This window comes from Miscanthus floridulus, chromosome 16 (assembly GCF_019320115.1).
Source record: "Miscanthus floridulus cultivar M001 chromosome 16, ASM1932011v1, whole genome shotgun sequence".
NCBI classification, from domain to species: Eukaryota; Viridiplantae; Streptophyta; class Magnoliopsida; order Poales; family Poaceae; genus Miscanthus; species Miscanthus floridulus.
Window position 1 is genome coordinate 117,214,591 of NC_089595.1, and position 60,948 is coordinate 117,275,538.

At 47.0% G+C, this 60,948-nt stretch overlaps 1 protein-coding gene and 2 pseudogenes across 1 annotated transcript; 2 read left to right on the forward strand and 1 right to left on the reverse strand.

Moving 5' to 3' along the window:
• Window positions 1-40,866: 40,866 nt before the first annotated feature.
• Window positions 40,867-44,885, forward strand: LOC136512471 (ATP-dependent Clp protease proteolytic subunit-related protein 1, chloroplastic-like). Its single transcript, XM_066506426.1, has 9 exons — window positions 40,867-41,166; window positions 42,122-42,237; window positions 42,341-42,559; window positions 42,657-42,761; window positions 42,870-42,932; window positions 43,692-43,803; window positions 43,911-43,972; window positions 44,086-44,268; window positions 44,357-44,885. The coding sequence occupies exons 1-9, from the start codon at window positions 40,962-40,964 to the stop codon at window positions 44,456-44,458; spliced, it is 1,167 nt and encodes a 388-aa protein (XP_066362523.1). The 5' UTR covers window positions 40,867-40,961; the 3' UTR covers window positions 44,459-44,885.
• Window positions 44,886-45,012: 127 nt separating this feature from the next.
• On the reverse strand, window positions 45,013-46,474 carry LOC136512472 (protein RESTRICTED TEV MOVEMENT 2-like; annotated as a pseudogene).
• Window positions 46,475-54,242: 7,768 nt separating this feature from the next.
• On the forward strand, window positions 54,243-55,459 carry LOC136511361 (protein FAR1-RELATED SEQUENCE 5-like; annotated as a pseudogene).
• The last annotated feature ends 5,489 nt before the right edge of the window (window positions 55,460-60,948 follow it).

Genomic DNA, 60,948 nt, shown 5'->3' on the forward strand with positions numbered 1-60,948 from the left:
AGCTAAAGCAATCACCTAGCACATGTATAGAAATCTGGACAGCGGCACAATAGTCATTTGTTTTATACATAACTAGAGATCCAGACATCCAAAGAAGGTGATCCTAGACTTTTTGGAAATCTAACAAAATTGCCTACAACATTGTTACTATCACCAAAAGCTTATTCCAAAGCTAACTAGGTCAAACATACCAATGTTTCAGATCTGCACAGAACTAGAATAAAAAAGTAGTAGTAATTTCAAAAATGCATAACTAGAGTTACAAACATCAAATAAGCATGAACCTTAACTTTATAGAAAGATTATTAAATTATATAAAACATGTTTATTATCATCACAAGGTGATTCCACCATTAACAAGGTCAATCAAGCACAATTGAGCACCTCTGTCTAAACTTAGACAGATTCTGCCATGCAACTTCAGAAGATTATAACTGGAGCTGTACAACACCAAAAGGGGTGATCTAGGATAATTTATAAAGCTTAAGAAAAGAACTATAACTCTTATATTATCACTAAGACATGATTTCATACTTAACTAGGTCAAACAATACAATCATTCAGATCTATACAGAGAGCATGCAAAACCTGATAGGGAAATTATAAAATCTATAGCTCCTAAATTATCAGGCCTATGGTCATAAAAATTTAACACAATCTATATTATGAAGTTACCTACAACTTTGATTTCCACAACCACATAAAATATCATTTACACCATGAAAATAATTGCACAAGAAAAACTGCACATGCAGCCCAAACAGCAGTGGTACAAAAAACTGATAATAACTTTAGAGAAGCATAACTGGAGTTCTAGACCTCCAACAAATATGAGCCATAACTTTTTGAAAATATTATGAAATTACCTACAACTTTATTATTCTCATCTTAAGATAATTCTATAGTTAACAAGGTCAATTAATCCAATGAATGCATCTCTATCCAAAACATGGACAAAAACTAACATGCCACTTTAAATAGCTATAACTAGAGTTCTACATGTCCAATAAATGTAGTTCTAGACTTTTTAGAATGCTTAGAAAATTATAAAAAACTTTTTTGTAAACACCTGAAGCTAATTCTACTATTAAAAAGGCCCCATAGTACCAAGAAGGCAACACTGTCTGGGTTTGGGCAGAAACAACCACATAAATTTAAGCAACAATAACTAAAAATCTACTTAACCAAAAATTATGATATTTAGTGTTTTGAAAAGCTTAAGAAAAGTAATACAACTCATGTATTGTCATCAAGTCATGATTCATAACTTAACTAAGCCAATTAATACAAACATACAGTTCTATTCAGAATAGGAGCAAAGCAACACAGGGAATCTGTTATTTTATAGCTCTTAAAATATCAAGCCTAAACTCTTGAAATTTTTACCAGCCAATAACCATCACCTTAGTAGCACTCCATAAAAATTTCACATTTATTTGAGCACAACAACTGTAGTTATGAAAAGACAAGACACAACTAGTATTAAAAACCTAACTGCATAAATTGATTTTTACAGTAAAAACTTTAAACTAAAGCATGGCATATTATAGATGTATTTCATATATAATTTCACAAGGATTCCAAAAGTCCTCATTTGCTATTTTTGGATTTTTCTACAATTTACTATGATTTATTGAAGTTCAATCGATTAAAGGAAAAAGAAAAAGAGAAAACCACTTTTGCATCGGGAACCCTGGGGATCTAAGAAACCAACTAAGCCCATATATGTAAATATATGTGTCTGGTGTTTATGCAAAGTGAACACATGAAAAAGCTTTTATTTATGAGTAGGTCCTTTCTTCAACCTCATGCACAGGTAGAGAGGGCGTCGGCCAGCGGCGGTGGCCAGCTAGGGCAGGGCCGTTGCACGCCGTGGCCGTCTTTATGAGACAGTAGGGCAGTGTAGAGGAGGGATTCCAGCAGCGTGGGTTTAGCGTCGATCTCCAGCGGTGAGAAGTAGGGTCACATCGGTCACTTGGCGAGGACGGGGACGCCGGCTGACGCGATGTCAGAGCATGGCATGGCGAAGAACTCCGTCGATCGATCGAGCTCGATGAGCGAGGACGACCGAGGTAGCCAGGACATCGGCAAGCAGCAGTGCACAAACTAATGGTCATGGAGAGGGAGTAGGGGAATGGGGCATCCATGGAGCATAGCTCGATGGCCATGGCCATGGCACCCACGGGGGCAGAGCGGAGGAGGGCGAGGGAGCGGACCGAGAGAAAGAGGGAGGCGTGGAGAAGCTCGGGCGCTCAGTTAGTAGGAGCAGGGGTGCGATAGGGAGGCAGGCCACGTGGTAGCGGCGCACGGCAATGGTGGTAGCGTGCTCTCATGCATGGATGACGCATCGGCCTTTCACCGAACATGTGGCGTGTAGCGAGGTGGGCAAGGCGGGAGCCGGATTAGGCAGGATACGGGCCGATTAAGACTTTGGGCCCAAAATGAAGTTTGATCTACATAGACTGCTTTACAATTTTCATTTAGGGACTATAGTCATTAGGGTAGTAGATTAGCAGTTAATTACACTCCAAGATGGTATTGTCAATGCATTGATAGCAATTAACAAACTCCAAAATTGATGGTCAAAATGCAGTCAAACTGGTGCCATCTTTTTGCATGCTCATTTCCACAATGTATACTCCAACATTTATCTTTGGACCAAATCAAGTTGCTTAACAAAATTTGGAGAACGCGGAATGCCAATGTCGATGTTAGTTAAGTGACAAAGTAAACCTTTGCTATTTTGGAAACTATTTTTGAAGATCCAAATAAACTCCAAATTTGATGAGACTTGATCTATTGTTTTCACCATAAAAAGTACTTCAACTCATATTAATGAATCCAATTTATCTACATCATGAATTTGGAAGATAAAAATTCACAAACATGTCAACTTGTTGTTGTCAATCGGGGACAATATTTTTCTTAGAGCCTAAGACAGCAGCTGATTCCATCTTCAAGCCTCTATTTGACTTAGTTCCAAGCTGATATGGCTCTTTGTCCAAAAACAAAGTTTGTTCTACTCCACTCAAACTTCAACTTTTATTTAAGGTGCAACTCCATGCAAGCACTGTAAGTGATTGGTCAACATGGGTCAAAATAGTATCACGGTAAAGCTTAAATTAGAGTTTTTGACCGATTGAGGCATTTTCTTGACCATTGCTCGACACGAACCCTGCATGACTTTTGTTGTAGTGTTCAATTAGAGTCATTTGAGCAAGGTAGCAAGGTTTGGTTGATGATCTATAATTCTATTCACTTAATAAAGCAATCCAAGAAAGATTGTAACTTATCATTTCATATGACTTCTTGATTCCAAACTTCATGAAAATTTTCCACTGGTCAAGATGGATGCATGTTGATGTAATGTATATGAAATAAGCATGTTTAACATTACTCTTGCATAATCTTAACAAGGGTCCACATGGAAGTAGGGTGTGTTGTCCAAGTTGAAGTTGGAGCTTACTCTTATAGATTTGATCTTGACACCTTCATCACCACTTAACATGCCATGTTTGAGCTCAAACCCATTTCTTAACTTATGATAAACACCTGAGGTGTTACATGTACCTTTCATATTTAAGTATTTAATAAAGTTTTTTACACTGATGTTCCTCCATATTATTTTCTCCACACTTTTCCACTAAGTGATTATGATTCTACGTACAACATCTCAAAGATGACACGCCAACTACGCCTAACACAAATACCCAATCAAACAGGTTGATGCTAGAAATGACCCTATCTATGACTTCTCCTTGCACGTGCATGAGTGTTTGCCCTCTACATCATGGGTGGTCGGCAGCGGTTCCTTAGTGATGCTTTATTCTTCCGACATGCACACGGCCCCAGCACCTCGCGTTATGGTTAATAGGCTAGCTAGGGCTAAGAACTCAGCTACACACCACTGATCAGATGGTTTATATCAAATATAAACATAAACGTACCATAACTACAAGTGTTCAACAAAAATTGCCAAGTACCCAACATGAGTTTTTCCTAATCTACGGAGCACTGCTCTCCCCTCAACAAACAACTCGACATCTTCGACCAACCTCTTCGCTGACTCCTCTATCTCGTCTTCTAGCCTAGTAATCTTCTCTGCGTTCGTGCCCTACGCGTATCCTGTCACCACCCATTGCAGAACCACCGAAGGGTAGTGTGACCTCAGTTGAGTGAGCACGTGGACGATGACTTCATGGGCCACGCTGGGCGTGAACTCCTTTAAGTCTGTCCATGCTATCTGGCAACGATCCATGACCAATCGATATGACCCATCATAGGGTAGATGTCCACCCTCAGGATGCCTAGGACTGACGCAGTCTAGCATGGGCTAGATTCCTATGATCATCGTCTCTAGCTTATCATCATGTGCCTTCACTTGTTCCACGAGCACCTAGAACTGTGCCTGGGCCTGGTGTTGATACTCTGCAAACAACATAGCCATATGCTAAGCATGCGCCTAACACCACACAAGTCAAAAATAGCGTGAACATACTCATGTTGAAGATCTTCAATGGCTTTCTCGGCTTTCTCCTCTGCTTTCTCCTTCGCCTCTAGAAGCCGGCCGAAGGCTTCTTAGGAAAGGCCAAGCTCCATCTCTAGTGCTGCATGTAATTGATAGACATTTCACAATGTTGACTACTAGCAAAGCAAAGTTATGAGACATACCTTTTTGCCGATCAGTGCTATGGCTAAGTTGTTCGGCCATCGACTGGCCCTCTACCTCCATTTGTTGACGCTCCTTCTCTAACACCAAAACCTTCACCTCTAGGTCCTCCCTATGGTGGCACTCTTAGAGCAGGCACACCTAGAGGTCGTTCACCAATGTTTGCAGACTCTTATTCTTCTCCAGTACTAGAGTCATCTCCTCCAGCTACCACCAGCGCTGCTCAGATGCCTTCATCACATTCTGTAGAGGACAAATAGATTAACAGACTGTGCTCTTCAAGGGACAAAAAAGATCTCTTCAAGCTTACCTCAATATGGCCAGTCATTAACGTTAGATCGACCCTTAGCTTCTTTGTTTCTATGCTTGCCTCCCCCTCCTCCAGCATCTCAAACTCTTTGTCGCGTTGAATGACCGTATAGAGAAGTTAGGGAGGCGGGATGGGCTCCCACACTATCTCTTTGACCTCAACGGTGGCCACCAGCAAAGGCGCCATCCTCAGCTGCTGCCGTGCTTGGATAGGGTGTCCAAGCGCCGCCTTCGCCATCATCGCCACTTGCTCAGCAACCACAGGTGGGCCACACGCTGCACTGCTTGGCACATCACCTGTGGGCTCCATACTTACTCCAGTAAGGCCACTTGATGTCACCGCCCGCACCCCACACCTCCTCCACACCAGGATTGCCCTCATCATGCAATTCGCCGCTAGGCAAGGTCAGTCCAGTTACCGAGGGCTCCTTCGTAGTAGGGGCGATCGGCCTTGCAACCGTTAGTTGCTCCGTGGTGGTGGCAATCAGATCTATTTTGGCCTACTCTGGCTCAGCGTGGGGAGCTCATAGCTCTTCCACGTGCCTTCCATCATCGACACCAGAAGGCTATAGGTCCTCCATCGATTCTGCACTTCAACAAACAAAAAATCATTAAGAAATAAACCACCACATTGAAGAAATACGTCAAATAAGATAAGGCACTCACAATTGGGACTCCCGCTGCGTAGACCAAAACCAGAGCCCCCACCTAGAACCAGTCTGTCCAGCAGCCGAAATGCTCGGTGTCTCCACCACTACCACCGAAACCGCCCGGGTGGTCTTAGGGACTGTGGTGGTCACCCGTGCTACTTCCATAGGGGTGTAACTATGGTCTCAGGGGCTACAGCGGCCACTTGAGCAGTTGCCTCTGGTGCCACACGAGTTGATGCCGCTGAAGTCACCTAAACATTGTCAGGTGTCGTCGTCGTGGTTTCCCTCATCCGTGGCATCTCGCACATCTCTACTCCTGGCGTGGCTAGCGGGGGTGTCCCAACCCTTAGAGAAGGTGGTGCCACCGGCCCATCGTCACCCAACGAGCTCGAAACCACCATTTGCCGCTTTTGGTGCTGAGTGGGAGCGTCGATGCTCACCGGCCGCTTTTCTCACCGGGATGACCCTCCCATTTTCCTTCTCTTTGGGGACAGCTCCTTGCCCGTAGGCCACTTTCCCTAGAATTTCTCATAGACATGCGATGTCCGATCACCTCCATCTCCATCATCATGATCATTTGAGCTGTCCCCACAGCTTCTGAGCTAGCCCGATGCTAGGGATTGCTTGGCCGAGCATCAACACCCCTCGACCAGTCAGCTAACGACACTACCAAGAAATACATCGCCTGGTCCTACCCATGAATCTTCAAGAGCATGAATGACTATGCTACAACAAAAAAGGAATCAAACAAAATTGGAAATAGGACTTTTAGCCATATTGGGGGTTCCCTACACTGAAGGCCCTCTATTGGTCATCGATCTTACAGTGACCCATGAGGTTAAACAACACCCCTACCCGCCGCATGACTTCATCTCAGTCAATTGGCTCCAGCACCTCTCAGGTCCCATCAGTATCCCCGCAGAATTCATACTTGGGATGTGCCCTCTCCTTGTTGGGCTGGTGAAAGTGCAATCAAGCCTTGATTGTGGGTGTTGGTGATAATGACCATGCAATTAGAGAACTAATGAGATTCATCGAGATGACAAGCAGGGAATTTATATTCGAGGATGCTACACAAAACGGAGGAGCCCCCAATTACAAATGTAGATGGCTTCAAACTCAAAGGAGGTTTAAATTAGTTTATATATTGAATTTGAGTATAGAAAAGCCATACTATAAAGGGGGCATAATGCTTAAGCTAATATGTGCTACCAAGTGCTCAAACAACCACAAGCATCCTTAGGTTCATAGTCAAGATAGTCTGCACTTCACTATTACCCTTGCTATCTTGCATGGTGCGAGCTCCATCGCGCCCGACCCCTTAAGTGCGGGATCCAGCTAGCTCGACCCCTTGGGTGCAGGATCTGGCTCGCCTGACCCATTGGTCGCCAGATCCACCTAGCCCAACCCTAGGGTCATGGGATCCGCCTCGCCCGATCCCTTGGTTGCGGGATCTGGCTTGCCTAACCCATTAGTTGTTGGATCCACCTCGCTCAACCCTAGGATCATAGGATCTGGCTCGCCCGACCCCTTGGGTATGGGATCTGGCTCGCTTGACCCCTTGGTCACGGGATCCGCCTTGCCCGACCCTAGGGTCGCAGGATCCACCTCGCCTGACCCTGAGGTCTCAGGCTTCGTCTCGCCTGACCTCAAGGCCGTGGGCTTCCTCTCACCCGACTCCTTAGGTGCGATGTCCATTGAGGGCTAGGGTATATATACCTTTTCCTTTCCTCACCAATGGCTATCTACGATTTAAAGTGACCGTTGGGGACTGGGGGTATATATACCTTTCCCCTTCCTTTCCAATGGTAACCAACCTGCTCTTTTCCTTCTTACTTCAGCATGCCCAAAGCAGAGCAGGAGCTCTTTCTCTCTCACTCCATTGTTGACCTAAAGCACCTAAGCAAATTCATTAATTTCCCCATCAATCCTTGAGGGAAAAGGGTCCAAAACTTGATTAGAGAGCAACTCCATTGATTCCCAAATTCTAAAGAGCACTTGGTTCATGTTTTATCTGATAGTTGTGTTTGTTACTCTTGGAGTTTGGCTCCTAGCCGGTTAGAGCGTCGCCCGTGGAGCTTGCTAACTTTTGTGGCAGACCTAAGAGGTTTGTAACCACCTCTTGCAGCAAGTAAAATCACCCCTCATCTCAAGAGTTCACTCTCTTGACTTGAGAATGAGGTAGGGTTGCACAGTCCTAACACCTTAGTGGTATACCTCAACAATGTGGACTTAGGCAAGCCTTGGTGGTGAGCTGAAGCATGGGTAAATCCTTATGTTGCTACACTTGTGTTCTTGTTGTTGTTGAGGTGATTTCTAGGATTGAGGCCGATCTACTTGTGTGTGGTGTTCCCACCACTTTTAGTTGTCGATCTATGATCTACTACCCTGTAGGAAGCAAAGAAATTTACCTAATCTAAATTTCATTGGGAAGATTTTGAACTATGAACTAATCTCTCCTATAGGTGTGGTAGTGATGTGCTCACAGAGCGGCAGTGCCATGGGTGAATTTGACTTCAGTTTGAGTTGAATTTTTATAGGCCTATTCACCCCCTCTAGGCGTACCAGAGATCCTACAGCTGGCATCGCCAAAAAGTGAAATCCATCACTACTATGACCCCATCCACCCTTCTCCAGTCGATCAATGTCAAGAGCTCCTTCACTTGCTCCATTCCATTGACACCAGGTCTCTCCGACCACTTCATGTTGCTCAAATCTGATCAATGTCACATGCCACATGGCGTTCCCCTATGGCATGTAGAACCAGCGTTGTGCCCAATACTTCATGTTTGTGTTCAACAAGGTAGCGATGTACATGCCAACCATCCCATCCTAAAGCTGCAAGTACGTGCTACCTACTATCCTAGATCTAGACCCCCCTCGAGCTTTCATACATAAGAAGTGGTAGAAGAGATCAAAATGTGGAAGAATGTCAAGATAGGCTTCATAGAAATGGATAAAGACAGAGGCATGAATGATGGAATTTGGGCCTAGATTACAGAGACTAATCCCATAATAGTCAATCAACCCATGAAGGAATGGATGGATCAGAACACCAAATCCATGATAAAAGTAATCTTTAAAAACCACTAATTCATCGCCGCGTGGGGTAGGAAAGCTCTCACCATAAGCTGGATGCCATCCTGCTATCACCCTATTGGGCAATACACCATCCACCACCAACTGGATGAGCGCCGCCTTGTTGCTGATAGAGCTCACCCATTCCTCGACGCGATTGAGCTCGTGCGATGCCCTACTTGAGTTGTTGTGGTTTCTTTTGTGCGCCATCTAATAGATCTATGACCTAGAGGAGACTACGAGCTTGTAGTTACTTTGATGGTGGAGTAGTTACCGAGTGATGCGGTGTGGGCATGAGGAAGAAGACAAAGTGGCAAAGGAAAGATGGGGAATGTGTGACGAGGTTGCGCCGCTCTTATAACGGTTCGACCCCTGACCCTTCGCCTTCTAGGGTTTTTGGGAAACCATGCCTCCCCCGCCACATTCTCCCCTAAAACATCCGCGCATCATTGGGCCATTGAGTGGGCCTTATAGGCCACCACGTCAAACTGCGTTGAACGCAGAGTGATGAAACGGAGTCCAATGCTACACATCATTTCAATGGAGTCAAGATATTTTCTGACCCTGCTACAAGATACCATTATCATCCTCAAGCAGGCTCGAGGACTAGTGTGTACATGTCATCTTACGATGACTGTCCTATTTTTTCTCAGTTAAGATAGAAACGGGTTCAGCACCCGTAGACTACCTCCTTGGATCCTGGCACCACGAGACTACTTCACCTAGTGCCAGGCTCGAGGACTAAGTGTCTACACTTCACCTAGAGGTTAATGTACTAATTACCTAGTCTAGATATTTTTCTTTGACCCTGCTATAAGATTCCTTCGTCATCTTTCAGTAGGCTCGGGGACTACATCATGTACAATGCACCTTGCGGTGCATGTACTGCTTTTTCCCATGGTGTTTCGACTTTGTCATGTCTGCCATCTGATGCCTTCACTATGCCTTAATGACCACGTTGTCAGAGCCATCGCAATAGGCACTTAAGTGTGTACACTTCACCGGTTGAGACTTCAAATCTTTTTTACTTGAGCACTTTACATCCTACCGGCAAACCTTGAAGCTTCAAGTGAGCCCAAGCTCGGCTCCTAGATTGAAACACTTACATCCATTTCTATAGCTCGGACGCCATGTTCAACAGCTCGGATGACATATTCAACAGCTCGGATGCCTATTTCAACAGCTCGGATGACATATTCAACAGCTCGGATGCCTATTTCAACAGCTCGACTACTAGTCAATCTAGATGGATGCTCGCTTTTGATGATTGGCGACTAGCTGGACTGCTCAGACAAGCTCAAGATGGCGTTGCTTGGTGGATACAAGGTGCACGAGGACTAGCTATGGGGGTATAACCCCATTACCCATAGAGCTGCACATGGGCCAGGCCACTAGGGGAGGCCTAGTTCATGAGACCACACAGGGGCCATGCCACCAGTCGAGGTCCAGCGTGCAAGACGACACCGCGTGAAGTACGTTGTAAGTCAGTATGCCTCACAAGACTACGTGAAGATCCTTGGCGATCTAGGAAATCTTCTTGGATATGATAGATTACCATGATATTTGTAACTTTCTATCTTTTAAACTGATCAGGATAGAAACAACTGATCTGTAACTATACCCCCAGGCTATATAAGGCAGGTAGGGACCCCCTTGTTTTTATCAAAACATACACAATACAACCCACAAAGACATATGATGTAGGGTATTACATGAAGTCGATGGCCCGAACCTGTCTAAACAATGTCTCTCACGTTTTGTGTCACCGTCCGATTTCCTCGTATATACCTCTACCAATTGATCTACTACCATAGGCATACCCTTTGGTAGACTACTGACTAGATTTTGTCAACAAGCACCACTCTAGGGGTGGTGCCATCGAACAAGGCATGGCGGTGCTAGCCCCAACACACTGTCTTGGCCGAGGCCAGGCATGGGCACCGCCACGGTGGCAGTGCCACCTAACATGGGGTGGTGGTGCCACCTAGGTAGCACCCTAAGCCTAGTTTCACCTCCTTTTCTTTACCAACTTCATCTCCATTGCAAATGTGCCAACACTACGGTTGGTGTTTCAAATAGGTACCGACTAGTAAATTTGTATGTTATGAATCTTACTCGGATGGTGTGCTAAGAGGATACAAGGATTATACTGGTTTGGGCTAAATGTCTCTACACCCAGTTTTGGGCTGCTCATGTTACTAGCACTGAGTTTGTAGTAGGGGGTTACAAACTAGCGAGAGAGGGAGGTAGCTCCTAAGTCTCCAGTGTGATGTGGTGTGTTTGTTCGATGAATCAATCCCCTCAATAGGACACCCTGTGTTCCCTTTTATTGTTGATGCAAAAGTGGATCTACAAACACAAAGGGCTAATACCCGAATCGATATCCAAAGCGTGCCAGTCGATTTGACCTGTTAATCGACAAGGATGAAGATACGAGCACTTTGGTCCTGACAACAGTGATACGCCCGGAAGTCACGGCCAAGAGGTACTCACGTGGAACTCAAGAATCGCCGAAGGTCGCACTGAAGCGATACAACTCGTCGAATCAATGAGAACTCGTAAAAAGAAAAAATATGCAAATTGACGAAGTCGCCGAAAAGTAAGTAGATGCAAATAGGAGTAAAAATTGGTTTTGATATTGATTTTTTTTATTACATTGCCCCTCAATCTATATTTATACCCTGATCTAAAGAGACATAACCAAATATGACTAGGACACCAAGTCCATATCTAAGGAAACACGTGACTCTTACATGAATCATACTCTAACAAATATAGAAAAGGAAATCAACTCCTATCTATTTCCCTGTCCGCCTCAATTATGATGGAATTCTCACCGACCTCCTTTCCATCGGCATACTTCCTGTTTCATCGGCAGTAGTTTTCAAGCCTTCCTTCATCGGCATCGACAATAACATCTCCAACCTTATCGGCAACGCCCGAGTCTAAATCAACCTTTCCATTGATCACCACCATTCATCGGCAACCATCTTTACAAGCTGATTTTCATCGACTGTCAGCGTATACAGTAACTTTCCTCCTACCGATTAGCCCACTCTGATCATTTTGACACGTGCAAAAAAATCCCTTCAGCAAGAAAGAGGACAGCACACCTCTGGAAGCCTTATTTCTCTTTCCTTTTTTCTCCTCCCTTCGTATGTAAAAATCCCTTGCTTCCCCTTGACCTATAAATGTTGACACCATTTTTTTGCACGTGTCAAAATGATCAGAGTGGGCTAATCAGCAGGAGGAAAGTTACTGTATACGCTGACAGTCGATGAAAATTAGCTTGTAAAGATGGTTGCCGATGAATGGTGGTGATCGATGGAAAGGTTGATTTAGACTCAGGTATTGCCGATAAGGTTGGAGATGTTATTGTCAATGCCGATGAAGGAAGGCTTGAAAACTACTGCCGATGAAACAGGAAGTATGCCGATGGAAAAGAGGTCGGTGAGAATTCCATCGTAATTGAGGCGGACAGGGAAATAGATAGGAGTTGATTTCCTTTTCTATATTTGTTAGAGTATGATTCATGTAAGAGTCACGTGTTTCCTTAGATATGGACTTGGTGTCCTAGTCGTATTTGGTTATATCTCTTTAGATCAGGGTATAAATATAGATTAAGGGGCAATGTAATAAAAATCAATCAATATCAAAACCAATTTTTACTCCTATTTGCATATACTTACTTTTCGGCGACTTCGTCAATTTGCATATTTTTCCTTTTTACGAGTTCTCATTGATTCGACGAGTTGCATCGCTTCAGTGCGACCTTCGGCGATTCTCGAGTTCCGCATGAGTACCTCTTGGCCATGACTTCCGGGTGTATCGCTGTTGTCAGTACCAAAGTGCTCGTATCTTCATCCTTGTCGATTAATAGGTCAAATCGACTGGCACGCTTTGGATATCGATTCGGGTATTAGCCCTTTGTGTTTGCAGATCCACTTTTGCATCAACACATCTTTTGGCACGCCTAATGGGACAAATCAATCCGATCAATATGTTCAATCCCGAGATCGATTCAGGGAACATTATCACGGTATCAGAAGAAGATCTTAAGGAAGAGCAGAAGCAGGCTATGGAAAAGGCTATAGAAGAATACAGTCAGCTTTGTCTGAAATCATTTAGCCTGAACAAGAGTGGACAAGTCATCCAGAAGCAAGATTTGCCATTGCCTCGGCAGGTTACCTTTGACTCCAATCTTGGTAAACTTCAAGAGATGGTTAATTCTGCAGTAAATCATGCTTTGATTAATCATTCCAATGTGCTGTCCAATACTGTTCATAATGCTGTGGTTCGAACTCTCAAAGAAGGACAAGCGTCACTGCATTACGTTGGGTCTGCCTATCACCAACCAGAGTCGGCATCTGTCAATACTCCATCGGCTCCCTCGGCCGTTGTGGGTACAGAAGTTACTTCTCCTCCAGTATCGGCAGGCTTATCTAATATTCAATCTACACCGATACGATCAGATCCGGTACTACCAGGAGGATGAGTTTAGCTTAATACAGATCTATCGGCATCAGCTATGTCAGGCCCTGTGTCTTAGAATAGCCAGATTCCTGCTAATTGGTGGGGATATGGTATGCCTCCGGAGTCATCTGCTTTCAATCCTGGGTTACCTCAAGTGTTTGATGCAGTAGGAAAAGCTCCTATACCATCGGCTATTTCGCTGATTGCTCAAGTGCCTCAATATGCCACAGCAACTACTGTGCAACCAACTCCAGGAGGTTTCCAGATGCCTTTGGTTCAAACACCCAATTCAAGTCCATCGGCAAGCTTACTGCCAATGCAGCAGAAAACCCCTGCTATGAGTCGAACTAGGGTTCAGTTCATGCCTCAAGCTGGTTATAATTATCCAACAATGTCAGCAAATTACCAGCCATCGGTAAGTTTTGTACCGATGAGTTCTAATAATGGTTGGTCAGGACAGTTACTTGTTCAACATACAGTTCAGCAAAATCAGCAGGTTACAGGGATTCAACAAGGTCATATGCAAGCTGGTTTCCAGAATCAAGCATCAGCAGCTCAGCCAATGAATCCTTTCCAACAGGTTAATGGACCATAAGTAACGACAAATATGCCGATTGCTAGAGATTGTGGGCCACAAAGATATGTGGAGGGATATCAGCAGGCACCTCCTGTAGAAATTCAACCAGTTCGTCAGCAGGAGGCTGATGCTTTTTGGGCCGATAAGATAGTAGAAATTATGAAGGATCAGTTTGGGATAAAGCCCAAGGTCAATACTTATTCTTATTGGACTCTATACCCTCCTGCATATGATTTAATTCCTCTCCCAAATCGGTACAAGGTACCAGATTTCACTAAATTCTCTGGGCAAGATGATACATCAATAATGGAACACATCAATCGCTTCATTATTCAATATGGAGAGGCAGCTAGCAGAGATGAATTAAGAGTTCGATTATTTTCATCATCTTTGTCTGGATCGGCATTTACATGGTTCATTTCATTACCACCAAATTCTATTATTACTTGGGTTGATCTAGAAAAACAATTTCATAAGTATTTCTTTGCTGGAATCCATGAAAAGAAGCTTACCGATTTAGTAAAATTAAGACAGCGTAATGATGAATCGGTAGAAAGCTTTGTGCAAAGGCTACGAGATGTAAAAAATAAGTGCTATAGCCTGGTGCTGAATGATCGGTAGCTTGCCGATCTGGCTTTCCAAGGGTTATTGCCACATCTTAAAGATAGATATGCTTCTCAGGAGTTTGAAAGCCTCAGTCATCTTGTGCAAAGGATCTCTGATCAAGATACTAGGGTTTTTGAATCTAAAAAGAATTGGAGTAAAAATGTATCATTTGTTGAAGAAGTAGGAGATTCTAATTCTGATGAAGAACCAGTTATCGGCTTAGCTAAGTGGGTTAAGAATAAAAAGTTGATATCTTGTCCCTTTGGTTAGAAAGAGCCAGAAAAGTTTACCTTTGATATCACCAAGGCTGACAAGATATTTGATCTTCTGCTTCAAGAGGGTCAAATTAAGCTGTCACCTAATCATGTGATCCCATCGGTAGAAGAGTTGAAGAAGATCTTGTACTGCAAATGGCACAATGCAACTTCACACAGTACAAATGAGTGCAAGGTGTTCAAGCAACAGTTACAATCGGCTATTGAATCTAGGAGAATTAAGTTTGGTACTTCCAAGGCCCAGAAGCCGATGAAAATTGATCAACACCCTTTTCCAGCAAATATGTTAGAGGCCAAAGGGAAGACCAAGGTATTGACGTCAGAGGCTGCTGAGAAAAATGCATCAGTGGATCCCCAACATTGGATAACTACCGATGATGCAAAAAGTAAGGGTTTGCTGGGAGAAAGCAGTAGTTCCAAAAACCCTCCTTGACCTGGCATTGTGATTACCCATCGAAGGCAGCAGGAGGGTTGGCGTCAGCGTAAGGACCGATATCGACAACAACAAGAAGAGAGACGTCAGGAAGAATGCTATCGGCATAAAGATCATTGGAGGTGCCTGTTTTTCATCCATTGCTGAGAAGAAGGTATTAAATTGCCAACTGTTGAAAATTGCCCTGAGTGCAATGGTTATTATGGGGTCAATCGGTCAGAAAGGAGGTTTCAACCTGGCAATCAGGGTTTATTTATCAATGAGCCGATCAGAGGCAAAGCATCAATGCATGATTGGCTGGGGGGGCAAACTTAGTGTACATGAAAGGCTTGGTAAACGCGCTGGATATTTTCCAAGGAATCAAGAGGAGCTTGAGGAGATGGCAAACGCAAGAGTTCCTAATAAAGAAATATTCTACAGGGACCCTAATATACGCCATGTAGAATCAACTGGGACCTATTATCAGCCGGTTTGGAAAACCAAGTTTCCTTGATGGTGCCCGGAGGGTCTGACAAAGACACAGAAAAGGAGGATGCAACGTGAGCATCAGGAGGATTTATACCGAGGGGAAAATTCCTCCAATGAGAGGTCCGGTCATCAGCAGTGGCAGGTAAAACACAAAAATAAGGGTCCATCGGCAGATGTTAATATGGTATTCATGTTGCCGATGGAGTTTTTGGCACTATCTAATAATGAGGAAGAAGTTGTTCTCTCTGATCAAGTAGCTCAGTTGACAGTAGATCCAATGATGGCTGTTTTTGAGAAACCTACCGATGACGAGAGACAGCATCTTAAGGCTTTGTTTGTGAAAGGCAGAGTTGATGGGTAGCCTATATCTAAGATACTTATCGACGGAGGGGCTGCGATTAATATTATGCCTTATGTGATGTATCGGAAACTTGGTAAGGGAGATCAAGACTTGACCAAAACTGATATGATGCTGAAGGATTTTGAAGGCAATGTGTCACCGACTAAAGGGGCAGTATGCGTTGAATTGACCATCGGCAGCAAAACCTTGCCGATGACGTTCTTTGTTATTAATGACAAGGGTGCATATAATCTACTTCTAGGGAGGGATTGGATTCATGCTAATTGTTGTGTTTCTTCTACAATGCATCAATGCCTCGTACAGTGGATTGGGGATAAGATTGAGTTTGTCCCTGGTGATTCTTCTTATATCATCGCATCGGCAGAATCAGATACTTATGAGTGAACTAAATGCATATCAGGAGAAGTTTGGGAAAAGAGTTCCTTAGAGTTGCTGATTATGAAATTCCACCAATCTAAGCAGTCGGTTCTAAAGAAGAGTTTTAATGGATAGGTTTGCCGATGATGAAAAATTAGGTCAAGGGTTCACATCGGCAGATGATTTAGTAGAAGTAGATATTGGTGATGGCGATTGGCCAAGACCTACTTTTATTAATGCTAAGTTAGATTCCAAGTGTAAGCAGCAAATAACTGATTTGTTAAAAGAGTATAAAGATTGTTTTGCTTGGGATTATACTGAGATGCCTGGATTAGACCGATCGATAGTTGAACATCGGTTACCTATCAAATCTGGATTTCGGCCACATCAGTAGCCAGTGCGCCGATGCAACCCTAATATACTTCCTAACATTAAGGCCGAAATAACTAAATTAATTGAGGCAAAGTTTATTCGGCAGTATCGATATGCAGAGTGGATCTCTAATGTGGTTTCTGTTTATAAGAAAAATGGAAAACTTCATGTTTGTATTGATTTTAGGAATCTCAACAAAGCCACACCGATGGATGGCTATCCAATGCCGATTGCTGATTTGTTGATTGATGCTGCAGTCGGACATCAAATTATCAGCTTCATGGATGGTAATGCAGGTTACAATCAAATATTCATGGTTGAAGAAGATATTCCCAAGACTGCTTTCAGATGTCTAGGTCATGTAGGGTTGTTTGAGTGGATAGTCATGACGTTTGGTTTGAAAAATGCCGACGCTACTTATCAAAGAGCTATGAACTTTATTTTTCATGAATACATCGGCACATTAGTGGAGATCTACATTGATGATGTAGTGATTAAGTCTGGAGATATCATAAAACATCTAGCTGATCTACGAAAGATACTGGAGTGCACAAGGAAGCATGGATTGAAGATGAATCCTAATAAATGTGCATTTGGTGTATCGGCAGGTCAATTCTTGGGTTTTATGGTACATCAGTGGGGCATCGAAATCAGTGGGAAGTCTATTGATGCAATTAACAAGGTGGTTGCTCCTACCAATAAAACTAAATTGCAATCTTTGATCGGTAAGATTAATTTCATTAGAAGATTCATAACTAATCTGTCAGGTAAGATCAAGGCTTTCAGTCCATTACTTAAATTGAAAGCTGATCAGGAATTTGTATGGGGAGCTGAGCAGCAGTTAGCCCTAGATGAAATTAAGAAATATTTAACAAATCCTCTAGTGCTAGTTCCACCTCAACACGAGAAATCTTTTAGGTTGTATTTGTCAACTGATGATACCGTTATCGGTTCAGCTCTTATTCAAGAATTTGAAGGGAAAGAACGTGTTATTTATTATTTGAGCAGAAGATTAGTGGATGCTGAGACAAGGTATTCGGTCATCGAAAAATTATGTCTGTGTTTATACTTTTCTTGTGTCAAATTAAGACATTATTTATTATCTACCGAATGTACGGTCATATGCAAAGACGACGTAGTCAAGTATATGCTGTCGATGCCGATATTAAGTGGTAGAATTGGCAAGTGGATTTTAGCATTATCAGAATTTGAACTACGTTATGAATCGACTAAGGCAGTTAAGGGGCAGGTTATGGCTGATTTTGTCACTCAGCATTGTAATACAGTGGACTCTCTGGAGGTTGCTCCTTGGACACTTTTCTTCAATGGGTCCACATGTGGTGAAGGAGCAGGTATCGGCATTGTGTTGATTTCACCTCAAGGAAGGAAGTATGAGTTTTCATTGCCGATTGTTGCTACATCGACAAACAATCAGGCTGAATACCAAGCCTTGATAAAAGGGTTAGAATTGCTGAAGTAGATACGTGCCGATGCTGTTGAAATCTTTGGTGATTCTATGCTAGTTATAAATCAATTGGCTGGGATTTATGAATGCCGAAGTGAAATTTTAATTTTGTATTATGAAAGATGTTTGCAATTGTTGAAAGGGTTTAGAGATTTTCGTCTTGAACATATTTCTCGACTGCATAATGAAGAGGCTAATTGACTAGCTCAGCATGCTTCAGGGTTTCAGCCTATTCAGGAAGTGCTAACATCGGCAGTCGATACCGATGACTAGAGAAAGGAGATTGTCGATTATTTAAAAGATCCATATAAAAAGGTTGAAAGACATATAAGGTTCCAAGCTACCAAGTATGTGCTCCTCGATGATGAATTATATTATCGAACTATAGATGGAGTTTTACTCAGATGTGTTAGCAGTGATGAATCGAAAAGCTTGATGGGTGAAATTCATGAAGGAGTGTGTGGAGTGCATCAATCGGCTTTCAAGATGAAGTGGATGATCAGAAGGAATGGATACTATTGGCCAACTATTCTTGAAGATTGTTTTAAATATTATAAAGGATGTCAGGGGTGTCAAAAGTTTGGTAATATTCAAAGAGCGCCTGCATCGGCTATGAACCCTATAATTAAACCTTGGTCGTTTTTGGGATGGGCTATTGATCTCATCGGTCAGATTTATCCGCCATCGAGCAAAGGACATAAATTTATTCTGGTTGCTACCGATTATTTCACAAAATGGGTTGAGGCAATTCCTTTAAAAAAGGTGACATCGGCTAATATGATCAATTTTGTGAAAGAGCATATTGTTTACCGATTTGGTATTCCTCAAACTATCACTACCGATCAGGGTACTATGTTTACATCAGGAGAATTTGATGAGTTTGCTGTAGGTATGGGAATTAAAGTTTTAAATTCTTCTCCATATTATGCTCAAGCTAATGGTCAGGCTGAGGCTTCTAACAAAGAGATCATCAAACTCATTAAGCGCAAAATTAAAGAAAATCCTAAGAGGTGGCATACAGTATTAAATGAAGCCTTGTGGTCATATCGGATGTCATGTCATGGTGCAACCAAAGTAACGCCCTATCAGTTAGTATATGGACACGACGCAGTATTGCCTTGGGAAATTAAAACTGGCTCTAGGCGAATACGTTCTCAAAATCAGCTGATAGCCGATGATTATGATACTCTTATGAAGGATGAGTTGGAAGATGTGGCGGGTCATCGGTTAAGGGCTTTAGTTAGCATCGAAGAAAATAAGAAAAGAGTAGCCAGATGGTATGACAAGAAGGTGAAGGTAAAGGAGTTTGCCGATGGAGATCTAGTCTGGAAATTGATTTTACCGATTGGGACTAAAAGTTCAAAGTTTGGAAAGTGGTCTCCTAATTGGGAAGGTCCATATCGGATAAATCAGTTTGTTCCTGGTAATGCATATATTCTAGAAACCCTCGAAGGGGTTGTGTTTCCCAGAGCATTAAATGGAAAATATTTAAAGAAATATTACCCTAGTATCTGGATGGATGCATAAAAGTATAAGTGCCGATAACAGTCCTATAGGCTAGAATTATACAAGGATGTCAATGTCTCATAAAGTGCCGATGCAATAGACAAGATTTACAAGTTTAACAAGGATTGGATAGCCAATATCGCACACAGGCGAATCTGATCGGCTTCCTTCATTTCTTTGATGTCTTCATCGGCAGCACCCTCCACAGGCTTGAGTTTTTTCTTCATGGCCAAAAGGCTTTGCAAGCCTAGATGTCTCTTTCTTGCTGAAGGGCCTTGATGGCATCGGGTAGCTGGCTTTCTTCTTGTTGGGCATGAGTTAAGGCTGCCTCGACTTCTTTCAATTCAGCCAATAGAGCCATCCTCTTTGCCGATAAATCTAAGATTTTCTGCTTAAGTTCAGCGCCCGAAGTCTGCAAGTTGCCGATGCCCTTGTGTTTCTCATCGGCAATCTGTTTTAGTTGTAGCATCTCTTCTTTGAGTTGAGCCTGAGCTGCTCTATTGGCAATGCGTTGAGCAGCCCGTTGATATTGCAATTGGCGGCTTTCTAAATAGGCTGCTGGGAAGAGTGCTTCTTCAACATCGGCAGGGACCTGGCCATGGATTGTTTTGAAAATTGCCTTTGCGAGGTCCGAGTCATCTACCAGTTGGGCGGTATCCTGCTGTAACAAGTCCAGGAGAGCTTCCAACTTAGACTTAATTTCTGCCGATATTGTTCCCAGTGCAAGGGAAGAACTTGCTTCCTCTCCATCATCATCAGAAACGTCAATGGCAAAGGAAAATAGGCTATTTGGGGAGTCTTGTTCCTGAGAAAAAGAAAAAGAGGTCAGTTAAGGATAAGTATGAATATTATAAATCGACTAGGTCAATCGACTTACCTGTTTCAAGGCAATTTCCTATACTTGGCTGGAGGAAGCAGCCTGGAGTATGCTGTGTGGAGGATCGGCTGAGCTTGCCGATGGGATATCCTCTGTGGCCTCATCGGTGGTTGGCCCTTAGGGTATGATGACCGATGGTATGTCCTGTACAGGAGGATTAACTGCTTGCTTAGTTGCATCGACTAATTCTTGTCGGCTTGCAGACGTTGGGGCAGATGTGGGGATCGGCATAGACTTCTATCGTTTTGGCTGTGCCTCAGCATCTGTTAAGGCTTTGCGCTTTGCTTGGGCCTCAGCAACGGTTGGCTGGGGGGCATCGGCACTTGTTGGTTGTGGAGCTTGAACATCTGGTACGCTTGCCGATGCACCCATTTGTTGCTGCAAAACAAGTGTAAGGTATGATATTTAACAGATAAAATGTAAAATCAAAAGAATACCTCTGAAGGTTTGTCAGAGGTAGTGGTGCTTGATGTCGAAGGAATTGCTGATGACGATCCAGCAGCGGCTCTTACACCCTGATGATTAATGTTAATACAGTCTATGATCAGCATGAGTAGAAATAAACAGGGTTGTTACCTTGAATGCCTTGATCAGGGTTGTAGCAGCAGCCAATGGAGTGGCCCTAGCTGTAGCCAATTTGGACTTGGAGGTGATGGTCTTGGCACGAGTCTTCTAGTGAGTCAAAGCAGCTAAGGTGGGGGCGTTGTAGCCAATCGGTGATATCGGGGAAACAGGCCGAAGATCGAAGGGTTTCCCACTTTTGCTCATAGATGGTGCTGGGTTGTTAATCTGTCACGAGAAAGTTAGTTACCGATATATGAAAGGAAAAAGCAGAAGGGAGTTAAAAGAAACTTACTGTGTCATTGGGAATGGCGTATTCAGGGTCAATCATGTGCCGATATGTGTGAGCAGATGTTGCAAACAGTTGTTCCCTCCACTCTTGCCACCATTGCTTATATGATTCGGTGATGAAAGATGCTGGCGTCTAGATGGATAGATCGACATCTGTAGTATCGGCATCGAGGGAGAGTCGCACTATCCTACTCCAATCTGTTCCACAGGTGATTGTTTCTCTGGGTTTGATCACATTGGCAAAACAAAGTTTGATTGGCAGTTGCCCAAAAGCCAATTGATGGGATACTGCCGATGGATTGTAAAATTCATACGTGATATTGGTGTTTTTCCCGCTACCGAATGTGTTTACTGGGATTGCCCTGGGAGTAATGATGGCCATCATGAGATCATTATCCTGATTCAGAGTGTCATCGGCAAAGTTGAAAAGAAGGGGGAATTTATTTTCTTCATCAATATAAGGTACCCAGGCCCTATGATCACAAGAAAGACCATTGTAGAAGCTTTGGAAGAATCTACCGATCTGGTCTTCATTGGCCTCTGTCCTAGGGAGGACAATTATGGCTTCACCAAAATTGAGGGGTGAGCGTGTTGCCGATTTCTCATCCCCAAGCATGTGGTCTTCAGCAATTTCTCGTGGGAATTGTTGGGAAAAGAAGTCCCATTGCAAACGTTTGTGCATATGGGCATTCAGCCACATGTTGATAAACCACCATGGGCCTCCTAAGTTGCCGATGGGTTCGCCAAGCAAAAGTTTCTAAGACACTTGATGAAGAAGATGATAAGTGGAGCTCAGAAGGTATCGGCCAAGAGGGAACCTTACACCATTAGCCAAGAGTTCAGCCACGGGGAGGAAGGCGTTGGTTGGTCCTACTGATCGACCATAGAAGATAAATTTTTCTAACCACATATTCAAGAATGTGGCATGTTCCGTCTGGTTAACTATCTCGGTCCTCTGGCATTCTTGAATATATCCCGTCCAACTGCCGATGTTGTGGGTATTCACCCTATATTCAGATTTTCTGCCATAGATGGAGCCTTCATCGGCAGTTGAAATGTCCAAGCCAGTGAGCATGTAGACATCGGCAAGTGTGGGAGTAGCTAGGCCATGTCCAAACATAAAAGTGTTTGTTGTGTCTGACCAGAAGTAAGCAGCTGCAATCATCATTGACTCGTTCTTTTGCATATCGGCAATGGATAGCCTAATGCATTGGTCTAGCTTCCGTTCTACCCAGTGTACTTGCATCGACCTGTTGACCCTCAAGTACCAATCTTTCCACCCTTTGGTGGTTTTGGGCCAAGATCAGAATATATCTTTCCATAAATTTAGAGAGAAATTTTGGGCTCTAAAAGGGATTCTATTAACCTCTGCAATAATCAGATCAGTTGGATCTGGGTTGCCCATTGGTCCTAGGCATTGGAAATGCAGCTGATCAGTTGGAATAACTAATTTGTTGCGAAGTTCCTAAGTTTAGAGGATCCGAAGAACAAAGAAAAAGAGAAAAAATTACCAACTGTATAAACTCACAAAGACCAGAGGAATCGAGGTAAAAAGTAACAGAAGTGGAACGAACCATAGGGATGATGAAGTTGATTGCCATTATCTTGAGGTAGATGGGGGCATGAGCTGGAGACGCGAGGTTGACGCTGGAGAAAAGTTCTTGTTGGTTGAGGTCGCGTAGTTGTTCGTCAGAGTCGCCGCCGGAAAGAGAGAATGCCAAAGATTGGAGTCTGAGGGTAGAAGACGAGCATTCTGGAGAAATATATTTATAAGCCGCTTGGAGTAGGGGTATTCTGGACTTATCTCTATGCCGCGCGCATGTGGGTCAAGGTGATTCAGATGGATATGGTAACTGTTTGCACGATAATCAAGGGATTGTATAGATGATTTGATGGCAAGTAATCATGACTTGGAAGAGATCTCGGTACAGGATATTTTAATTCTGAAAATAGTGGCATTATTATGTTAGGATCTTGCCGATGGATTATTGTTTCGGCATCTTAACCATAATTAGGGCAAGAGTGGTTGGAAATTGTGCGATATTTACTGAGGTGCGTGAATCAGGACTAGATTTGATTAGATTTGATAACAGATCAAGTTTTGGCTTGGAGGATGAGTTACGGTAATTGGGCGAAGGCAAATGTTATCTGGAGTAAATTTCAGAGCATTAATGGTTTTATACTCCGAAATTAGGGGGCATGTGTTGACACCGTTTTTTTGCATGTGTCAAAATGATCAGAGTGGGCTAATCGGCAGGAGGAAAGTTACTGTATACGCTAACAATCGATGAAAATCAGCTTGTAAAGATGGTTGCCGATGAATGGTGGTGATCGATGGAAAGGTTGATTTAGACTCGGGCGTTGCCGATAAGGTTGGAGATGTTATTGTCGATGCCAATGAAGGAAGGCTTGAAAACTACTGCCGATGAAACAGGAAGTATGCCGATGGAAAGGAGGTCGGTGAGAATTCCATCGTAATTGAGGCGGATATGGAAATAGATAGGAGTTGATTTCCTTTTCTATATTTGTTAGAGTATGATTCATGTAAGAGTCACGTGTTTCCTTAGATATGGACTTGGTGTCCTAGTCATATTTGGTTATGTCTCTTTAGATCAGGGTATAAATATAGATTGAGGGGCAATGTAATAAAAAAATCAATATCAAAACCAATTTTTACTCCTATTTGCATCTACTTACTTTTCGGCGACTTCGTCAATTTGCATATTTTTCCTTTTTATGAGTTCTCATTGATTCGGCGAGTTGCATCGCTTCAGTGCGACCTTCGGCGATTCTCGAGTTCCGCGTGAGTACCTCTTGGCCGTGACTTCCGGGCGTATCACTGTTGTTAGGACCAAAGTGCTCGTATCTTCATCCTTGTCGATTAACAGGTCAAATCGACTGGCACGCTTTGGATATCGATTCAGGTATTAGCCCTTTGTGTTTGCAGATCCACTTTTGCATCAACACATGGCCTTAGTGTTCATTGTGGCAGAGCCAACCCTAGGGGGCTAGATGAGGCGGAGCCCCTACCCTCGGTGGTCAGATGAGGCAGAACCCAGCAAGAGGTGTAGTCGCGCCCTTGATCGCTCGGATGAATCAATCATTGATGGTTATTAGCTCCTCCTCTTTGGGTACCCTAGTATTTGTCCCTAACAGTATCCCTCGGGCGATTCAGGAAGAATCACCAAGGGTTTTTTTCAACTTGCCAATGGGTGTGCGTGAGCGCACCCGGTGGGTGTAGCCCCTGAACCTACAGAGGAGTAGAATACTACTTCAGAGGTTTTTTGAAAGTGAGAACTCTGAGGACCCTGGCCTTCTTTTGTCACCCACGGCGTGTTCTAGGAACGATGATTCCTTCTTACCAAGGTCAGATCCTTTGCAGGTACGGTCGTGAGTTTTGGTGGTTCGTTAGCTGGATAGTCCGATTGGGGTCTAGGCATCCTGTTCGTGGGGATCCTGCTAGGGTCAGCTAGGCTGAGACCCGATCATCGACCGAGATGTCCATGGTGCTCATATGCCTAGGAACTAGTTGCTTGCGGGGCCTATCCCCTTTGTCCCTCATCGTAAGGGTGCTTGGCATGGCTATCGAACCTGTTGATGGGCCAACCATCAAACTCCTGGGCCAGATGGGCCATAAAGGTGTTTTTTATCCGTATTCCTCTTACTCGTAATGAGTCATGGCCCGCCTAGGGAGGCAAAATGTTTGGTGTGTCTTCCGAGGGAGAGTATAGGGATTGTGTGCGCATATCCCGTGGCATGACGATATACCAGATCATGGTGGGTGTGGAGATTTAGGCGAACGATTGGTTTCCTTGCGTTCGTCGCCTCTATAAAACCAGTTGGTTCACCCCTAGGATTTCATACCTTGCCTTCTTGCCTTCGCATTTGCAACCACTGCCGCCAATCATTCAGGCTCCCTGCATCCATGTCTAGGCGGTCGTCAAGCTCACATTCACTCGCTCCCATTTTCTAATGGATCCATGGTGCCGCTCTGACATCACGTCCCAGTGTATGGAGGGCCTCATCCACCATGGTCTTCTCTATGCATGGACCATGGTTGAGTGGCTACTACCCGACGAGGAGGACATGGCGTTGCCGCTCATTGGCTATGTGGTGTCATTCACGCACTTTGATGAGCACAGGTTCGCTACCCCTACTCATGGATTTCTTTAGGGGCTGATGCACTACTACAAGATTGAGCTACAACAGTTCAATCCTAATGGAATCTAGCACATGGTGGCGTTCATCTCCCTGTGTGAGGGATTCCTGGGGATTCGTCCCCACTTTGAACTATGGCGGCACTTCTTCGCCGTCACCCTCTAGAAGAAGAGGGAGAAGCAGGAGTTGAATATGCGATGGGATGTGTCGACATCCACCTCCAGAACAACTGGGTTGGCGAGTACCCATCGATGCATCTATCGACCTTCAACAAAAGGTGGCATTCGCATTGGTTCTATCTTAAAAACGACATTGCTGCCCCCTGTCGGAGTTCTCTGGGTGCTTAATCGAAGAGGCCCTGGATTCATGGAAGTGGGGTGTCCTAGAGAAGAACAAGAAGAAGATCTAGGATCACCTTGTCGACATCTGCATTCTAAAGGAGAGGGGCCTGAAGGGGTCAAGCATCATCAGGGCCTACCATGCGAGGAGGGTGGCGGCGCTGATGAGGCGCACGCTTCCACTGTATGTGATAGCGCCCGAGGCATCATTCATCGGGACGACACTGGCTGAGGGAGCGCTCTCCCCCTTTGAAGTCATGTAGCATATTAAGGAGGTGATGAAGCCTTCTCAGGACAATGTAGGCATCCCTCTTGATTTCATGTATCCGGTGCTGGGGCACCCTCCGAAGTGGCGGGAATCGGGCTACATTGTCTTTGTAAGTTTCCTTTCCTCATGGCCCCTCTTTAATTGATCTCCTAACCCCTTGATGCTAACATTGAGATGGGGGCAGCCAAGGGACCTCATCCTTATGGATCTCCTATCTCCTATACCGAGGGATCCATCCGTGAGGGTGGCGAATCGTGTCGAGGCCAAATGGTAGAGGAAGGCGAACGAGGACGAGAGGAAGAAAAGGCAACAAAAATTGCAGGCGTGGGAGTGAGGGGAGGACACTAACAACAACAACGATGATAATGAGGAAGATGATAATGAGGTAGTTGACGACATTGAGTGGGTTGACCTATAGAGCGAGGATGTGCTGACGGGTATCCACTTGTCATTGCAGGACTCGGGGCCCTTCCCATTTCATGGAGGGGAGGGCACATCTATAGGACCAGTGGAGACAGGCTAAACCGTCAGCCTGCCCCCAAAACCAATAGGGGCGGGCAAATCTACTGTTGTGCTTGAGGTGTCGGTGGAGGCAGGTCGCTCTATCGTCATGCCCCAAGATGCAAGGGGAGCGAGCCCCTCTACCAGGGAGCAGGGGGCGTTCTCAAAATGACCTTGCCCTAATGTGGTGGAGCAGGGGTCTAGGGGTTCACCCCCCAAACATATCTGCCGTCCAACAGCGCCAATGTAAGTCATCAACTCCTTTGTTTTTCTCTATTCTTCTCTATTTTCATCGTAACTTATGCTTTTCTTTCCTTGCAACATCATGAAGCGACGTAATCCTTTGGTGCTAGTGTTAGAGAAGGGCATCGCCCTTCTAGCAGGGCGATAGCCATCGGTTGGTGCCATGCTCGTTTTGGGCTAGAGTGATGTCGGTGCGACTGCCTCGCTGGCTGGTCACACGCCGCCCACGGTGGCGCTCAAGCCCTCGATGGGACAAGCGGGCACTAGGTCTCGAGGGACACCCTCGTAGGTCACTAAGCAGCTAGCGATAGAGGTGATACAACTACCAACGATGGGGTAGACAAAGCTACTGGCTTCATATGTGGCGTCGACCATGGCTGGTGCGACGCCACCGGTCAAGGCCCCATCGATGCAGGCGGAGGTGGCAGCGGCTGTGATAGGCAGGACACAGCTAGACGTAGCCATGGTGGTGCCCAAGGCAGTGGCGCAACCCGCTCCACCATCGGCCTAAGTGATGGTGCCAAACATGGGCCAGGCAGAGGGGGACACGACCGAGGGGTCCCCGGACATCATGGTGGTGGTAGAAAGGACCGGTGGGAATCATCCCTAGCCTCGACATCAGGGGGTAGCCACTTGCCCACATGGGACGAGCCCCTATTTTGATGGATGAATACGTAGGACTCGACGTTGACACTCTTCACCCTCAACGATGCCGCTGAGAGCATGGAGTGGGAGAGTCTCAACGAGCGAATTGTGGCCATGCTAGAAGCTTTCAACCATGCTAGGGGCACCCTGCATGAAGTCGTCATTCCCACTAGCCAAGTATTCATTTGATCTAGCTTTCCACTCGCCTTCTTCTTTCTTTATGTATTTTTGTGTTCTGACTGTCATCTTTTTTAGTCCCTTATCGCTCATAGCTAGGAGAAATCCCAGTTCCTTCGTGAGCAGAAGGAGAACTGGGACCACCACATTGAAGAGGAACGGCTACGCAGGGATGTGACCACCTAGCTTGTTGTCGCCCAGTAGAGGGTGGCTAAGCTGACTCCCCTTGCTGAGGAGGCAAACAATCTCTGACTATGGGAGGCCGAGGCCCATCGGCACGAGGAGGAGACCGAGAGGGTGTTTGAGGCCCTATCGGTGAGGGCACGGCAAGATGTGGAGGAGTCCACCAGAGTCAGGAGGGAGTAGGACAAGCTACTTTAGAGGGATGCTAAGACTCACTGGTAGATCCTCAACCTTCTGGCCAAGGCTAAGAAGGAGCAGGAGCTGAAGCTAGTAGCCGAGTAGAAACTCACAGACCTAGAGCGGAGGGCGAGTCTAGATGTTGAGGCGATCGCCTGGCTGCATAAGGAGCGAGATGAGCTATTCCAAACCATGGGAAGGCTCCACTCAAAGCATAGCATGGTCCATGAGGAGCACGACTAGGCCATCTAAGAGCACGGTGAGGTGTAGTAGAGGATTGGCTCCCTCTAGGCCGAGCTCAAACCACAACAACTCAGAGGCTGGAGGCCGAGGGCGTCTCTGTTGGGATAGCCATAGAGCTCCCTGAGGCAAGGAGGAACCTTTAGGCAGAGAGCGACGAGCTCGGTATCCTAAGCGCCGCCCTTGGAGTGGTCTGTGATGACCTAGAGGTGGTGCGGTGGAGGGGACTAGTTTGCTTGTGGCCTATGCTGTTGAGATCATGGCGTGGGTGCACCAGCTCGAGAGGGATGCCCTTCGCATTGAGGTCCATCAATCCTTCGTGATTGCTCATTCTCATTATGGGGATAGCATCGACCTGGAGATGATGAGCCTCGGCTTCATGCCTAGCTACACTGACGCCAAGCTAGATGAGATAGAGGCGGTGGTGGCTCCTCTTTCACGGGACCTGGCGGACAAAATGGAAGACACAGTTCTACCCCGAAGGGGTTAGTTAGTCAGATAGGTTGAGTAATCATTCATGTAATAAGCAGACAAACTCCGACCTTCTACACTATCGCACAAACTTATCATTTTATTTTGTTTGCCTAAGTTTGTTTTTCCTCCCTTTTTATGTGTGGAAAGGGGTTCGTGTGTTCCAACCCTTCCATTGCTAAAAAACCACGGGGCCTGAGGTGTAGGAGGGAAACTCTGATCACGCTGGTGAGTAAAAGTGCTGGGGCTGTAGGGGCGTAGGTTTCTCATAGTCTAACCAACGATGCTCAATCGCTTGTTTCTGCAGACCTTGCCACTAGATTTATAGTGAGGAAGAGGTCGGGCATGTCGACAGTTTTAGAAAGGGTGTATTTATACCCTTATCAGCCCCCGATTGAGATCCAACCCCTTGCCAATACTGGGGTCAGGTGTCACTAAAGATTGTGGAGAGGATAGCGAGATTAGTGGGAGAATTCATCTCTTGTTTTCGTACGTATTCCCTCCCTAGGATCCAAGCTATCGTTCTACGACCGCACATTCAGTCTCTTTGTGAGTTCAACCTTCATCGAGCCTCTGCGCATAGTGGGGGTTCGACCAAGGGTTGGCTTGACTTTGTGATTGTTGCTGTATCCATGGTTTCCATAACTATGGGGTGACTCATCATCTATCTACAACAGCGTGTTCGGTCTCTTTGCGATGCTGAGCCCCAAGCCCCCACACGTAGCAGGGGTTCGGCTGGGGGGTTAGTTTGTCCTGCGATCGTCGTCCCTCATGCATCCATTCGCTAGAACAAAGGGGTTGAGTCGTGTTGTGCTTTCCTCGCTGGACGGATCACTATGCTTGGTGAGTTATTAATGGGCTTGTTTGAGTGGAGCCCCGGCATCCCCTTTATGGGGGCCCAGTTTGAGGTTAGCTAGTGACTAACTCTAGATTCTTGATGGCCAGTCCATATAGTTTCTAGATCCATTCGACCGGTCTAAGGGCTCGATGCCTTTCTTTGGGGAAAAACCATGGGCCCTGCATCATCCAAGACTTGAAATAAGGGTCAAGATGCCCGAGGCACTCCACGCGCTTTGGGTATTGGCTGCTAGCGGGCCTATCCTTAACCTCCCCTTACTTTAGGGTGCCCTAGAGTGGCCGTGATCCCACTAGTGGGCCAGCCTTCGAACTCTTGGGCGTTAATGGGCCGTAAGAGCATTTTTAGCTCTGTATCCCACTTACCTGCGGTGGCCCATAGTCTTTGAAGGTGAATCGTCGCTTGGTGGATCCTTCATGGGGAAGATTTGGATAGGCATGTGCTTGTCTTCTGGTAGCTTCCTAGAGCCGTTCTATCGATCTGGACATAGGTTTTACCTTAATGATAAGAGTGATGGGTTTGGGAACCTCTTATGGGATATGATTGAGCAGGATCTAGGTCCATTGTTCGTGATAGGGTCGACATGACCTACATGGGGCGTCCTACTGCTCCCTACCCATTTCATGGTGTCGGTCAAGCTGTCTAATTGACTTGCGTTACCTGTTGTAACAAGGTTTACCCACGGTCATAGAGGATGAGAACATCCCACGCAAGAATTTAGTTTAGATAGATAAACCAGGTGGGGAACTCATGATAAATGGATAAGCTCTTAAATTAGGTTATAGCAAACAGATTTTTAGTTCTTCTCCCCTTTTTGTATAAAAATGTTAGTGCATTCCGACCCTTTTTGTCATTAAGGCCATAAAAGCTCAGGATGCAGGAGAGTCGGTTCTGATCACGCTGGTGAGCAGAGGTGCCATAGCCGCTAGGGCATAGGTTTCCCGAAGCTCAACCAGTTATACTCAGAGCCCATTCCCGTAAACCTAGATCCTCGATTTTAACGTGAAAGGGGGTCGGACATTGAGAATGTTTGCTAGGTGGATAGATTTTTAAAGCGTACCAGTCCATTCCATGCCTAAGGCCCAAAAAGAAGCTAGGGTACGGAAAAGAAACTCTAATTACGCTAGTGAGCCAAGGCACCATAGCCGCTGGGGCATAGGTTTCTCGCAGTCCAACCAGTTTTACTCAGGGTCTATTTCTACAAACTCCGCTTTTTGGGTCTTAATCGTGAGAAAGGGTCGGATGTCGAGATTATCTACCAGATAGATATGTCCTTATTAGTCCCCGAGTGAGGCCCGTCCCCCCGCCGTTTGCTAGGGTCGGTTGTCACAAAAGATCAGGGAGTTCGACAGTGAAACAAATAATAAGAGAAAATATGTGTTCATTAAGAGTAAAAGTGACATAGCTGCTCAATGTTCCTGACGTTTGACGAAGACCTTGCCGTTGATGGTTTTGAGCTTGTAGTCACTTGGCCAAAGCATCTCCATGATGATGTGCAGTCCTTCCTATGACGGGGAGAGCTTGTGGCAGTCCTTGCATACTTGGCCGAGCGAAGGAGGGCGATGTCGCGCACTTCATCTAGCTGGGCTCCGTCCTATGCTCCCCCTTGTTAGAGCTTTCGAACAAGAACCGCTTCAAGAGAATGCAGTCCTTGTACATGTGCTTGATGGGAAAAGCATGGTTTGGGCATGGCCCTTCAAGAAGCTTCTCGAAGTGGCTTGGGGTGCCCTCCGTAGGCTTTTGGCCCCCCATGCGGTCAGCATTGGCCGCTAGCAAAATCCTGCACCGCAGCTTGTTCTTCCTTTTGTTGGGAAGCTTGGAGGTGCCTTTGTCGATGTCCTCGTCTCACTTTGCCTTGCCCTTGAAGGCGTGTCGGTCAAAGGCCTGAGGTCCCATCAAGTCAGGGCTCATGCTTCGGTCCTCATCGCTGTCATAGCATCCGCCATGACGTGGATGGTAGCCACAGCTAGCCCCTTCATTTGCATCGCCATAGGCACATCTACGGGCATCAAGGGTGTCGCGGGCGTCGCGGTGGAGGCCGAGACGCTCATGCTCTAGAACCATGGTGTGTGGCTCACCGCCCTATTGGGCCTGATGGCCCGATACATCCATGTTGGGTCGTTCTGAGGGCGCTTCGTGTCTGCGAGCATCGGGGGTGTCATGCGTGTTGTGGTGGAGCTCGAGATGCTCATGTGCCGAACCCACGGTACGTGGCCTTCCGTAGTCAAGGCTAAGGGGCTGGTTGCTTCCGGGGGCGCGAACCTCCATTGTAGGTAGCTACAACTCCTTAGGTGCCTTAGTGATTACGTCGAGGCCAGTGAGGACGAGGGGTTGTGTGGAAGTGGAAGACCGTACCAACTCTACCTCCGTCGTAATGACGAAGTCCATGTTCCCAAAATGCACGCGCGCGCCCGGGACCCAGCTGATTGTGTGATTAGCCATCCGAGGCCGGGTGTTGATGTTGAAACACACAAAAAGGCCCCTACCTGGCGTGCCAACTATCGGTGTTTCAAGTAGGCGTCGGCTAGTAAATTTATATATTACGCGTCTAAACCGGATGGTATGTTAAAAGGATACAAGTATTATACTGGTTCGGGATGAATGTCCCTACGTCTAGTTTCGGGCTGCTCATGTTACTAGCACTGAGTTTGTAGTAGGGGGTTACAAACTGATGAGAGAGAGAGAGGTAGCTCCCAAGTCTCTAGTGTGATGTGGTGTGTTTGTTCGATGAATCGATCCCCTTAGTAGGACGCCCTGCTTTCCCTTTTATAGGTCAAGGGGAAGCAGGGGATTTTTACCACCGAAGGGAGGAGAAAAAAGGAAAGAGAAATAAGGCTTCTGGAGGTGCGTCGTCCTCCTATTCGCGTGGGTCCTACTGACCCTATAGATCGTGGTGGCAGCGGCGTCATACCGGGATCCTGTTGGCTGCTATAGCTTATGTGTGGCCGTTGTGCGCTATTCTTGTCTTCCATCCCATCTGAGCGGACAGAATGGTCTAAGGGTCCCCTGACAGAAAGCCATGCGGGGGGCTAGCGGTACAGTGCTGGCCAACTGACACCGGTTTGACTGACGTTGGACGGTGGTCAGGCGAGGAGTTAGCAGCATAGTGACCACACATCCATCGCTGTGGGCGATGTGAGTTCCTCGAAATGACATGTCATGGGGATGGGTCATACTGAGATGTGACCGCTCCCTGCACGATGCCAGAAGTTTGACCTTGAGTGGTACTTTCTGGCCCATACTGGTTGGTGGCAACGTGAGCTTCTGTTAAGAACCATGTTCGAGGGTTGGCTGAGGCAAAACTAACCCTCAGGGGTCGACCGAGGCGGAGCCTACCCCTAGGAGTTAGCTGAAGCAGAGCCAGCCCTCGGACGTTGGGCGAGGCGAAGTTGGCCCTCAGGGGTCGGCCGAGGCGGCGCCTACCTCTGGGAGTTAGCTAAAGCGGAGCCAGCCCTCGGATGTCACAGAGGAGCAGCACCTGCCATTGCCTACATAGCTCTATAGTCCATGGGTGAGACTATAAAATGTGCATCCAGGATGAGGTAATGGCCATGCTGAAGATGAGAGAATCTACACAAATAATTTTTTTCGCATGGAACCAGCAAGCAAGAAAACAAATTATTAGCCATACTTGGAATCTTCTGTGGGGAGCCTTGCGCACCATAACCCATCTTCACAGGTATCATTAGCTTTTGCTTTTCACTAACGCACATGCCTAGCAATGCTTGGTCCCAACCTATAGATGAAAACAACAAAGTCGGTTGGCGGATTTAAGATTGTGTGATATAAATGGCACACGGTGTTTCATCTATTTTTGATTACATATGCTTGTAGCCCTATACAGTTTAGTATGGACACTGGACCACACATAAACATAGAAAGATTATTGTTATAGGGAAGGACAATAACTTTTTATCACTTGGCCATTTCCAAGAGTAAATTCAAACGGTCACCTCTGTCAAACCTGATCTATCGGTGAGACAATTAGCACATGAAAAAGTACCAGGGAGTGCTTTAATCAAACATGAAAAGGTAAACCATATATGAGACAAGATATTGCATCTACAAAGATCATACTACCAAGCAATTAGCATAGTTCTTCTGCATAGCTATATTAATTGTGTGAGTATGTGCACGAACTCCTCCTTGGTGCAATTCCTCACCTAGAAAGCACACCCATCAGTCCACCGCAAAACTATTTGATCATGGAGAAACTATGGATGCCACGTTATATTTTCATGCAACTATTAACTCCTTCAAATCTAGGAGAAATGGAGAACATCTGTCCTTTATTTCCATGAGTTTGGTGACTGCAGGACGAATCACATCTAGGGGAAATTAGCATTTATGAATCAACTGAAGTTAAAGATATCAAAGGAGAACAAATCAAGTACAGCCAGTAGATTGATCCCCATTGCAATGCCACCAGACAACCATGCCTCCATGGCTCCACCTATAGTTTTAGAGAGAATCAAAAATTTATGGATCAATAAGATTAATGGGAAATATGAACGAACATTACAAAGATCAAAAAGAGAATCAAATCAAATTGAGTGGATCAGGGTATGACTGGATCTTGGATTTAGCCATCAGCGACATTGCGTATCTACATGATGGAGCAAAAAAACTAATAATTGTGATGGAACAACTCCACATATTCACTACATCAGGCAGAGCACAACTGACAAAGGCAAGACGAACATGTTCGTAACGTAGATTAATATACTGCTAGTATCTAAAGATCTCATCAATAATCGCTTTCTGTCTCCTTCAATGGAACACACAAAAAAAGGAAAAACCAAACTATTGGATTACGAATCAGAAGGGGCTCAGGGAAGGGAGAGGGAAGAACCTGCAGGTGGCGGAGCACAAAGATGCAGTGAGGTCGCCGCCGCGTGGCATGGGGTGGGCCGGCGAAAGCAACTCCGTGTGACCTGGTGAGGGCCACCGCCGCGCGGCCTAGGACAGGGCTATGAGTTGGCCCCCACGTGCCTCCATGTCTCCGCAAGTCCTCGAGCGTTGCCGCACCGGTCGCCGCGGGGTGGGTGAGGGTGCAGGGCGGTGGCGGCGCATCGAGCTATGGGTGAGGGTGACGATGAGGGCATGGCGGATGCAGACAATGGTGGTCAGCCACGCGTGGAGCGAGGGCATGAGTGAGGATGAGGGCGCCCGCGCGATGGCGATGATGGCCACGCATGACGAATCACGGGAGCCACCGCCGCCATCATGGGAGTGTCACGAAACGTCAGGCGGACGAATCACGAGAGCGAGGTTTCCTTGTGAGGCTTTTACGTGTGGGCCATTATAAAAGTCGATAATTACCTAAAAGCCACTAAAAATTTTGAGAGGTCACATATGCCACTCATCTAAACTTATTTGTCGTCCACGTCATTCCGTCCATCTTCCTTTAGATCTTTGCCATTTGCTAGCCCTGACATGTGGGTCTAGCCGGTCAAGATGTCCAAAATAACCCCCTCCCTCTCTCCCAATCCCTCTACTGCTCGTTGTGGTCCTTGCGTCGTGGCTTCGCGTCGTCGCTCTTGCTGCCGCCCTTCCTCATGTTGAGCTCGCCCACGCCGCCCATGGTGGATGGGCCATGACGCGATGAATCTCACGCCACTTGGATGGAGGTCGAGCGCTGCCTCCTGGCCCTCGCCCTATCGGTGTCCTGGCGTCTGTCCACCTCTGCGAGGCGCGGTCGTCGATTTCACGCTCGAGGCTCTCAATCTCTTCGCTGTAGGTTGTCGGGTTGTTGATGCCCACCTCCTCCAGGATCTCCTGCAGCCTCTCCCGCTCCGACACGATCTCCCGCTCAATTTCCTGTATTGCGCAGGCACAACGACGCGGACCGTGACATGTCTTTGTCCGCGGTGAACAGGATCAGGCCGTCGAACGCGGTGACCAGGAGTTTGGATTGCCTGGTGATGGACGCGATCGCGTTGCGCAGGAATGGGGTTGGAGTCTCGGCGGTCGCGAACATGTTCTGCGCGAGGCGGTGCAGCGAGCGCAGTAGCTCCTCGTTTGTGGATTGGGCATGGCCATTGGAACACCTACAGAAAAAACCGCTACGGCCGTGATGCACCTCCTTAGGCCTTGCCACCGCCTATTGCGCCTGCGTGTGGGTGACGTTTGTGTCCAGTCACATGCTGGCCGCGGCGCTCCCAGAGCAAGCTGCTCTCGGAGTCTCGGTGTACTTAGCGCGCACCAGCTGGGCCGCGAGCATAGGTCAGCCTAAAGACGGGTGATGACTGCGTCTCCATCGGCCAGGGCAACGACGACGTGGACATCGCCCGCGTGCGGTGCGGCCCCAGGCCCCGACCACGGCATGAGCGTCGGCAGCCCCGATCAGTACGCCAGCGAGGGAGGTCACCTTCACCGGCACCATGTATGGTGTCCACATCAAGGGCACGACGACGACGCTTCGACGCCGGTGGCAATGATGCTTAGGTGTGGCGTGCCGTGCCAGGGCACGTCGCCCAAGTGCGACTGTGTGAGAATGCCACGGTCATGTACGTTGGCTACCAGCTCCCCAAGTCCTGCACCTAGGTGCCAGTGCCCGTGCTTCGTGTTCATGTCCCAAAGCCTTGCTTGCCTGATGCCCTTTCTGCTATGCTTCTCCGTTCTCGCACAATCACCGATATGGATGGCGTCACTTCGAGCTGCTGGAACATGCCGAGGATGCTAGCTGAGCACGTCATGCCACAAGCGATCAGCGTGTTGGATGTTAGTGGCACCAGAGGAAAGAAACTCTTTTACATGTCTTTCAGACTTGGCAGGCATTTTAGACTTTTCTCATCACAATTTGACACCGTTAGAGGCATAAACGGATGGAATGGCGTGGACGACAAAAAAGTTCCGGCTATTGGCACCTAGGTGCACTCAAACTTTTTATTAGCTTATGTGTAATTACCAACTTTTATAATGGCACATGGGTAAAACCCTCTTTCCTTTTGTGTTTTTGTCACGGGCACGGGCGTACGAGCGTTGACTCGCGGATCGCACGGGAAAGGCGGACCAATACTCGCGGGATCGCATAGGGAGGCAGAGCGACGACCAAAGAAATTATTGCACTTTCTCTTACTTCTATTCTTTTTATTAGCCGTAGGAGATTCTGTATAGATCCGCCAATTCGGAGACACATGTAGCATAGTACTATCCTAAATCTGGAATATTTTAGTCTAACAAACAATCATCATGACAAGACCTCTTTTTAAGAATTATTCTTTTGCATTAACATGGACTACTTTACTGTGAAATAAAACTACTACTCTGGTAAGAGAACTAAGTTTATATAGAAGAAAGTTACTCGGTAAAACCACAACGATTCTAGTCCCACTATTTGAATCCATGTTCCAGAAACAAAAAAAAAGTTATCTAGACTTCATCACTCTGGTCAACCTTGCTTGCACGTCCCCTGCATTTAGCTAGGCCCTTGCTTGTCGTGTGACTCTTATCAGCATCGGAACCGAGGAAACTCAGCCATACTGCAATCAACCTCTCTAGCGGACGAAGGGGCATATCCCGCGTGGACCGCGGCGCCGCGTCGCCAAGCTTATTGCCGGCCGCATCATCCACGACGGTCGCCGCGTTCCCCGCACAATCTCCCGCGGCAACCATGTCCTCGCCCTGTGTCGCCATGCCGCCATGACTGTTCTGTTGTGGCTGCTCAACGTCGACGACGACCTCTGGTTCTTGGGGCCCGGCAACCCGCACCTCCTCCGTCGCTGCCGCGCCACCAACACGGACTTGCCCTTGCCCTTGTCCTGCCTCGCCTCCACGGTGGTGCAGCAGCAACAGCCCGAGCGCGCCGTCCGGCTGGTCTTTCTCCCCAATTGACAGCTTTGGCGAGCGGAATGCCCAGAGCTCCATGTGGATGTCGTCGGCGTCGTCTCGCACTGCTGTCTGCTCATCGTCTGGTTCCTCGTCTGGCAAACTGCTCCGGCGTTTCTTTCGCTTCCCAGGTCGCTTTCGAGTCACGCCCCCGCCACCACCGACCAACAAGCCGTTGTTCTTCAGAAAAACTGTATAGTCGGGCCCTATGATCCGGTAGGCGGTGTTGCACGATAGATACTTGAGGTTGAGCTCGTACGCTCTGCCGTCGCAGTCGTACGCCTCCACAGCAAGCCCTTGAACCGTGCTCCTCTGCTTATTCCCCTGCTCATCGTCGTCCTTATCCGCGTCCTCCTTGCCGCCGCCGTCGTCAGTCATCTTGTGCTTGCCATTGTTGTTGCCGCAGCAGACCTTACTGTTGTTATCGTCCTCGCCTCCTTCCTTCTTCTCCTTCTTGCCCTTGCCCTTGTCTTTGCTGTCGTGCTTCTCGTCCTCTGTCTTCAGCGGCTCCGGCCGGTGCACCAGCGGCATCTCCGCCTCCGTGAATATGCTAGCGAAAGCGGCCCTCTTGCTTTCGCATTTGCACGACATGAGTAGACGATTCTGGCCCTTGCTCCTGTCGGACGGCGGCATGTGTTTCTCGTAGACAAGCACCGGGTCTGAGGCGTCGAGGCGGGCCAGGATGGTGCGGAGCGCGTCGGTGACACGAGCCTTGTTTGGGAAGAAATCGGTGGCCTTCTTCACCTTCGAGGCTCCAACGGAAGGTGACTCGCCGCCGTTGTTCTCCATGGCACCGCCCATGAGCTTTTCGATCGACGAAGATCGCCGCCGTTGTTCTCCGGGGCAATATATATAGGGAAGGTCTCGCCTAGCCTTCTCGGTGCGAACACGGACTGTGTCCAATACTCCAAGCGGAATCAGGCGTTATCGGTCGTGGAGTTTCCTCTCCAACCGGGACTAGTACGATCCAGCCTTGTGGGCTAGATTAGGCCCACTTAGAACAAGCGATCCTGGGCTGAGTGAATTCGCACAAAAAGAAGCAAGGAAAATGATCTTATTTTTATATCTTTTAGGATTAAGTCCACTTTTGATCCCTCAACTATCATGTTGGTCTAATTTTGACCCCCAACTACAAAACCGTCTGGTTCGGACACTGGAACTTTCAAAACCGTTCAGTTTTAGCACCTCGGCGCGATTGAGGCGGTTTACGCTGACGTGTGCCTGGTTTTGACTCGCCACGCTGACATTGACCGCCATGTGGCACGGCCACATGGGTCAAAACAGGAGCCGAGGCGGGCATGTAGCCTTCGCCCGAAGCACATGTGGGTGAGCAGCGAGAACACGGCGAACTGGAGGCACTCCACGACAAGCACCACGGCCCCGCCGTCCTTGCTCCGGCGCCCGAGGTCAGAAACCAGGGCCACCAGAGCCAGCCGTCGAGCCGGCACAAAGCGACAGGCTGAGGACGCCGGAGGTGAGGTTCCGCCGCAGCGAGCGCCAGAGCGGGCCATACGGCGCAGAGCTGACGGTGCTCTGGGCGCTGTTGAGCACGCAGAAGGGCACGATGGGCAGCGGTCGGCTGGCGAGCGTGGGCCCGCGCTGGACGAGCGCGCGGTGGGTGATGCCCCGGCCAGACACGAAGACGACGGGGCACGGGGAGAGGAAGCACAGCGTGAGGATGGGGCCATGTCGGCGGTGCAGCTCCCGGATGGCCGGCTCGAGGCGGTTGTGTGCACGCACGAGCCAGAGGAGCGGGCCCACGATCGCGCAGTTGTACGGCACTGCTGCTTGATACTGCAATCCCAGGGGCGGTGCAGGGGAAGACGACGACGGCGCACACCAGTACGTGGCTTGAGGTGCCTACGGCCAGGTGGTGGCGCTGCGCAGGTGCCGCCTTGAGTAGTCCGAGCAGGATGGCGCTGCCACGGCGGCACCCCACTGGGCACTGGCTCGTTGCGCTCGCGCAGGTGGCCTACGTGACGCGCCGCTGCACAGATATTAATTGGATGGAAAATTCATCAAGCTCAAGCCACCGCCATCCAATTACTCGTAATCACTGGTGCCTTAGATCCCTATATAGCCCTCGGACAAAACTGCAACGAGAATCATCCACCAAGGCACTCGGACGAAGCGTTGTCGTCACCGCCATCCGCCATGAACACCGAATTGAGCTCGCCCATGGCGTCGGTGCGAGCTGAACAGGCGAGCAGGGAATCGAGGCATAGCAGCCAGTGACTGGGAAGGGAGAGCAGGGAATCGGGGCGAGTACAGCGTTCAACGGCGGCGGCGGCGTCTTCGGTCTTCTCGTCCACGCGCGGAACAAAGGGTAAAAGAGGAGCAGGGCAAGGAGAGCAGAGCAGAGCGACGGTAGGAGCTTCAGCTCGGCGGCGTGGCTCCGGCGGGATTCTCGTCCGTGCGGCCGTTGCGGCAAGTCAAGGCGCGGGCGGCTCCGGCGATGCTCAGCTCCAGTACGGTGGCTGGCGGCAACGAGGCCAGGAAACAGCTCTGACGACGTGGCTTCGACGAGCGAGGCGTGAAGTGCTCGGCGGCTTCGAGCTCCGATGGCGGCAGGGATGGGCGAGCTCCGTGGGCGGCCCTGGTGACGACCGTGCACGAGCTCCGCATGCAACGGCGTGGCCGCGGCGAACCGGGGCGGATACGGTGAGCCGGCGTCGAGCCAGCAGCGTGGATGCGGCGAACCGGGGCGAAAGAAAGCGCGAAGGAGTCGGATGCGGCGAGCCCCGGGCTCCCGGCCATCCCGGCGCAAGCGGGGGCCCCAGCGGCCGCGATGGCCCGGTGCAGGCAGGGTGCGGGCACGGCTCCGGTCCAGGCCATCCCTTCGTGGGTGGGTGCCCCTACGGGCGGCACATGGCTCGCCACGGCGCCTATGCCGCCATGTTGGCCGCTCCCTACCCTTGCACCGCGCTTAAGAACGAGGCGAGCCTGCGCATGGCTCCTTGCTCGACCTCCCGCCTCCCTCTCACCTTCCCCGCCGCCGTTGCGCGGCCGTGCTGCGCCGCTGCAGCAGAGCCTACGCGTGTGGCCAGCAGACCACGAACCGCCTCCCGCCGAGCCGCGGCCGGCCCTGGTACCACGTACCTCGCTAGGTCCGCCCCTCCCCGTGCTCGGCTTTCCAGCGTACGGCGAGAGTGGAGTCTTCCACATGGGCACCGTTGGCCAACAGCTCCAAATTCCTGTTTTGACCTGTGCGTCCGTCGGTCAATGCCAGCGTGACGAGTTAAAACCAGACACACGTCAGCACAAACCGCCTTAATCGCGCCGAGGTGCTAAAACTGAACGGTTTTGAAAGTTTCAGTGCCTGGATCAGACGGTTTTATAGTTAGGGGTCAAAATTAGACCAACCTGATAGTTGAGGAGTCAAAAGTGGACTTAATCCTATATTTTAATACCCAATTTACCCTTGTCCAGTTATCCATCCGATTCCAATATCCGCAAGCGCAGCAGAAGCAGAGGAGGGAGGAAGACGGAGTGAAGCGCAGCCCAGCCGCCCTCCCCTCCCACTCCCGTCCACACGCCCCGCTTCCCATGGCGCTCGCGCTGCGCTGCCCCCCCGCCGCCACCTCCTCCCGGAGCCCCTTCCTGCCGTCGTCCTCCCCGGCCCTGCCGGGGAGGCTCCCGAGGAGGCCGCCCGCAAGTTGGAAGTGCCACGGCTACTACGGCGACGGCGGATTCCGCAAGAGCTACGACCACATCCCCAAGCAGTTCCGCGAGGAGAACCTCAAGGATGGATGTGAGTGCTCTGTCCTCCCCCATACTTGCTACCGCCTTCATCCCCAGGTTCCGCTACTTGCTAGGTGTAGCCGTGTAGGGTCTGTGTCTTGATACTCCTGCTTATGCAGTCAGTGAATAAGCAATATGCGGATGTGCCTATGATTCAGTCTGACTAGGGAGAGCAATTGCTTGCCGAGAGTGCTATACGGGATGTTTGCTTGAGGCAGCTACCGTATATATGTGCTACACCACTGTACCTAGCGCAACTTAATCAGGCCAGCCACAGCGTATTTAATCAGCAGAACATGTCATCCAAGGATAACAATGTACTGTTTCAGCCTATAGTTTACCATTACATGTTGGCTTGATGATACAAATGCACAGAGTTGTATACAGCCAAGCAAGATCACCAACGCTGCCCAACTAAGCCTTGCATGGTAGTGTCTCAAAGATTAGCTGCTTTCAACTGTGGGCATCTAGTTCAGCGAAATAGTAGTATCTACATGTTCATTTATCCACTGCAAAGTGTTAGACCTCAGAGATAATGTTGGCTTTGAATTGGAGATTTCCAGTTTAAAGCTTGCAATGGTCCACAAGGTTCCCTGATGTGCAATATTCTATCCTCACTTTAGATTTGGGCAAACCTTTGGCACAGGGTTGAATATTCCAGGTGGTAGTTTAACTTTTGGGCAAAGGACCAAATTTACTAGCTGGTTCATAACAAAATTAAAATAGATATTTGCACCTTCTTCTTTTAAAAAAAAATACTATGCACCGGAGGACCTATTTTGAGAAAAAGTCCATCAAACTCTACATGTTTTACACGTTCATAATTTGTGTAGCGGCCACAACATTTTAGGTTTAGGTGGTGAGGGTTATTCCAATTTCTTGATCTGCTTCTGTATCTTGTCAATCAAATCTTCTGTGCCTGCTATTTGTTTTGCACCACTTTAAAGTATTATGTCCTCTGGCAGTGATGGATAATTACAAGAATGTTCCTCAATTCCTTTACGGATTAAGTTCTGCACAGATGGAAATGTTTATGAATGACGACAATCCTTATAATCGACAATCCCAGAAAGTTACAGAGGTTAGTGATGTTATTTACAGCCCTTCCCATTTCTATTTTGTCAAGTTCATTCCATTACATCAATGTAATAGAGTTGAGATGGTATTTTCCCTGTGAACTTTAGGAAAGCGTATCTGCTGCTAGGAGTTACGATGAGTTTGGTATGTACACCTTGTCAGGCATGCATGAGGGACCTGCAAGTTACAGCATGGGTATGGGCATGGGAGGCAGCATGAGCATGAGCATGGGCAGAGGAGGGAGAGGGTATAGAAGAATGAGAAGCTCTGCTCCAGATCTGCCATCATTGCTACTGGACTCTCGAATTATATTTCTTGGAATGCCTGTGAGAGATCAACTTTCTACCTCATTTCATTATCAGTAATATTTTGAAGGTTTGGTTCAACAAATGGTAACATTCAGTGCCATTGTTATACTGGCAGATTGTTCCAGCAGTAACTGAGCTTATTGCTGCTCAATTTCTTTGGCTAGACTACGATGACCGCACAAAACCCATTTATCTGTATATAAACTCCACTGGAACTATGGTAAGTAGTTGTTTGAATGTTTGAAAAATAAGAAATCATGTCATCTTTCATATGTTTCCGGTGCATATTGCCACTATTTATATGACTACATCTTCTGTGCTGTAACAGGATGAGAATAATGAGCTTGTTGCATCTGAAACTGATGCTTATGCAATTGCTGATTTTATCAATGTAAGGCTGTATCTTCTATCTCTGACTGATAATCCAGCATAATTTTATGCCATTGTTAATGATGTTATTATCATGCCTAGGACTCTTATCTATGTTTGAATGTAATCTCAAAGAGTTTCTGTGCATACTTGAGTGCATGCAGTGATCAGGACTGTGAATCCAGATTCCAGAGCAATTAAATATGTTGCGCACTTAAGGATCTTTTTTTTGGCCAAAGACTTGAAAGCAAGATGAATCGTTGCCTGCTGGAGATGATGTCTGTTGTTCAGAACTTTTAGGTTCTGTTACACATTTTCATTCTGTTGGCACTCGAACTAACATGAGAAATGAACCATTAAAACTGAGTCGACAAAAAGGATGAATAATCATGTGGGATGAAGTTAATGTACCAGATTCAATTAGTATGTGGGAAGGCAGCCTTAATTCAAATCATAAACAATTTGGGCTTAATTCCTTCTTATTTGATGTGGAGTGACAACTGAAAGGCGCTGGCAGAGTAGTAGTAGCTTATAAGTTATAACACACAGCAACATTATGCGTAAAGTCCTGCCCGTCAGTACAATGTTTTCAAGGGACCAAATGATAAATATTATATTTTAGTAGCACATTCCTCCCATTTTGATAACTACGCTGAAGAATCTTGGCACATGACATATGTTTTGTTAAGATTTTATTTGCTTTGAAGCAAACTGGAGCATGGGTAAAAGAACTAAAACTGCCTACTCTGACTTTTGCATATTATTATTTTTGGTTTGGCAGCGAAGCAAATCCAAGGTTTACACAATCAATCTTAGCATGGCGTATGGTCAGGCTGCGATGCTTCTTTCCCTTGGTGTCAAGGGTAAAAGAGGAGTGCTGCCAAATTCAATCAGTATGTTACATTTCCTAAGTTTTGTTGCTTTTTTTTCATTCACTCATGGGTGCGTGCTTAACAGCATATATTATATATTGGTCCTAAATGTGCACTACTAATTGCAGCTAAATTACACCTGCCTAAGGTGCACAAATCTGGTGGAGCTGCCATCGATATGTGGATTAAGGTCAGATCCAACTCTTCTTTCCAATATCTGAAGATCCAACTCCCTTTTTTGCTTACGCCTCACGCCCATGCTATTGTGTACTAGTGCACTGAATATGTTATTTTTTTACTCAGGCAAAAGAGTTAGATACAAACACAGATTACTACCTCGAACTATTGTCTAAAGGAGTTAGTAAACCAAAGGAAGAGCTTGCTGAATTCCTTAAGGGCCCGAGGTACTTCAGAGCACAAGAGGCTATTGATTATGGACTTGCTGATACAATCTTGCACTCACTGGATGGTTCTTTCAAGCCAAATGTATCTTGCTAATTGCTATCCCTCTTTCATCTCTGATCTCCATATGTAGCTCTCCAGTCTCCACTAATTATTTCTTCTTGTGGATTAGGATCTGACTGCGCAGCTGGCCAAAGCACAGGAGATGAGGCAATCAGGTAAGCGTGCAGCTGCTGGAGCTGGGAGATGGTCAACTCCAACCGCACCCAGATAGGCTAGAAAGGTACACCAGGACGGTATATGCTCATCTGGATGATCGTGTGGTTCTGCTATACAAAGAAGCCAGCATTTGTATACTTGGATTGGGAAGAATCATCTCCATGGAGCTTGAAATTAGACGCACGCTGGATAGTGGAATGTTGTAAACTGTAGTGTCAGTTGTACGTGTATCATCTGTGTGCAATCTTTGTTATGCTCGGCCCGCAGCTATTGCATTCAGATAGATTAATTTCACCAGTGGAAACGATAGCCTGTATGAATCATCATATAACCTATAGCATCCATTTCAGCAGATGTTGTGGACTAATGCTGATCGTTGGTCCATTCTTCAGGTGGTCAATGTGAAAGCCTGAAACACTGAATGGCCATGATCATCTTGGCTTGTTTCGTTTGGTGTACTGATGCATGAAATTCTCTCTTCACCGTATGTACAGTATCTGAATATTTTGGAACATGGGTCTTGACACAAGTATAAACATGAATTCTTATATTATAGTAATTCAAGTTTTGCCTTAGCTTTGTCAATTCATCACCACTGTACATGTATAAACATGTTTACAAATTTCACTTTTGTTTGTGCATGTATATATGACAAGCTATATTACGTTGTCATAAATGTCTGGACGCATGGCTATTAGTTCCTGCTGGACCTGCAGAAGAGCCTGCTGGAGACGAAGACGCCAAGGGAGAAGGCGGCGACGGCGACGGCGATCACCTCCCTGTTCTTCTTCACCGTCTCCACGAGGCCCTCGCCCACTCGGATCCCGCCAGCCCCTGCAGCTCCTCCGTCACGCGCTCCTTGAAGCCACGGCACGCCTTCCTCTGGCGCTCCGCCTCCTCTGCTGCAGCCGCCTCCGCAGCAGCCTTGGCCCGCTCTTCCTCGGCGCACCGATTCACCCTCTCCGCCAGGCTCTCCGGATCGACCGCCTTCCTCTCGGCATCAGCCTGCGGCGGCGGCGGCGCGGGCTTGGGCGTGGCGGCCTGCTCCTTCGTGTCGGTTGCCGCTGCCGGTGCTGGTGCAGCTGCAGCGGCGCCGGGTTTGGGCTTGCCTTCCTCCTTCCTCACGGCCGGTGGTGGTGGCGCCGCCGCCTTGTGCTGCTGCTCTGGCTCCGGTTTGCCGCTCTTGGCGTCCACCACCTGCTGCTCGGCAGCGGGCTTCTTGGTGGTAGCATCCTCGTCCTTGGCCTTGGGCTTGGGAATGGCGTCGTCCTTGGGCTTCTTGGCGTCCTCGTCTTCCTTTGCCTTGCGCTGGTCCTGCGGCGGCGTCGGCTTGGCGTCCCCGGCCGGTGGCGCCTTTGCCTGCTGCTTGGCCGCCGCCAGATCTTGGACCTGCTGCTGCTGCGACGCAGGCAGGCGCTTGGGCACGGTGAGCGTGAGGACTCCGGCGTCGAAGCGTCCGGCAATGTCGTCGAGGTTGGAGGTGGAGGGCAGCTGGAAGACCTTGCTGAAGCGGGAGTGCCTGGGGTTGGCGGCGGCGTCGGAGCGCTGGCCGCTGACGGTGAGGCGGCCGGCGCCGTCGACTTGCACCCTGAAATCTTGTTTCCTGAAGCCTTTTTACAAGCAAGAAATTAAACACAAGAGTCATGCAATGGATGTGCATGCAGCTAAGGAACTGTGCAGCCATTACCATTAGCAGCATTAGCGTGTGGTACCTGAGAGGTGGATGCGGAGGATGAAGCTGGTGGCGTTCTCCTGCCACTCGTACCTCGGGTCGAACTCCTGATCAGCTGCTGCTGCCGGCGGCTTGCAGCAGCCTCCTCCTTGCTTGCTGCCGGCGGTGGCCATGGAGTATTATTGGATTGTTATCAGCTGGAAGAAGGATCAGACTAGCTAGTGTGATAGCAGATAGCTAACTGCTTGCTTGTGTCGTCTGTATATGCTGGATCGGATCGATCAGCTAATAGCTCTGGAACGCCGATGGATGGTGAGATGAGATGAGAGAGCTAGATCTATATATATCATACTGTATATAATAAAAATATAAGATAGATGACGGCCGGATTGTTCCAGACTTGGCTTGGGGGGCTCATCACTACTTAACATGCATTGCATTGGTGAAAACTTGTTTGGGATGGAATGGAATTCTCTCTCCGCGCGGTTATTGTTATTGCTGGAAATGGTGAGGCTTTGCAGCTAGGATAGGAAGAGGAATCCTTTGGGCGGGCAGAAAGGTTAGGAATAATCCAGGAGAGGAATATTTACTCAATTTTCCTCCCTCCGAACAACGCCGGCTAACGTGAACAGATAGCTTAACTTTTTTTTTTCCTTTTTGTGCAGAAGAACAGATAGCTTAACTGACAGGGAGGAGAAAGCAGATGGTGCACGCACGCACCAACGATGGTGGTCATTATTGGGCCGAGCCGGCCCCGTAGATCTCGGGAGCCTCCTTCGTTGGGTCCCCTTTTGCTGGACTTGCAGACTAGCCCATTCCTTAATTGGGCCGTCCCTTGTGCTGAACTTTTTGCAGTTAGCCCATTCATCTCTGATCCTTTTGGTTCCCTAGAATGAGAAAAAAAATTCACAATCTCCTGGATAATTGTTGGATAAATACATAAAATGCTACATGGGATTTTTTTCCCCAAATCACATGTGCAGACACTCTCACCCCTATATAAATGCACGTACAACTCTGTTTATTGTTAATTTAATAAGGTTTAAATCAGAGTCACAAAGTTTCCTTGCCGATGAGACCGAGGAACGGAGTTGTTTACATGACGGGGTTGAAAATGACCCGCGTACATGGGTTGGGGACGAGATTCCCCGGTCGAGGGTTGATGTTCTTATCTCATTTTTTTTGTGACTATGGTTTCCTTTGCTTTGTTCAAGATACTCTGTAAAAAGTCAGCTGCTAACACAAAAAATAAAAGTGAGAGAGGATCGCCTTGTCTGGCTCCTCTTCTTTAGTGAATGACTTTACTAGGGACTCTATTCAAAAGAATATATGATGTGCTTGAGTTGAAGATCATATTCATCCAATTTTACCATTTATCTCCCAAGCCTTTTTTTCCGCATCATAGAATTATCAAATGCCTTTTTCAAAATCCGACTTTAGGATAATCGTTTCTTCTTTTTTATTGATGACAAATGCATAGTCGATTGGAGGTGCAGATCTTAAATTATACCTGTGGATACCCACCCGGACTTAAAAAAAATAGGACCTGTTTGGCTGTGGCTGAAAGTGGTTGCTGCAGCCACCGGCTAGAGTGATTGGTGAGGAGGCTAGGAGCCACAGCAGCAGGAGAAGCAGCTTTCGGCTATAGGTCTTTTTCGCTTTGCCTAAAAGTTATGGTTGAAAGCACAGTTCGTTGATTTATTATGAGAGAAAAAAAAATTATTCGTTCCCTAAAATAGTAGGGCTCGTAAGATAAGTAAACATAGCCTGCATAGTTTCGTAAACACCATCCTATATATGATACCTACTAGGTGGGCACGTATGTAAACGTGCATCCACAGGGTGTCGCGACTTGCTGTCTGTTCGGCTGGCTGGCTGTCAGCCCACTTACGAAACTATTGTTCGTGTGAACCGTGTTTTTAGATAAAACAGTATTTTCTCTCATAACAATCAGTCGAAATAGTATTTTGATTTATTTTTCAGTCCTGCCGAACATGCTCTTGAGTTGCGAGAGGAGGCAATGGCTAAAATGTTGAGCGTCTCGTTGCAGGCGGGTTTAATAATGTAATATAATAATCGTATCATTCACGTCATGCGATGGTGGTTGATCCTAAAACATTTTGGTTGGATGCACTCATCACAGATTTTGGTTTCCACGAGTACGTACAGAACAAAGGACAAGGAGATGAACTCAAGAGAACTACAAATTCTACATGCAACTACCTTTTCATTTGGCGGATCCTCTTCTGCTTCATTGTTCTCCACCTCCTTGTAGTTTTCCTCTTTGTTTTTTGGTTTATCGATTTTTTTTTCTCAGGTCTTTGTTGTCTTGTGGCTGGGGTTTAATGAGGTGCAGATTTGCATCGTTCTCTGTGGTGCTGGGCCGATCTCGAAAGTCCAATTCAATGTGTAAAACATGGGCCTATGTTCAGGGGCAGATCTACCAAGGGGGCTGCCAGGGCTCAAGCCCCCCTACCCTGGTAGCTCCATTGGAGCCCCCCTTAGCCCCTACATGAATTTTTCAGTCATTAACAACAAGGAAGAAAGTGCTGGAGTGCTCTCGACAGAGGTTGAAGATGAGTTTCGAGTTAAAGATGAGTTCCTAGCCCCCCCCCCCCCCCCCCCCCCTAAATGTATTTTCTAGATCCGCCACTGCCTATGTTTAAGTACCCGGTACAACTCAAAAAAGTTTAACAGGTCTCTTTTTTACCCGTTAAGGAAGAGATCTACTTACCGGGTTTCTTCGCGGACCTGTTATGCTGGTTGTGACTTCACACATATTCTTGTCGTTGGATGTGAATCTGAGGCTACCTGTCGCCTGAAAACAGCTATGTTTCAGGCGCCTAAAATATAGTAGGTTCCTATTTTTTTGTTTTTCTAGCGAAGCAAATCCAAGGTTCACACAACGCTAATGCTCTAGCGTGGGCGTCCATCCCGGATCTATCCGAACGGACGCTTCTAACTGATCTTGCAGACCAGCCCACTGTCCTCCTCCCCTCACGGCATATACACGGTTTCTAAAAAAAAGAAAAATAAAAGAGAACGATACTTTCCCCACCCAACATCGACCGCCGTGGGCGCCTCCACCACATTGCCCGCCCTTCGCTTGCTTTCTCCGCCGCTGGGGCCGCTTTGCCGCAGGTAGCAAACCTGTCGAACAACCGGCACTGCTGCCCGACCACTGCTTGCCCGTGGAGAGGGAGACCACAGCCGCTGCTGCCTCCACCACGGGGTCTGGACACCTAGTCGGCGGCCAGTAAGACCTCCGCCACCGACGTGGCATGGCCCAGCGTCGACCTCCAGCTCATGAACATCGCTAGGGGCACCCCAGGAGAGGGGGCGGTCGCTGGACGGGCCCAGGCCAAGCGCAGGCATAGCTGGCCGCTGTCAGGCCGTGCCACTATCCTTTAGCCAGAACCGTCCGTTCCCCGCTCTGCTCTGCGAGCACGGAAGAAGAGTGAAAAAACACATGTTGCAATCGCACATTTTAAATGTTTTAGAGTTATGTTGCAAGCGTTTCATACGGATGTTGCAAAAGTAGATCAGGATATTTCATATGTTGCAATGGTTGTACACGTATGTTGCAAGAGTCTGTCTCTAATGTTTCATCTGCTTTTTCATACGTATGTTGCAAGCGTGATGTTTTCACACATATGTTGAAAGTGTTTTATCTGTACGTTGCGTATATTTGCAATGGTTTTCAAATGTTTATAAGTGTTTTTGCAAGTGTGTCAGACCCATGTTTCAAGTGTTTCACCTGCTTTTTTTATGTTGCAAGTGTTTGCACATGGGATGTGCCTGGGAAGCGGAAGGGGGCGTGAGCAGTCCCCGAGCAAACGAGCAGCGTCCGGCTGATGCGGGCCCATGCGTGGACGCGCGAAAACGGACTGCAGCCGTGGTCGTCCGGGGGCGCTAGTAGCGCAGCTCACACAATCAAATGATCAATCTTAGCATGATGTATGGTCAGGCTGCGATGCTTCTTTCCCTTGGTGTCAAGGGCAAAAGAGGAGTGCTGCCAAATTCAATCAGTATGTTACGTTTTCTAAGCTTTAGTTTCTTGCTCATTTTGCATTCGCATGGTTGCGTGCTGAACGGCATATATATTGGTCCTAAACGTGCACCGCTGATTGCAGATAAATTACACTTGCCTAAGGTGCACAAATCTGGTGGAGCTGCCATTGATATGTGGATCAAGGTCAGGTCCAACTCTTTGTTTCCAATATCTCAAGATCCAACTCCCTTTTATGCTTATGCCTTATGCCCATGCTATTGTGTAGAGTACTAGCTAGTGTACTGAACATTTTATTTTGCACTCAGGCAAAGGGCTTGTTTAGTTCCCAAAATGTTTCACAAAAATTGCTACAGTAGCCATCACATCGAATCTTGCGATACGTGCATGAAACATTAAATGTAGACGAAAAAAAACTAATTGCACAGTTTGGTTGGAAATTACGAGACGAACGTTTTGAGCCTAATTAGTCCATGATTGAACACTAATTGCTAAATAAAAACGAAAGTGCTACAATAACCAGATTCCCAAAACACAGATTACTACCTCGAACTCTCTTTCATCAAAATGCGATCCCTCTTTCATCTCTGATTTCCATGTGTAGCTCTCCGCTGATGATTTCTTCTTGTGGATTAGGACCTGACTGCGCGCAGCTGGCCAAAGCACAGGAGATGCAGCAATATAATCAGGTAAGCGTGCAGCAGCTGAGCTGGGAGATGGTCAACCCCATCCGCACCCAGATAGACTAGAAGAGTACACCAGGCCGGACGGTATATATATGCTCATCTGGATGATCGTGTGGTTCTGCTATGCAAAGACGCCAGCCTTTTCTATACTTGGGGTGGAAAGAATCATCTCTCCATGGAGTTTGGAAGAATTAGACGCACGCTGGATAATGAAATGTTGTAAACTACTGTGGTGTCAGTTGTGATGTGTATCATCGATCTGCATGTGTGCAATCTTTGCTATAATCGGCCCACATGGCCACATCATCCATTGCATTCAGATTCAGATAGATTAATTTCACCAGTGGAAACGATAGCCTTTATGAATCATCATGTAGTAACCTATAGCATCCATTTCAGGAGATGCTCTGGACGGACTAATGCTGATCGTTTGGTCCGTTTTTCTGATGGTCGGTCAGTGTGAAAGCCTGAAACACTGAATGGCATTATCATCGATCTTCGGCGTCGAAGCGTCCGGTGATACCGTCGTTGTTGGAGGTGGAGGGCAGCTGGAAGACATTGGTGAAGCGGGAGTGCCTGGGGTTGGCGGCTGTAAGCAAGCGGAACCGGAAAAGGGAATGGAACAGCACAGCAAGGGGAATCGGAAATCGGAGGAGTTCTTAGAACAGAGGAGTGCTCAACGTGAGATACAATTTGTTGTTGATTGATAAAACTCTTCCTCACGCCTCTCTTCTGGTTGGCCAGTGGCACAACCCATTGTGGGCCTTGGACCCTCGAGCTGGGCCGACGCTCACGTGCACCACGCCGAGGCCCAGGCTCCTCTTCAGTGTCTTCCAATTTGTCCTGCACCACGGTGTCTTCTTCAGCTGGTGCTGTAGCAGTAGTGCTGACAGCGGCGGCGTCGGAGGGCTGGCCGCTGACGGTGAGGCGGCCGGCGCCGTCGACTTGTTTCCTTTTTACAAAAAGCAGGCAGGCAAGCAAGGGAGACAGCAGAGTCGTCATGCATGTGATGTGCATCATCCAGGCAGGGGCAGGGAAGCCATTGCCATTAGCGTGCAGTACGTGGGAGTGCGGACCTGAGAGGTGGATGCGGTAGCTGAAGCTGGTGTCGTTCTCCTGCCACTACTCCCACTTGGGGTCGAACTCCGCCTGATCAGCTGCTGCTTGCTTGCTGCCGGCGGTGAGTATTATTGTATTGGATTGTTATCAATCGATCGATCAGCTGGAAGAAGGAAGGACCAGGCTGCTGCTTGTGTGCTACTGCTACTGCTACTGCTGGGGCTCATTGTTCCAAAATTGGAATAATAGGCATGCAAATAAATATGGTGAGGCTTGCTTGGGATGGGATGGGATGGAATGGAATGATAGGCATGCAAATAAATATGGCGCGGTTATTGCTTGAAAAAAAACCCTAGTAACTATCAATAAACATGCTGAGGGAGGCTTTTCATGCAGCTAAGGATAGTAGTAGTAGTAGGATGGAGTGTTCCAATTCCAACATCAACAGGTAGCTTGCTTGGAGTCCTTTGGCGGGCAGATAAAGGTTTAGGGCGTGTGTTTTTTCACGGGAGAAGAAGCTAAACATTAAATTTTAGTCTCAATTAGTCCTTTGAACCAAACACAAAAAACTAAAATAGAGACGAGGGACTAGAATGTAGTAGTTCCTTAAGGGCTGTTAATTGGGAAAAAATTGGGTGCACCCCGGGCACACCGAGCTGCTCGTGCTCTCCCCAGCCAGATACACGCCACGTGCACAGTCCTTGCATCGTACGGCATCGTGAAATAACGCTCCGACGGCGGCTAAAACAGAAACGCAACTCGGCTCGTCTACCTTATTTGGCTCAGCTGGAATACAAAACGCAGCGATTGATGTGCCTGTAACCCTAGACCGTGCGGCGGTTGCACGCCATCGCCGTCAAGACGCCGCAATTGATCGTGCCTTGATCCCTAGACCAGTGCGGCGGTTCCACGTCGCCACCGTCGTTGCCGATTCCATGGATGAACCAGCAGCCACCATGGCAAGCGTTGGAGCCCTAGAAGACCTGATGCCATCTTCTTCAGTCATGGAGGATTCACGTGCACTAGGAATTGATGCTATTGGTGGTGGTCATCTTGAAGAAGAACAACGACTATCACAGGTTAGTTATCTGATTAGATCTTTGTGCCTTTTCTTCTATGTTGTTTGATTTCTGACATATAGTGTGCATATTTCACAGAACACTATGTCAATTGCCATGGGAGTAGAGACCATCGGCACCATTTCACAAACATCTGGATCAGTGGAGATTGAAGGACCTCATGAGGTACAAAAATAATTAATAAAGTTACATAATATATATGTACAGGATATATGATATTTTGTTTATTTTTAGTACACCTTTAATTGAAAATCTATATGTATAGGAGGTGGTTCATAGAGCTGGGCAAAATTTCATCGCTCCGGTAGTTGGAATGACATTTGAATCTGAGGAAAAGGCTTATGACATGTACAACACCTATGCCGGCAAGGTTGGGTTTAGTGTTAGAAAGAGCAAGATGAAGCGTCGCCAAGATGGTAGTATAAGTCAGAAATACATAGTTTGCAGTAGCGAAGGACATCGAAAAAATGAGTCATCAGAAAAGGACATTACAAGGACGGGTTGTGAAGCTCGTGTTCAGTTTAGTATCTCCAAAGATGGGATTTGGACGGTGCAAAAGGTCATAGAATAGCACAATCATTATCTTGCTAGTCCAAATAAGGCACACAAGCTGAGGTCCCAACGACAGGTTATAGAGGCCGACAGGAAATTAATTGGGCAAATCCGGGAAGCTGGAATGAAGCCAGCACAAGTTTATGAGTTCATGAAGGAGTTTTATGGAGGGGAAGAGAATGTACCATTTGCTAAGATGGATTGCAATAATGAGATTGGTCGCGAGCGCAGACAGTACTTAGAAGCCAATGATGCACAAACACTATCTGAATATCTGAGAAATAAACAGTTAGAGGATCCTACATTTTTTTATGCCTTTTGCTTTGATTCTTGGCTGCAACCATCACAAGCAAACAATAATTTTTGGGTGTGCACTTCTATTTAATGAAACTATTAAATCATTTGTTTGGCTTTTTGAAACCTTTTTAACGGCAATGTCAGGACAACACCCTAGCACAATTTTTACAGATCAAGACGCGGCTATGGCAGGGGCGCTTGCTTATGTATTCCCAAATACAAGCCACCGTCTTTGTTTGTGGCATATTTGCTTAAATGCTGCTAAACATCTTAGTCATGTAATTCATGAGTCGGATAAGAAAGGTAACAAGTTACTAACAGATTTAAAAAATTGTGTGTACGAAGACAGATCAGAGGCTTACTTCATAGAGAAATGGCATGAATTGTTGGCTAAATACAATCTTGGGAATAACTCTTGGATGGCAAACCTGTATGATTTGAGGGCAAAATGGGCTGCAGTATATCGTGACTCTTTTACAGCAGACATGAACTCGACCCAGAGGAGTGAAGGTATGAATAATGTTTTCAAGAAACGGTTTCGTAGGAGACTTGGTCTTTCGGAACTCCTTGTAGAATGTGAGAAGGTTGCGGTTAGTCTCCGTGCAAATGAGTTGGATGCTGATTTTCAGTCACGCCGAAAGAGCCCAGTTACATACAGTCCAAATCTGCCTATGTTGATTACTGCATCTGATTCATATACTAGGAGAATATATTCGGAGTTTGAGGAAGAATTTAAGAGGCGGTTTACATTGTCTTGTGATTTCCTAGAAGCTGCAGAAGTATATGCAGTCTGACCGTGGAGCAACAGTAGTATTGAACACTGAAGATTCCACCATTAGATGCTCTTGTCGGAGGTTTGAATCCATAGGTATGTATACTATTTACATTTTAATTTATACATTGTAAGCTATAATATGGGTTGTTTAAATTGGAAACTACCATACATCGTATAGGTTTATTGTGCAAGCATGCTCTTAGAGTCTTCAATACAAATGGAGTATACAATTTGCCATCGCAATATATCCTGCCTAGATGGACCAACTATGCCAAAAGTGGATTTTATATTAAGAAACAAGTAACTAAGATGAGAGATTTGAAAACACATGCAGCACTTATATCTCGACAGGCCACATCTCTTGCATTGAAGTGTTCTCGGTCAAAAGAACTTCTTGATAAATTGCAGAAAGCCATACATAACTTGAACCTGGAAGCAGATACTTATCTAAGTGAGATGCATGAAAAATCTAATGAGGTTCCTCCAATTCCAAATGAAAATGTCAAGCAACCATTAAATGGAGTAATATCTTTTAGAATTCCTGAAGTAATAAAGGGACCAAAGAATACACGTTTTAAAAATGCTGTTGAAAAGAAGGCAGGGAAGAAGAAGAAGGGTGGTCAGAAAAAAGGTACTGATCTGCCCACTGTTTTAAATATTGTATTATCATATATATGCTTCATTGTAGGTGAAAATCCGGAAAATAACGATGTAGAAGAAGGGCCATCTTCAGCCATGGATGCTCCTTTCGTGCAAGCTGGATATGCTACTTCCACAATGCCACAGTTCAGTTTACTTGCTGATCCTTCTGCAATGGCTGCTCCATACATACTAGGAGGATACACAGGTCTCTTAATCGGAGTTGATCAAGATGCTACACTGCAAACAACTGTTAGGAAGTTATATTTTGATGGAGTGCAAGAATAATAAATCTATGTAACTTTGCTCTTTTGCTGTTAGGAAGTCTCTTTTGCTCAGATAGGAGCCTTACACACTTTGCTCTCAATAGGAGCCTGTTTACAACAATGCATTTCAGAGAATCTATGAGATTATTAAGACATCCATTCCACTGCTGATTTCAAAACATCCAAATATATTTCAGATAAAAATCACATTTTACATTTTACAAGTATCAATAAACTATATACTGATACAATTGTTGACAATCTGTCGGTCCTATCCAAACATCTACATTCAAAGCCCTAGGGATATATTAGTACTAAATCGATGCACAGACCACTTTTTGTATGAGTACAATCGATCTGAGCTAGTGAGAACTGTAGCTTGAGAGAACTTCAGCTTGAGTGGCTGTTCAGAGCCTGATGCATCGATTCAGTGCACAGGCTTCTTGTCCCAGCCATGGACTTGCTCCAAGCTGCAAATACAGCGGCCAAAACGTCTTTAAGAAATAAATTCTTCAACCATTTGTCAAATGTATCACGCTGCAGCACCTACATGAACTGCACGCCTATCAACAAGTTATTTTCTACTTGCGAATGCTCCCCCACATCACTTTCTCATCCATCTTTTACATTTTTTTCAGACTGTAGCATGTAGCTAGTAGACATCATCAGGTAGACATGACCTCAGGAGCCTTCAGGACTTGGACAATGGTTCCCCGGCCAAGAACGACAGGAACATCCTGAATGCTCTGCTGTGCTGAAACAATGACACCCATATCAATCAATCAAGTATAATCTGCCCATTTCAGATTCAGATTCTTCAGCTTACCTGAACACCCATATCCTCAGCCGGTAGAGGCTCAGGCGACGGCAAGAGCGCCAGAATAGGCGAAGGCGACGGCGACGACGGATCTGCGCACGCAGAAGGCGCCGGTCAGGTCGCAGGCGGAAGGCAAGCACGCTCTAGGAACGAAGGACTCAGCCGTGTATGGGCGGGCAACGACGGATGGCGAGGTCGCTTGCAGCGCTGGCCGCGAGTACGGGCGACGCCGGCATCTACGGGAGAGCGCCCCTGAGCTGGCCGCACCACGAGGGAGAGCGCCCCTGTGCTGGCCGCGCCGCCGAGGAGCTTTGCCCTTGTGCTGGCCACGCCGCCGGGGAGCGTGCCCATGGGCTGGCCGCGCCGCCCCAGGATTGGGAATTGGGATGGGAACGAACAAGCTGAGCCGATGAGGTTCCATGAGCCGAGCCGTCATGTTGTTTGGCTGCTGTCGGAGGGTTATTTCGCGTTGCCCTACGATGAAGGAGCTGTGCACGTGGCGTGTATCTGGCTGGGGAGAGCACGAGCAGCTCGGTGTGCCCGGGGACCCAATTTTTTTCCGTTAATTGAGACTAAACAGCCCATACCCCACCCCTCTCTTCTCCCTCACAGTCTCTCTCCTCTCCTTTAGTCTCTTTTAATCCCTGTAAACAAACATCATTTTAGATCCTGTTTTAGGCTCTAGTCCTAGGACTAGAGAAAAAAAACACCCCCTTAGGAATAATCCAGAAGAGGAGAAAGGAGATGATGGTGCACGCACGCGCGAACGATGGTGGTCACAGTTGGGCCGAGGCGGTAGATCCCATTGGGCCGCCCCTTGTGTTGGACTTTCAGCCCATTCCTTCATTGGGCCATCCCTTGCGCTTGACTTGCAGAATAATCCATTCATATATGATAATATGACCCGTTTGGTTCCAGAAGGATGCAGTTGCATTGCACAGTCTGCTGGATAATGAGGGGTTTTTTTTGTTGTATAAATAAACACATACATAATGCTACATGGGATTTTTTTTTCAAACCACATTACATGTGTAGACACTCTCACCCTTACATAAATGCACTTACAAAAAACCTACCCCTCAGGCCTGATAGCTCCTCCAAAAGTCCGAATCAGTTCTAGAGAAATAAGATCACTCGAGTTAAGGGCTTAAATGCGAGTGGACAAGTTCTAGCACAAGAAAACCAACTAGCTAGAGCTAGGTAGCTACACGAGAGCCGGTTCCTTAACATGCACATTTTTTTAATCAAAGGTTTTTTTGGTAGTAAACCCGCATGGGCAACACAATCACAAAAGATGAAAAGGTAACCCAAAATAAGTGAATGGTAGTGATCCAACTATACAGGTAAGAGTGAGAAATTAAAGAACCTTCATTTTACCCTCAATCTATGTTTATTGTTACCATAATTGATTTTGAGAAAACAACTTTAAGGCATGAGGAGTCCACAAAAGTGTTGAGGAGTGCTTCTAGGCATAAGAGCTGATTTGCAGTGTCATTAGCATATTGTACGAGGTGATCCCTTGCCGACGGGGCCCAAGAATGTAGTCTCACTTTTTATCATATTTTTCTGTGACTATGCTTTTAAATCCTTTGCTTTGTTCAAGATACTCTGTGCTGCTAACATATATAAAAGGGAAAGGTGAGAGAGGATCACCTTGTGTAGCTCCTCTTCTGTAGTGAATGACTTTTCAGAGGACACCATTTATAGGCTTCGTTCAGCTGGCTGGCTGGGCTGAGCCCGGCTGGCCAACTCACTCACATAAACACTATTCACGTTCAGATAGAACAGTATTTTTCTCTCACAATAATTAGCCGGAACAGTATTTTGGCTTATTTTTCAGTCCTGCCGAACAACGCCTATTGTGCCTGGGTTTAAGATCATTTTCATCAAATTTGACCATTTATCTCCCAAGCCTTTTCCCCCCTCTAGAATCTGCATTATATTATAGAATTAATTATCAAATGCCCTTTCACCAACTTTATGATAATCAAGTGTCATCCTGTCTAATTGCTAATATAACATGTATGGTACTTAGGTGGCTACAGGTGTAAAAATGCATTCACATCACAGGGTGTCGCGACTTGACTTGCAAGAGGCGGCACACTAAGGACTCTTGTTTCAGCTCCGACGGCTCCGGCTTCCATCGACACCGGTACTGTTTATGAAGCTATTTTTCTCTCTCCTATACTGTAGCAACACTGTTCATTAAAGCTGTTTTTCTCTCTCCTACTTTTTCGTCTCACTGTTCACTAGACACTGTTCACGAAGCCGGCGGAGCTCGTTTTGCAGCTCCTGCGGCTCCCGGCTGCAGTACGTGAACAGTGCCAGAGCCGGAGCACGCAGGAGCGGTGCCAAACTGACCCTAAAGCTAAAATGTTGCGCGCCTCCGCAGGCGGGTGTAATCCCTTCACTCACGTCATGGGATCCTGAAACATTGGCGTTGGGTTGGCACGTCACACTCGGTCCCCGGAGAAACAGAAACAAACAACGGGCAAGCCAGCAAAGCAGCTGGTGCGGAGAGACCAGAGGGCAATTTTTGTCGTTGGGCATAGGAGTCTTGCGTTGGCGGCGCGTCTTGCGCTGGTGGCTCCGTTCGCTTCGTAAAAAAACCATAAAAATACCTTTCGTTGATTTTTTACGATAAAAAAACACGGTTCCTTCGCGACTGCTCCTGAGATAAGCGAACGGGGCGTGGCCGTGGGCGAACCGGCGAAATATCCCGTGGGCTCGCATGCATTGGTTGGTTGCAAATATCTATCTCCACCTCCAGGTCAGGTACAGTCAAGTCAACAAAGGATAAAGAAAGAAACGAAGGTGTCTCTCTCTCTCTCTCAGGCTCCTTTGGCCTTTCTGCTCCTCGTTCCTTCCTTCTTATCCCCAGCGGGCAGCGGATCCTCTGCTGTGGCTCCAAAAGGAGAAAGCCACAAGCTGCAACGCATGTGCCAAGCTGCAGCGCTAGTGTTCGTCCGGCTGTAAAGCCGCCGGTGGTCATTTATAGGACTGATTTTTTTTGAAAAAAAAATATTATATCATAGTTTATAAGTCAGCGAATAAGCTGGCTAATAAGATCAGTCGAACACTCTCTGACAAAAACCAGCACAGCGATCATGTTCAGCTCCCTGCTGTTTCAATTTTATGGCAGTATCAGACGGTATACCGCTCTGTCCCTCTCTATCTCTGCCTGTCTGGCCCTAAACAAACTCCAAGTAATAAGACAACTAAAGTACACCCTGTTAGATTGGTTTATAAGCCATACTTTTTCAGCTAACGAACAATATTTTTTTCTCACAATAAATTCGTCAACGGTACTTTCAGTCATAGTTTATTAGCTAAATAAACAGGACCAGACGCCGACATTATCGATTACTAATTATTAATACAATTATTTACGGCGACGTTAGACTACCTAGTATTTATCAGTAAGCTGGATACCAGCAGCCAGTATCTGTATCCTCTCTTTTTTTATTATTATTTTGTTTCAGGGCAGTATCTACACTAATAATATAATAATGGGCCTTCCTAAATAATTATCCTTTCCTTGAATGTCATATATGTACGATAATGGGCCCTCCGTCCCCTTGTCCAGATTCATTCTAAAACAATGGTCTTTTTTTTTTTTACGGATAAGGCTTTCTCCAACGGTAAGAAAGAACGAAAACACGAGACATATCCTATGATTTGAGTCACGTATAGAAAAGGGGCACGCACCCCAAAATCTTCCTTCTCCAACAAAACAAGACTTCCAGTTTCCTCCGTCCGGTGCCGCTTGCTCCTCCGTCTTCGTCTTCCCCACTTTGTGCAGAAGAGCAGCGAGGGAACGAGCGCACGACACTCAAGCGCTCAGAGCTGGGTTCGCAGCACAGCCGCCAACCACGAACGCTCAAAGCACGAACAAGATGGACTCGTACGAACAGAAGAAGGGGAAGGAAACGGGCGGCCAAGAGAATCGACGAAAACCGAGCCAAATCAAAACAACTCGGCCCCAAAATCTCGCACAGGTGATCTCCATGATGTTGGTGAGCTATCCCAGCAGAATCATGGCTCGAACCCAACTCAAACTTTGTTAATTTCATATCACAACCAAGAACGCAAAACCTTCCCAGAAACGAAAAACAGAGCACAGTGAAGAACGAAAATCACAAGCAAGAACGATAAAATCCCGGAGGAGAAAAGGAGGATTTGGGCTTCCATTCCCACACCAAATCATAGCAAATACACCACAAAAATCACATATTTTTTATCTCTCTCAAGAAACACTAGAAGCACTGCCACGGGGGTGCGCCCGCACGGGGGGTGGGAGGAAGGGAGGGGGCCGGCCGTAGCAGGCGCAGGCGCCGTCGTGTCGCCGCTTCGGGAGGGAAGGGAGAGGGGAAGGGAGAGAAATGGAGGGAAGGCAGAGAGAGGGAGAGAGATGCGAGGGAGGAGCGAAGGCAGGAGAGAGGGGAGGGGCTGCCGGGTGGAGCTGCGCCGGCTGCTGCTGCTGCCGCCGGGAGGGGGCGCCGCGCGAGCGGCACCTTCGACGTCCGGCTCCAGAGATTTCCGTCGTCTCTCCCTCGAGACGCTTATCTGCATTTCGGTTCAGTTCGAACGTAAAATGCGTCCTCTGTTTGGGTCATCCGTTAGAGCATAATTTTGGTACCCAAAACACTGTGAACGACCTATTTTGCGTATGGGTTGTGTTGTTGGAGACAGTC

Excerpts from the sequence above, each read along its gene's own strand:
- LOC136512471 (XM_066506426.1), top strand. The coding sequence starts at position 40,962 with ATGGCGCTCGCGCTGCGCTGCCCCCCCGCCGCCACCTCCTCCCGGAGC. Across the intron at positions 42,238-42,340 it reads AATCCCAGAAAGTTACAGAG|GAAAGCGTATCTGCTGCTAG; the intron begins GTTAGTGATGTT and ends TGTGAACTTTAG. Across the intron at positions 42,762-42,869 it reads TAAACTCCACTGGAACTATG|GATGAGAATAATGAGCTTGT; the intron begins GTAAGTAGTTGT and ends GTGCTGTAACAG.